A 72,089-nucleotide genomic window follows, 5' to 3' on the forward strand; every position below is an offset into this window, starting at 1 on the left:
AAGAGAGAGAGAGAGAGAAAGTAGAGGGGGTGAGTAAAAGGGAATATTGACAAACAGAAGAGAGTCACATAAAGAGGGAGACAGGAGTAATAAAGGTGTACAGTAGGGTACCTTGACCCACACCTTAAAAACCCCCAACCTTTGGGGGTTCTCGGTTAGTGGTTCCCTTGAGGTCAGTAGTTCTTTGCCAGCCTGAGCAGACACGGTACTTCATCTCTACCAAATAGGGATGTAAAACAAAAATACTATAAATCAAACCAAAACAAACAAATAGAAAACCTTATGGGATAAAACTGGGGGAAAAACAAAATAACATGGGCAGAAACAGAAGCAAAAATGAAGTTCTTATTATTAAAGAAGGAAACAATGGAAAATTATATTTTCACTAGAAAAATGAATAAAGAAAAGAAAAAGAACAATCCATGGGGAAAAAGGTGAAATTAGAGAAAAGAAAAAAATCCAAAAACAAAGCAGTATATACATCATGCTGAATATTGTCTGGGCAACAGATGATCTACTCGGATATGAGATGCTTATCACGATGCTGATACAGTTGTATAAGATGGAGACTGGAGGCCTCTGCTAACCTCTTTACCCTCAAACCCCACAGGGTTGAGAGCCAGAACCTTTCCTCAGCCTGCTTAAAAGACACATTAAATAGATAACCTTTCCTAAGCAGAGGCTTTCCCAGGAAAGCAGGTGTTGTGGGGATCTCTCCTGAAGGGGCTGACCACTTATCAGGTGTACCAAAACTGGCCTCAGTGTTTGCCCCTGAGGGCTGAGGTTGCAAGACAGCTCTCCTACTGCCAAACACTGAAAGTTCCACTCTTCCCTTCAGTCTCAGTCCCGGCCTTTGGGACTATTCACAGTCACTAGATCACTCCCCCAAGGTCTTTTCACCAAGGCCTCACTCTGTGACCCTGAGGGCAGAGCTTACAGGGTATCTCTCCCACAATGGCTGTTCACAGCCCACAGCCAAACAATGACAGCTTCATTCTGGCCCAACATCTCATTTCCGGACCCTGGACAACACTTAAAGTCATCTGAAATCTCACACAAGTTCTCCCAAGGTAATTCAACTGAGTGCTCAAGTCCAAAAAGCCAAAGCAACCTGCAGGGAAGGCCTTCCTTGTCTGCTATCTCACTGCTGTTGTACGTACAGCTGCTGCAGCTGCCACAGCCTCAGACTGAATGAATGCGACCACTTCCTACTTTCACTGCTTTTGTCCTCCTCCTGGGGCACAGAAGTCTCTCACTGTCTCATTGAATCCCCAAAGGAATGTTTTTGGCCAGAGGTGCATGAAGCGTTCTTTCCCCCATCTCACCATGTCCAATTGCAAGGAAGCTGTTACATCCTCCATCCTGTTATGAATGGATAAATTAATATTATCAACATAGTATTAATCAAATTCATCTATAAATCCAATGGAATCCCTACCAAAATTTGAGCTTTCATAATTTTTATCAGAAATGAGAATCTGGTGGTGCCCATAGGTCAGTGGGTAGGGTGCCAGCCACATACACCAAGGCTGGCGGGTTTGAGCCTGGCCTTGGCCTGCTAGAACAACAATGACAACTACCACCAAAAAATAGCCAAGTGTTGTGGCAGGTACCTGTAGTCCCAGCTACTCAGGAGGCTGAGGCAAGAGAATGGCTTAAGCCCAAGTTGCTGTCAGCTGTGATGACACAGCACTGTACCGAGGGCAACATAATGATACTCTATCTCAAAAATAATAATAAATAAATGAATAAATGAAAAAATAAATAAATAGAAATAGAAATGAAAATCTGATGCTACAATTTACATGGAATCGCAAGGGACCTTGAATAACCAAAATATTTGTGAAAGGAAGAACAAAGTATTTCCTGTTCCTGATTTCAAAATTTACTACAAAATTAAAGTAATCAAAGCAGGGGGGTATTGACATAAAAATATACATGTAGGTCAATGGAGTAGAAATGAGAGCCTAGAAATAAATGTGCATATGTGGTATACTTTTTGACAAAGACGCCAAGAACATTCTATGGAGACTGCATAGTCATTTCAACAAATGATATGGGAAAATTGAAAAACAAAATATAAAATAATGAATTTATTGTATTTTTTATTAAGTCATATACACATAGGTCATGTATACATTAATGCATTTATGGGGTACAATATACTGATTTTACATACAATTTGGAATGCTTAGATCAAATTAGTTCATATAGGGTTTCTCCTCATTTACTTAATAATTGTGTTAAGACATTTATATTCTATACTTAGTAGATTTGACATGTAGCCTTGCAATATGCTCTATTTAGATCCCTAAATTGTACCCTGTATAAAAAAGTAATCTAACAGGGACTCAATTATAAGACGGACTTTACCTAACAAATTCAATCAGTGTAACCTGGTTATTTGTACCCGCAATGTATGCTCAATACCAAAAAAACAATGATTAGGGAAACAAATGAAGAACTTACCCATAAAACCCATAGAAGAAAAAGAGGCACAAATCTTCATTATCTTTTTTCTCTAATTATTTTTTATTAAATCATAACTTTGTATATTCATGCATTTATGGGGTTCAGGGTACTGCTTCAATATACAATGTGAAATGCTTATATTGAACTAAGCAACACATCCATCACAATTATACTCATTTCTTAATAGTTTTTAAATGTACCATTGCATCATGCACATTAGATGAGGTCCCCTCAAATACCCTTCCTCCTCCCATATCTCCTCTCCCCTCCACTCTCTCTCCTCTTCCCTTCTACTTTATGGACTATAGTTATGTTTTGCCATTCATATGAGTGTGTAGGTGGTTATATATTGATTTCATAGTAGTATTGAGTACATTGGACTTTTTTTTTCAATTCTTGAGATACTTTACTAAGAAGAATATGTTCCACCTCCACCAAGGTAAACATAAAAGATGTGAAGCAAACCAAAATACATTATCTTTGATTAGGCAATGTTTTCTTAAATACAACAAAAAAAGCAGAGAAAAAAATATTTTAGATTTTATCAAAATTAAAAGTGTTTTTCCAACAAAGTACACCATCAAGAAAAGGCAACTTTAGCTCGGCACTCTTATCTCAGTGGTTAGGGCACTGGCCACATACACTGGGACTGGTGGGTTCAAATCCAGCCTTGGCCTGCTAAACAACAATGACAACTACAACAACAACAGAAAAATGGCCAGGCATTGTGGCGGGTGCCTGTAGTCCAAGTTACTTAGGAGGCTGAAGCAAAATAATTGCTTAAGTCCAGGAGTTTGAGGTGGTTGTGAGTTGTGATGCCATGGCACTCTACTGAATGACATAGTGTGACTCTGTCCAAACAAAACAAAACAAAGACAACTTCAAAATCGAGGAAATATTTATTAATCATATATCTGTTAAATGATATTTTCCAGAATATATAAAGTATGCTTACAATTCAACAACTAAGAAACAATCTAAGCTAAAAAAAAAAAAAAGTAAGCAAATCACTTAAAATGGATATTCTTTCAAAGAGATATAAAAATAGTCAAGAAGGGCTCAAAAGAATACTGAGGTATTGCTTCATGCCCTTCGGGATTGATAAAATTAAAAATACAATGATAACATTTGTTGATAAGTAGGTGAATAAATTCAAATCCTAAGAGAGTATTACTGGGAATACAAAATGTTGCGGATGGTGTGGAAAGCCATTTAACAGCTGGTTAAAAAGTTAAAAATAGCTACAATCACAAGCTATATGCCTTAAAAGGTAATCATAATCATATGATTGAACAATTCTAATCCATCCTATGTATCAAAGAAAATTGAAAATACATATATGTTCCCATAAAATTTGTACTTAAATTTTATAGCAGCATTATTCATACTATCCTAAAAAGTGGAAACAACCCAAGTATTTAAAAGCTTGTGAATAGATAATTAAAATATGGCATAGTCAAATAGTGAAATATTAGCATTAAAGAACACAGTACTGATACATGTCACAACATGAATAAACCTTGAAAACAATATGCTAAGTGAAAAAAGCCAGTCAAAAAAGTATACATATTTTACGATTCCATTTATATGAAATGTGAGTGAATCATAGGTCATGGGACACAAATTATTAATGCTATTACTGGGACTGAATAGATTTTTTAATGTCAATATTTATTACTTTGTAGCATGTCCTATGTTCCATTTCCATAAAATTTAAATATCTCTTGTATACAATTTTCAAAAGTTATTATTTTTTTTCCTGTGATCCATGTCTGCAGAGCTCCTCATGCCACCATCCCATAAGTGGGTCACTTTACTTTTATTAGTCTATCATTGACTCATTTAATCTCTACTGTTTTCATATGCTTTAACTTGCTTTGATTCATAGGGATGCCTGTATAACCAGATAAATAGTAACATTTACTTGCATGTAATAATATAAAGTATGTGCTTTACTATAGAACACTGATGTCTGTATATTTATTAAGGAGATAGAATAGCCAGTTAAAATCTCGAAATACAGCTAGCGATTACATTATATGGCATTATAATAGCTGAATCAGTAAATAACCTATGAAGTATTATGTGTGTTTGTTAGTGACTAAAATTCACCATAGGTAATGTAAGCTTAGATTTTTATTCTTTTTTTTTTTTTTTTTTTTTTGTGATTTTTTTGGCCGGGGCTGGGTTTGAACCCGCCACCTCTGGCATATGGGACCGGTGCCCTATTCCTTGAGCCACAGGCGCCACCCTAAATTTTTATTCTTAAAATTTACCTTGACAAAAGACAGTATAAAATGTCTTCTTATATGTATAGGCTTTATTTTTTATATTTTTATTAAATTACCAGAAGAAAACTCAAAATCTATTATGTAACACATTCCTATATAATATAAGAAGAGTAGTTATTGAAAGTTTTGTTTTACTAATCCTTGAGGGTGGTCCAGAGAATACATAGGAGAAGCAGCAATAAAATATTATTTTGATCCCCATTCTTGCCTTTCCTGCATAACGTATACTGCCCCCCGAATATACACAACAATAAAATGTGAATATTACTAAGATATTCCATAGAAGTACTTCTACTTTTTCCTGATTTTTATTTTGCCATCTTATACTAAATAAATTATGAAGAATATGTTTGATATCAGTAAGATAATAGAGTTTATACTACTTTTCATAATATGAACTTTTCTAAGGTCTACGTCACCTCACTATAGGATTTCACTTTCCCTGCCTGTTGAAATGATAAAACCATTAGAATTACTGTAACTAAAAATATGAGCAAATATGACATGTGTTACTTCTAGGCTGATACTCAACTATCTTGCCCAGCTATTTCTTTACTGCAAAAATTTTGAAGCATGTGTTGAGGGACTACCTCTATCAGAAGAGGTCCCTGAGTGATGCAATGAGCTAAGGCCTTTGAAAATTCACATCACATGTGTATTATGAATGAATAAATAATATTTTGTGAGTTTAATTCACTGGAATTTGAGATCATTTGTTACTATGGCAAATGTTAACTTGCCTTGACCAGTCAAGTTGATATTTTATATATAACTAAAATCTATTTGTGTGTGTGTATGTAAAGAAAAGGGGAGGGTCAGACACACATATATGGACTTTGTGTGTGTATGTGTGTGTGTGTGAAAACACTATATAACTATGAAACTATAATTATGACGTATAAATACATGTATATGTATATGTGTATGTGTGTGTGTGTGTATGTGTGTATAATTTCATGTTTGTCATCCCATTTGAGTTGAATCTTACTATTTTGCAAAGTCCAGGTCAGATATCACTTTGTCTAGTAGATAATTATGACCATCTCCCATCTAGGCTAGGTGTTCTTTTTTTTTTTTGTAGAGACAGAGTCTCACTTTATGGCCCTCGGTAGAGTGCCGTGGCCTCACATAGCTCACAGCAACCTCCAACTCCTGGGCTTAAGCGATTCTCTTGCCTCAGCCTCCCGAGTAGCTGGGACTACTATGCTGTTGTAGCATCTATAATATTGTATACTGTAATAGTTTACTTATATTTGACATACCACATTTTTGGACTGTGAGCTAAAAGAGAATCATAACTTTGCCTGCATTTTCAAAGGAGCACAATGTCTAGTACATGTAAAGCAATCAATACATATTTTTAGTCTAAAATTAGTGTTTGTGATAAATAAGTCAGATAATTGATATATTCATAAATGGTAGGCATTAATCGGATTAATTATTTACAAAATCTAACATAAACCTAGAGTTAGAAAATCTAAGTCTTTGAAAACACTTATTATAATCTGATTTTCTCCACAAATTCTACTCTTTCTGTCATATATAATTCAATTTTAGTTTGTATACAAAAGAAGCTTTGGAGGAAATCCAAGTGTCATTATATAGATACCTCCTAAAATAATATAAACCAAATATTTATTAACTTTTTTTTTTTTGTAGAGACAGAGTCTCACATTATTTCCCTTGGTAGAGTGCCGTGGCATCACACAGCTCTCAGCAACCTCCAACTCCTGGGCTTAGGCGATTCTCTTGCCTCAGCCTCCCGTTTGAAGAACAATTCTAAGGCCATTTTTAACATATTTTGGACTCTAATCCAAGGTTCATTACATTGTGAAGAAGGACATCAGATGATATTCCACTGTTATGACAAGTTGTTCAAAAACATAAACGTGTAGAGTGAACTCAACTGGAGCTATATGGTACTTCCAGGCAGCAGACGTTAGTTGCAGAAAATGTCTCTCTGTGTTAATATTAATTTTTGAGTCAATTTCTCTAAAAAATAGTTGGTAATTTCCCATTGAAAGATGACTTTCAAAATTTACCCCTGGAGAATTCTCCCAAGAAGAGGAAGAGTATGGTATTAATGAAGATCACATTTTCAGCCATGTACTAATTAAACAGGCTGCCTGAAAAACAAGAATTTCTGTAGGTGATTAAGTAGTGATGCATTTTGAAATTTTGCAAAGGGGGGAAACACAAGGAGAGGATTAAATTTTCTGCTCAAGTGAGTAGGTGACACCAAAATATCTAGATAAGAGTGAAAAATTCAGAAAGTCATCCACAGTGGCCTTCAGCCAACAGAAATAACTTTCCATTTGCATTTTTATATCTCACTAAGACTGTACATTTAAACTGAAAAATCTGCAACTCTATTCTGAATGATTTCATGTATTATTTTCTTAGATTATTATATAGAATCATTGGCTATTATACAGGAAGAAATATTAAAGAATTTCCTTTTCATTTTCTTCAATCCTTTATTCATTCTTTTATATTTACACATGTAGTAGCCTTTTTGCATTATTTTTTTCTGCTATGCATTCCCATATTATCTTGTGTTTTTTTTCTTTATTGAGACAGCTATAAGGGCATATTAATTTTAGCCATTTCTTTGTTGATTCAAAGATATATATTGGTGACTTATTAAGTGCCAAGTTTTATTAGCTTTACCTGTATATTAACCTGAATTTTGCCTTTACTTTAATATGATGCTCAAACTCCCATTAAAATTCCTAAAACTCATAATGTGAATACAATGGTTTTCAGAATGTGGTTCACAGACAAACATTAGCATAACTTGAGAAATTTCTAGAAATGAAAATTATTGACCTATCCCAGATCAATGGGATCAGAAACTCTATGGACAGAACCAGTAATATGTCTGTTAACAATCATTCAGGGGATTTGGATGTCCATGTGTGCTGAAGTTTGAGAATCTCAATTTTAATGGAAAGGAATTTATTATGATGCTATTGCCTTTTTATCTATCATTTCAAATCTTAACCACATATTAAGGACTAACTTATATAGTGCATTCTCCAACTAAGCTGCTGCAAATATTTCAAGACACACTATGCATTTGTCACTTTGAAATATGTGTAAATTATAAGCTTTTAATTATCAGTAAAAACAGTCCCAAGAGAAAATGAATCTTGGAGTAAATCCCTGTAAACTTATGATTCTGATTTATCATTTTAAAATTTACTCCTATTTTATTATTATTATTTTTTGTTGTTGTTGCAGTTTGGCTGGGTCCAGGGTTTGAACCCTCCACCCTCGGTATGTGGGGCTGGTGCCCTACTCTGAGCCACAGGCTCCGCCCCTTTAAACTTACTTCTATCCTTAGTATAACATGCTACTTCTTTTTCAGATCTTCATGATTTGCCATAACTGACCTTTTCTAACTTCTTTTCAGGTCGAAGACTGAATATATGTGAGATCTGCTTATAACTGGAAAGGATGCTGACTCCCCTCTCTGCCCAGTCTCATTCAGAACAGATAAAAGCTATTCTTTTGGTCACATCTCTCTCTTTTACAAGGCTTTTAAAAATCTGTTCTAATACATATAATTCTAGGTTTAAAAATCATTAATAAATTTATTCTTTCTCTCTCCCCTTCTCTTAATAAACTATCAATAATGATGAAATGGTAGGAAACAAAGAGAAAAAAATCTTTTCTTAAAGCAGGATGAATTTCAAGCTCTATAAAGGTTTAATTTACTATAAAATATACAAGTTATTTGCAAGTATATTAGTAAGGTTCCAACTTGAAATTTTATTGAAGGGAGGAAATAATTCACCATCTACATGCTTTTATATTTCTTATAAAAATTGTTTTGTAAGGCAGGATAAGGAAGATGTGTAAGAAAATGTAACATGTAAACACTCCACACCTATTTACAAAATCCAAGCACATGATGTCTCACTCACAGGCAACAGCAACTGCATTAAATAGATAAGGCAAAATCAAACGAAGCAAAATATTTTTAGTTGAAAACTGAATTGAAACACATGATCCTCATTTGTACTATTATATAGCTATTCCATAGTATAAGTATAGCTATATTATATTTGTTACCTGATTTATTGTTTCCTTAGCTGTTAATACTTTTATAATGAATAAGTGACACATCATCCGCTTCTCTGCTAAAATGTAAGCTATACAAGAACAAGGAATAGTTGTCCTTCACTGCTATATCTTCAACTAGAAAAATGCCTGTATCATAGCTGACACTCAATAAATACATGTTACATGGGGGAAGAGAGAATATAGTGGACTAGAAGTAGTACTCACGTGCTGCTCTCAAGTAGAGGCTCAAGAGATACAGGTGAATGCTTTCCTATGGATAAAGAGTTCTCCAGAAAGCATTGTTACACATCATTGAAGTGATGGAATAATCAAAGGGAAGAAGAAGGTGACGGTAATGTGGTGATATACTTGAAAATACTGTAAGATACCTGAGGTAGTGTTACACATGGAAAGAAGGACAGGAGGAGAAGACTCCGTACTTCCCCATAGACACTGGAACATAAAATGTGAGGGGGCCCCACCATTGCTACAGAACTTCAGGTCATAAAGGATAAGCTTGGTGTTTATGCAGTGACATTGCACCAGAGAATAAAACACAGTGGGTACCTGGTGATTTCAGTTCCAAGGCCACTACCACTGACACCATTCTCAGCAATCTGATTCAGAGTGTCTGGTCAACACGGAACTTAACTTTGCTGCAGCTGCATCTGCATCACCCCAGCCAGTTTGAAGAGGGAGCAGGGAGAGCAAATGCTCTTGTGTAGTCATGACTGGGAGCTGAGCACTCTTCTCCCTCACAAGGGAATCAAGCAAAATGGGCACCACAGACACCACCTGAGAAGCCACACAATAACTGCCTTAGTGGTTTCTGGGTAGGGAAAGAGTGCCAGGCCCTTGGTAGTAAAGTTCCACACTCCTGCTCCTGAGGCTCCTATGCCACTGTGCCATGCAGAACTCTCCATCACCACCCCACAACTCTACCTCATCACCAAATGGCAGGTACTTGCCCTGTGGTTGAATGCCCTGTCAGGTACTTACTAGCCACAAGCAACCATCATATCTGGACTTGGGTGGTGCAAACATCAACAACCCTGTCACTCATAGCCACTAGATTACCTTGTCCCACTTCCACTGCCAATGTCATGGGAATATCGAGGCAGATTAATTTTCTGCAAATCTAAGATCTGTGAAGAAGGACTTCCGCAGTACCCTGTCCAAGCTTCCAATATTGGCCTGAGGAACAACTAACCACTACATACAGAGATCATTCATCACTGATGCGGACTTTGAAACTGACAAGGGAACAGAACAATACAAAACAGCTGCATCATAGGCTTTCAGTTCACCCATCCAGTTCCTGAAAAGTCAATCTTTGAGAATAGGATGCATTAGCACAATCTAAGGACATCTCTCTCCTTCTTCTCACTAAGTAAGAGAGTTCCCAGCAAAGCAGAACAGATCCAAATCAAAACTATCTTATCTGAGTTAAGAGAAGTTTAAGATGAAAAGTAAGCAGAGAAAGAACTTTAGCAACATGGAAAAAAAAGGACTAATTTAATACCCCAAAAGGATCAAAATAGATCTACAGCAACAGACTCTAACCAAAAGGAAATTGTCAAAAGCTTAAAAATGGAATTCTAAATATAGATGAAAAATAAGATTAATGACATTGAAGAGAAAGTTGAAAACAAAAAAAGAAAGAAAATAAAAGGTCAGGGCAAGGATGAAGAATATGACAACTCAATAAAGAGCTAGACAACATAAGTAATAATATGACAGAATTCAAAGAAATGAAGAAGTCCTTTAGTGACTTTCAGAACACAGAAGAAAGCTTCAGCAACAGGATAGACAAAGTAGAAGAAAGAAATTCAAAACTTGAAGACAATCCTTTCAAACCAACTCACTCGGTCAAAAATGCAAAACCAAAATAAAGAATAATGAACAGTCACTCAGAGAAATGTAGGACTATGTAAAATAAGACAATATAAGGATTACAGATATCCTCAAGGAAGATAAAGGAAAAAGAAAAAGTTTGAAAAACCCATCTTAGGGAATCCTTGAGGAAAACTTTTCTAGTTGCCAGAGATTTTGATATCAAGATAGAAGATAGTGATCAAAAATCCCAAGATTCCTAACAAATAAAATATCTCCATGACATATAGTCATCAATCTTGCCAAAGTCAAAATGAAGAACATTCCACAAGTTTCAAAATGTAAGCAACAACTAAAAAACAAACATAAAGCTAAATAACTCATAAAGCTAAAGGCAAATTTATCAGAGGAGATCTTACAAGCCAGAGGGGCCATCCTTTTCATTTTCTCATACAGAAAATTACCAGCCCCACCCCCCACAAAAGAACCCCAACACCACCAACAAGAAAAACTTATATTCTAAATATCTTAAAAAGTTATTTTATAAGTGATGGAGAAATAAAGACTTCTCCATAAAAACAAACCCTAATGGAATTTGTCAATACTAGGCCTGTCTTACAGGTAATACTCCAAAGTACATTAAACATGGAAACCACACTAAATACACACCAATGTAAAAACACCTGCTATGCTCACACTTATCAATATTAACACTGAATACAAATAGATTTAATGCCTCACGTAAAAGACACAGAATAGCTGAAATGACTAAAACCATAAGCCCAATATATTTGTCCCCAAGAAACACATCTAACTCACAAACACTTACACAGACTGAATGGCAAAGGGTTTCCATATTCCACACAAATGAAAACCAAAGATAGCTGGTGAAGATATTCTCACACCTCAGTAAATAGACTTTAAATCAATAATTTTATAAGAAGTCAAAGATCATTATGTAATAATAAAGGGATTAATTCAACAAGAACCCATACAGACCCTAATATGTAGCTAAAACAATAGGTTCTAGATCCACAAATCAAATTCAACTAAGTAAGTTAAAGTAAGTATTCTAAGTAAGCAAATAAATAACATCATCATAATTCTGGGGACTTCAAAACCTCAATGACAGTACTGTACAGATAACTGAAGTAGAAAATCAATATATAAACACTGAACTTAAATTATACTCTAGAACAAATGGACGTAACATTTAAAGAACTGAAAAAAAACTATTGAATATATATTCTTCTCATAAGCACATGAGACATTATTCACGTTTATGATATCTTAGACCGCAAAACAAGTCCTAGCAAATAAAAAAAAAAAAAATCACACTATGTATCTTCTCAGGACCATGGTGGAATAAACTAGAAATGAAATACAAGAAAAATACTTAATTTTTCAAAAAATGATGAAAATTAACAAAGTGTAGCTAAACAATCTTTTTGTCAATGATGAAATTAAGATGAAAATCCAAAGATCCATCAAAGTGAATGGCAAAGAGGAAGCAAAGCAAAAGTTTGTTGATTTTCCACAAAGTGATCTAGGATTGCTCCAAATATTAAATTCATCTTTATTGTACCAAATTGAAGCTAGGAGAATAGAAATTGCTTAATTTCATCTAACTATCTTGACCCCTTGATCCAAGGACTAAAATTGGAATGTTTTATATAGTGTTGCCATGTAAATTTGTTTATTAAGTTGGCTATTTTTCCTTAGATGAAATAAAGGATCTATTAAAAAAAGCAGTTACAAGAGAAATACATAGCCTTAAAGGACTACATGAAAAAGATAGAAGGTTCACAAATTAACAAATAAGGTCACATCTCAAGTAATTAGAAATAGAAGAAACAACCCAATGCAAAACTAGCACCAGGAAAGGGGGAAAAAAAAAAGAAGAAGAAAAGAAAAGAAAGAAAGATCAGAGCAGAGCTAAAATAAATGGAAACCAAAAACAAAAATGATCAACCAAAGGAAAAAGTGGATTCATTTCAAAAGATAAAAAAGTCAACAAACCACTAACTATATAATTCCCCCAAGCAATTTACAGATTTAATATAATCCTTCTCAAATACAAAAATCATATTTCACAGATACAGAAAAAATAATGTTAAGCTTCAAATGGAACCAAACAAGGGCCCAAACAGCCAGTGTAATCTTAAGCAAAAACTATCAATCTGAAGTTATCACATTACATGGCTTCAAATTATATTATAAAACTGCAGTAATTGTAACAGTGTAGGACAAGTACAAGAGATACAGACTGGTGAAACAGAACAGGGAACCCTGAAACAAAATAATCTGCTTTCAGCCAAGTGATTTTTGACAAAGCAGATAACAACATGCACTTGGTAAAGGAAGTCATATTCAGTAAATGCTGTTGGTTAAACTGGATAGCCACATGCAGCAGAATGAAACAGGACCCCTAATTCTCACCACATACAAAAATTCATTCAAGATTGATAAAAGACTAAAAAGCCATGTTTGAAACCATAAAAATACTAGAAGAGAAAGTAGAAATTCTCTTCTACACATCAACCTAGAAGAACAGTTTATTACTACAAACCCAACAGTTTATTACTACAAACCCAAAGTATTAAAATACTTTTAATACAGTATATTAAAAATAAATAAATAAATATGATAGTTTAATGAAAAAGCTTCTCCACAATAAAGAAAATAACAGAACAAATACTCAACCTACAGAATGGCAGTAAAGTGCTAACTTTCAGGATATACAAAGAAGTGAAATAAATCAGCAATAATAATAATAATAACCCAATGAGAAAAATGGGTTAAAGACATGAAGTTTTTCAAAAGGAGATAGACAAATGGCCAAAAAAAAATTATGAAAATTATTAAACTTCATTAATCATCAAGGCAATACAAATTAAAACCACAATAATATACCATTTCACCTTTGTCAGAATAGTTTTTAATAAAATTAAAAAAAAAACATACGTGGCATTGTGGCTATAGAGAGAAAGTAACATTCATAAATTGTTAGTGAAACTGAATATTAGTACAAAATTTATAAAACTATATGGAAATTCCTCAAAGAAGTAAATGTCAATTTACCATTAGATCTAGTAATCCCACTATTAGGTGTATACCGAATAGAAAAAAGTAATTATGTCAAAAAAATATCTTCACTCTGTTTTTCAAAGCAAAATTCACAATTGAAAAGATGGGGAATCATTCTAAGGGCCCATGATTTCATGAGTGGATAAAGAAAATACTACATATATATACATATATATGTATATTCATGTAATTTATTTCATATATATATACACATATCAAATACATAGACCATAATGTACTATTTATTCATAATGATGAATGAAATAGTGTATTTTGGATCAAATTGGATTGACTCATTATCCTAAGAGAAGTAATTTGTTTGCAGTCCCACCAGCAATATAAAAGTGTTCCCTTCTCTCCACATCCACGCCAGACTTTGTGATGTGGGCCATTCTCACAGGGGCTAGATGATACCTCAGGGTGGTTTTGATTTGCATTTCTCTAATAAGTAGGTACAATGAGCAATTTTTAAATATGTTTGTTAGCCATGCATCTGTCTTCTTTAGAGAAGGTTCTATTAACTTCTCTTTCCCAGTGATATAAGGGATTGTTGGCTCTTTTTATATTGATTAATTTGAGTTCTCTGGATATCCTAGTTATCAAGCTTTGGTCTGATTCAAAATATAAAAATATCCTTTCCCAACGTGGATGTTGTCTATTTGCTTTGGTGGTTGTCTCCTTAGCTGTACAGAAGCTTTTCAGTTTCATTAAGTCCCATTTGTTTATTTTTGTTGTTCTGATTGGCCCGGAAGTCTTCTTCATAAAGTCCTTCCCCAGGCCGATAGCTTCCAGTGATTTCCCTATACTTTCTTGATGATTTTGTTTCATGCTTTAAATTTAGGTCTTTTGTCCATATTGAATCAATTTTTGTGAGTGGAGATAGGTGCAGGTCCAGTTTCAGTCTTTTACATGTGGATATCCAGTTCTCCCAGCACCATTTATTGAATAGGGATTCTTTCCCCCACTGTATGTTCTTGTATGGTTTATCAAAGATTAGGTGGCTATAAGATATAAGTTACATCTCCTGGTTTTCTATTAAGTTCCAAATGTCTATGTCTCTATTTTTGTGCCAATATTATGCTGTTTTGATCACTATGACCTTGTAGTGCAACCTATGGTCTGGTATGCTGATGCCCCCAGCTTTGTTTTTATTACTAAGAATTCCCTTTGCTATATGGGCTTTTTTTGTGGTTCCATACAAAACTAAGAATTATTTTTTCCATGTCATGAAAGTATGATGCTGATATTTTAATAGGATAGCACTGAATCTGTAGATTGCTTTGGGAAGTATAGGCATTTTCACAATGCTGAATCTTTTCAGCCATGAGCACAGTATGTTCGTACATTTGTTAATATGTTTTGCTATTTCTTTTCTTAGGGGTTAATAGTTTTCTTTATAAAGGTCCTTCACCTCTTTTGTGAGGTGTATTCCTAGGTATGTCATTTTCTTTGAAGCTACTGAGAAGGGTATTTGATCAATTATCAGCATCTTTATACATTTGGAAATGAAATGAAACTTGCTAGTTTAACACACACAAGTCCATTTGGAAATGAAAATGGCATACCCACAGGACTAGTTAAAACAAATAAGATTGACATTGAAATATGTTGTATAGTATCTGGAGTAATGGAAGTGTAATTTCATTAATTGGAAAAATGAGTTTGCAAAGTTTACTCAATAAGTGGAAGAAAATCTAAAATAGGTTTATATCTATTATAATAAAAATGTTATTAAAACCTATAGGTTTATATCTATTATAATAAAAATGTTATTAAAACCTTACTGCCAGGATAACTTGGTAGTAAATGTGATAGAATTTGATGAAAATTACTGTAACCACTTTATACAATGCAAAATGGAAATCTAAAATAACAACAGCACCTTGGGAAATATATTTGACATTTTTTTTTATGAAACTTTAGTAAGTTACTTAGGAAAGGCCAATATGGCAGACTGATATTAGCCTACACACACCACTGTCATAGAGACCATTAAAAATTTCAAGTAGATAATTTACCTTCAGACTGATAGTTCAAGAGAGAGCATTGAGAGTAGAGAGGTGTCGGGAGGTAACCAAATTGAAGGAAAGGGAAATGGAGCAGCGTACATTCCAGGATCTGAATTAACAAGGGTAGACCACTCACAAGGGAAAGGGACAGAGAATACAACCACATGGCTTAACATAAACATTGCAATCCACACTGCAGAAGGGCCCCTTTACCAAAGAAGGTCTCCAGAGGGACACAGAAAGCAGCCAGAATTATAAATAGAATTAAGTCAAAGACATTTACTAAAATAGTACTTATAGGATTTCTTATAACACTGATGGGGGGAAAAATACTTTTTAGATTCTACGTGTATGTGAGATCTCCTAAAACTTTAGGAGGCTGAAGCAGGTGAATTGCTTGAGCTCAGGGTTTGAGACCAGCCTGAATAAGAGGCAGACCTCATCTCTACTAAAAATAGACAAAGAAAAGAAAACCAAAAACAAACAAAACAAAACAAAAAATAAAAACACCCTAGCCAGGAGTTGTGGGAGCCTATAGTCCCAGATACTTGGGATGCTTAAAGAGGAGGATCACTTGAGCCCAAGTTTTAGAAATTGCTGTGAGCTATGACACCATGGCACTCTACTCAGAGCTACAGAGTGAGACTCTATCTCAAATAAATAAATAAGATCATGTGATCAGTCTGGCTTATCTTACTTAGTATAATGTCTTCCAGGTTCATCCATGTTATCAAAAAATACAAGATTTTGTCCTTTCTTAAGTATGAATAGTATTCTATCATACAATATAGATATATATAACCCATTATATACATTCTATTCTATATATACATAATTCTTTCTTGAAATTGTATTTTTTTATTTCAAGTACTCCCTGACTACTACAAGAAACTCTATGCCCAGAAAATTGACAATGTGAAGGAAATTGATAAATATTTGGAATCACACCCTCTCCCTAGACTTAGTCAGGAAGAAATAGATCTCCTGAACAGACCAATTTCAAGCACTGAGATCAAAGAACCAATAAAAACTATCTCCCCAAAAACATGCCCTGGTCTGGATGGCTTCACACCAGAATTCTATCAAATCTTCAAAGAAGAGCGTAGTCCCATACTGGAGGAATTATCCCCCAAAAAAGAGAAGGAAGAAATCTTCCCCATGTTCTATGAAGCAAACATCACCCTGAAACCAAAACCAGGAAAAGACCCAAACTAAAAAGGAGAACTTCAGACCAATTGCACTAATGAATATAGAGGCAAAAATACTCAACAAAATCCTAGCCAATAGATTACAGTTTTTCATCAAAAAAATGCATACATCATGCTCAAACAGGTTTCATCCCAGGGATGCAAGGCTAGTTTAAAATACACAAGTTCATAAACATAATACACAATATCAACAGAAGCAAATATAAAGACCATATAATCCTCCCAATAGATGCAGAAGAAGCATTTGATAAAATCCAGCATCCTTTTCTAATTAGAACTCTGAAGAGTATTGCCATAGGTGGCACATTTCTTAAACTGATCAAAGCCAACTGTGACAAACCCACAGTAAATATTTTACCGAATGAAGTAAAACTGAAAGCTTTTCCTCTTAGAACTGGAACCAGACGAGGTTGTCCTCTATCATCACTACTATTCAACACAATGCTGGAAGTTCTAGCCAATAAAATCAGGCAAGGGAAGGAAATAAAGGGGATCTAAATGGGAGCATTGGAGGTCAAACTCTCCCTCCTTGCTGATGATATGATATTCTACTTAGAGAACCCCAAATACTCTACCTCACAAGACTCCTGGAAGTCAGCAAAAAATACAATAATGTCTTAGGATATGACATCAATATTCACAAATCAGTAGCCTTTGTATACACCAACAACAGAAAAGATTAGAAACTAATTAAGGACACAATCCACTTCACTTTTACAGTAGCTTCAAAGAAAATGAAATAACTAGGAATATAACTAACAAAAGAGGTGAAGGACCTCTATAAAGAAAATTATGATCCTGCAATTCCTCTACTAGGTGTATATCCAGAAGACCAAAAATCACCTTATAACAAAGACATTTGCACCAGATTGTTCATTGCAGCTCAATTCATAATAGCCAAGTCATGGAAGAAGCCCAAGTACCCATTGACCCATGAATGGATTAATAAATTGTGGTATATGTATACCATAGAATATTATGCAGCCTTAAAAAAGATGGAGACTTTACCTCTTTTATGTTTACATGGATGGAGCTGGAACATATCCTACTTAGTAAAGTATCTCAAGAATGGAAGAAAAAATATCCAATGTACTCAGTACTATTATGAAACCAATTTACAATCACTCACACTTTCATATGAAGAATAGATCACAACTATGACCCAACATGAAGGAGGGAGGTGGGAGTGGGAGGTGAAGGGGGAGGTCAGATCAAGGGAGGTTGAATGGTGGGATCAAACCTATGGTGCATAATGCAAGGGCACATTTTGGATCTATCAGTATATAGTATAAATGTCTTAACACAATAATTAAGTAAACGAGGTGAGGTATATATTAACCAGTAGGATGTAAGCATTCCTCATTCTATATGAAATCAGCACATTGCACCCCATAAATGCATTAATGTATACATGTTCTATGTATTTATGATTTAATAAAAAACAAAAATTAAAAATTAAAAAAGAAAATTATGAAACTGAAGAACATACCATGCTCAGGGCTGGAAAGACTCAACGTTGTAAAATGTCTATACTTCCCAGAGCAATCTATAGATTCAATGCCATCCTTATTAATATACCAACATTGTACTTTCAAGACATGGAAAAAATAATTCTTAGTTTTGTATGGAACCAGAAAAAAACCTGTATAGCTAAGGCAGTTACTAGTAATAAAAACAAAGCTGGGGACATAAGAATACCAGACATCAGGCTATCCTATAGGGCCATAGTGTAAAACAGCATGGTACCGGCAGAAAAATAGAAACATAGACATTTGGAATCAAATAGAAAACCAGAAAATGAAACTAACACCTTACAGCCACCTAATCTTTGATATACCAAACAATAACATACAGTGGGGGAAATAATCCTTATTCAATAAATGCTGCAGGAAGAACTGGTTATCCACATGTGAAAGACTGAAACTGGACCTGCACATTTATCCACTCACAAAAATTGATTCAAGATAGATAAAAGACCTAAATTTAAGGCATGAAATAATAAAAATCCTCAAAGAAAGTACAGGAAAAACGCTTGAAACTATCGGCCTGGGGAAGGATTTCATGAAGAAGACTTTCATGGCACCTAAAACAATAACAAAAATATACAAATGAGACTTACTTAGACTGAAAAGTTTCTGTACAGCTAAGGGGACAACAACCAAAGCAAGTAGACAACCTACACAATGGGAAAGGATATTTGCATATTTTAAATAAGACAAAAACTTGATAAGTACAATCTCCAGAGAACTTAAGTTAATCAACATGAAAAAAGCCAACAATGACATACATCACTGGGCAAGAGAGATGAATAGACAACAGTTGAATGGCTAACAAACATATGAAAAAATGCCCTTTGTCCCTAATTATTGGACAAATGCAAATCAAAACCACTGCAAGGTATCATCTAACCCTTTTAGAGTGGCCCATGTCACAAAGTGCTGCTGTGGATGTGGAGAGAAGGGAACATTTAAACTGCTGGTGGGACTGTGAACTAATACAACCTTTTTGGAAGGAAGTATGGAGAGCCCTCAATGAACTCAAACTAGATCTCCCGTTTATCCTCCAATTCTATTAATGGGCATATACCTAGAAGGAAAAAATAATACCATTTTACTATAAGGACACTTGCATTAAACTATTTATTTTAGTTCAATTTACAATCACCAAAATGTGGAAACAGCCTAAATGCCCACCAATCCAGGAATGGGTTAACAAGTTGTGGTATATGTATACCATGGAATACTATTCACCCATCGAAAAAGACAGAGACTTTACATTTTTTGTTTTAACCTGTATGGAAGTGGAACCATATTATTCTTAGTAATGCATCATAAGAATGGAGAAACAAGAATGCTATGTACTGAATTCTGATATGAGGACAATTATTGACCTAATACACAGTGGCAGTGAGACACATTTTGGGGGTGGGACACAATTATAAGAGGGAACCTGTGACTTTTGTTTCAAGCCATCTGAAACTGGCAAAGATGATGGGATGAAAAAAGAATAAAAAGAATGGCTCTAGCCAGGCGTTTGTGGCAGGTGCCTGTAGTCCCAGCTACTCAGGAGGCTGAGGCAAGAGAATCGCGTGGGCCCAGGAGTTGGAGGTTGCTGTGAGCTGGGTGAGGCCACAGCACTCTACCTAGGGCCGTAAAATGAGACTCTGTCTCTACAAAAAAAAAAAAAAAGAATGGCTCAAAGAACTGGGGAAGGCAGTTTATTTGCTATTACCAGTTGATTATAACAAATACAACTCAGCCAAGATATATTTCAATATGATGTCATCATATAGAGAATTTAAATAAATGAAGGTGATAAAAGTAGTAATTAATTGACATTTGTTATATAAATAAAAATAATGATATTTAATATAAAGTCAATAAGACCAATACTGTTTCAGTGAAAATAATTTTTTTTAATTGAGAGCTATGAAAAACAAGAACAAAAACAGTGATGAACAATAATGAAAGTACTTTGAATTATTCACCCACCGTCCTCCAGCATCCATGTTTTCTGATGAGAAATCAGTTATTTATTTTGTTGAAGATTTATTGCACATGAAGATTCTCTTCTCTGTTACTTTTTTCAATATTCTTTCTTTTTGACAGATTATATTGCTCCTAAGTATAAACCTTTTTTGAGTTTATCTTAGTAGGAGTTTGTTTATTTTTTTTAAGTATGATGGTTTTTACCAAATTTGTGTATTTTCAGCTGTTATGTTTTAATTTTTTTTCACCGTTTATTTGTAGATTTTATTCTAAATTCTCATTTTGTATGTATTGATGATGCATGTATCTCAATGTCCAACAGAATCTCTTAGGCTCCATTCATTTATATTCATTCTTTTTTCTCGGTTTTTTAGAGTGAATAATCTTAATTTACTGTCTTAAAATGATACAGGGTTTCCCATTCAAGGTTAGGCAGGCGACCCCAGTTTTCCTAGGTTTGGGCAAGTTCATGAAAGGAACACCCTAACCTTTTGCCCTGAACTGGAGGGACTGCATTCATTCCTTTGTCAATAGCACTCATTAATATTGAAAAAGTTTTTCTATTTGCCAAGTCTTAGCCAAGTGTAATTCTCAAGACCTAATACCCCTAGATAAAAGAGACCACATAGATACTCCCCAGTTAGTTTAGTTATTTTCCCCTTCCAAAAGCTCTGATGTTTTTTACTTCTTCTGTATTCCTTTCTAACTTCTAATAAAAATCCTATTTTACCACTGATATGTGGTCTGTGGGTTCATTCTTTGAATCCCTGAGACCAAGGACCTACTGAAGAGAGAAATTCCAGTATTAAAAATACAGTTTCTTTTTTTCTGTTGAAATATGCTATTTAATATAGTGAAATTTTCACTTCAGTTGTATTTTTTAATTCCATATAAGTATCTGTTTTTTATAATTTATATTATTTTAACTATCTTCTCAATTTTGTGATACATTGTTCTTTTGCTTTTCCTTAGTTCTTTATGTATGGTCTACATTAGTTCTTTGAACACATTTATAATAGATTATTTCAGTTTTTTCTCTAGAATGCCTGACATGTGAGCTTCTTCTGGCATAATTTTGTTGAGTGCTTCTTTATACCTTTGTATAACCTATATCTTGTTTAATGGCAGTCCTTATAAGTTTTTGTTGACTAGTGGGCATTTTGAATATTATAATGTCACTACTCTAGAAATCAGTTACTGTTTTCTTCCAGGTTTTTTTTTTTAAGCTTCCACTTGTTGAAGAGATAATTGTTTGCTTAAAATCTTTTCTGAACTTTTTTGGTAAAGTCTGTATTCTTGTCTGTGCATTGAAGTATTTTGATTCACTAGTATTTTAAGTCATCACATAATTGGGCAACAAACTTATTTAACTATTAGAAAGAAAAAGTCTCTCAAACTTTATGGAGAGGTCTTTTGTGCAAGTTGGGTCACTCTTTCATCACTCAGGTGGATGGTTTACAACTCTGACGTAGAGGCTACTTCTGCTTGTACAGAATTTAAAGGTGAGCCAGAGGAGAGCTTAGAGACATCTTAGGGCTTGCTTGAGCATGTGCCCAATTCTGGACATTAAATATTTCTTCTAGAGTCTCAGGAATATGTTTGGGTTTCTAAAAACTCTTATATACATTTCATTCCTCAGTATTTTGTTCCAAGACTTTGCTAGTTAATTGCCTTTTCTGACTTTTATACATTGCCTCAGGCATCAGTGTCCAAAATATTTGCCCGTCATTGTTTCAGTAAACACCACTGCATAATCGCTTAGTGTTGCATGAGTTCTGAGTGAAACAAAATAAAACAAGCCCTTTCAGATGTTGTTTCTCCCTACCAAGGAACTGCCAGACAGATCAAATAATGACTATTCTTTTAAAATGAGCCTATTTTAATTTTATATTTCATATAGAATGTAAAAAGATCTAGAATGGCAAAAGAAATATTAAACAAAAAGCACAAAACTGGAGGTTTGATATTACCTGGTTTCAAATGAAAGACTTGGGGCAGAACCCCCCACTCTGCCCGGAGCTCTGACCACCCCAATCAACCACAAGAGACGTCGCTTGATGCAAAAACACAAGAGGATTTTTATTCCAGCATGCTGGGACTTGACTCACAACTCTTTTAGAAGCCGAGGAGTCAAGCCCTGCACAGCAGTTTTTTACAAGCTTATAAAGGCAAAAACTACAAAGTAGGTGGGAATAGCAGACATGCCAGGGGCTCTAATAAAGTAAGAGGGAATAGACACAGCTGGGGCTCTAACCAGATAAGAAGAACTCTGGTTCATTATTCAACTGTCTTAAGACAAGACTAACAGTCAAATATTTGCTTAATAGTAAACATTTGCTGCAGCTCCTGGGGCTATCTCCTGGAACAGTTACAAAAGATCACATTCCTATGGTAGGGAGTGAGAGGTGGTCACATTCCTATGGTAGGGAGTGAGAAGTGGTCACATTCTCATGGTAATATTTTCTTTCACAAATTATACTGCAAAGCCACGGTAACCAAAATAGCATAGTACTGAAATAAAAGTACAACTAATGGAACAGAATAAAGAATCCAGAAATAAAGCCATATATCTAAAATTAACTGATCTTTGACAATAAACAAAAACATACACTGAGAAAAGGACACTATTTAATAAATGATGCTGGGAAAATTGGATAGTCATATGCAGAAGAGTGAAAATTGATCCTTATCTTTTGCCCTACATAAAAATTAAGTCAAGAAGAATTAAACACTTAAATGTAAGATCTGAAACAAAAATTCTAGAAGACAACTGAGAAAAACTATCCCAGTTGTTGTCTTAAAAAAATGATTTATAACATAGACTCCAAAATCAAATACAGTAAAAAGTATACAAATTAGATTTAATTAAAGTAAAAAGATTATGCATGATGAAAGAAATAATCAAAAGAGTAGATAGGCAACCAACAGAATAGAAGGAAATATTTGCATGTTATCTATTCAGCAAAAGAATAATAACTGGAATCTACAAATAATTCAAAACATCAAGCAAGAAACAAACAAACAGATAAACAACTCCATTAAATATGACAATGACATGAACAGGCATTTTTAAAAGAAGACATACAAATACTCAACAAACATTAAAAAATGCTCAACATCACTAATTATCAAAGAAATGCATGTTAAATCCACAATGCGATACCATCTTACTCTAATTAGAATGGTCATTACTAAAAAGTCCAAAAATAGTAGATTTGGCACAGATGAGGTAAAAAATGGAATTCTTCCTTAGTGTTGTTGGAAAAGAAATTAGTGCAACCTCTACAGGGACCAATATGGAGATTTTTCAAAGATCTCAAAGTAGATCTACCATTATGTTCTGCAATCACCCTACTGGTTATGTACACATAGGAAAAAGATCGTTATGTCAAAAAGATACCTGCACTTATATATTTATACATTTATTACACCACAATTCACAATCACAAAGATATGGAATCAACTGGAGTGTCCATCAACTGATGATTAGATAAAGAAAATGTATATGTGAGTACTACTCAGCAATCAAAATGAAATAACATCTCTTGCAGCAAGTTGGATGGAATTGGTTGCCATATCCTAAGGGAAGTAACTTAGGACCAGAAAAATAAATGCTGGATATTCTCACTTAAAAGCGAGAGCTAAACAGTATCTACACAAGACTACACATAATGGTATAATGGACATTGGATACTCATAAGAGGAGAGGTTGGGGAAGTGGGAAGGATGAAAAATTCCCTGTGAGATACAATGTTCACTACTCCGATGATGGGTACACCAAAAGCCCACACTCTACCACTATACAATATATCCATGTAATTAAATTAAACTCGTTTCCCTTAAATCTATTAAAATAAAAAAAGAGAGGGTGGTGCCTGTGGCTCAAAGGAGTAGGGCGCTGGCTGCCCCATATGCCAGAGTTGGCAGGCTCAAACCCAGCCCTGGCCAAAAACTGAGAAAAAAAAAAAAAGAAAGAAAAAGAGGTCTGTTCGGTTCTCCAGTACTAAGAATGTATGCTGTGTTATTTTCAATGTTGTTATTGGGCTGAGGCATGTAAGGAGAACTAGAGTAAGTTAAAATGTTCCAAAGGTCACTCTTTTTACTGAAAGTAAGCCTTTTTTCATAAAAAATTTTATTTACAATCTTTTGAGTGGCTAGAAGCTTTTGACTAACTTCTGAATATTTTGTTTCTAATATTGTTTTGTTTTTTTATTACATATGCACAATTTAAGAGCTCCTTATTCTGCCATTTTCTCTGACATCTTCATGTAACATTTTTGAAAATATAATAATAATGAGAACTAATTATTAGTCTCTAGATATTAAGATATGGTGGGAGGAGAGACTATGCTGTGTTTGTAAAAGGGCAACACAAGGATCCTTGTAGTCATGGAACTGTTCTTTGTTGATTATGATAGTATACATAAGAAGAAAATTGCATAAATCCAAACATACATGCACACAAATGAGTACAAATAGTGAAAGCTATATTATTTCATTTGATGTAAGTATTCCAAATTGTGTAAAAAAATCCACACATTGTACCCCACAAATGCATAAATGTATGCATGCTGTATGTGTATATGACTTAATAAAAGGAGGAAAAATCTGGAGAAGATATGAACAAGAGAGGTAAATTGAATCTATGATAATATACTGGTTATGATATTGTATTATAGTTTGCAAGATGTTATATCGAAGTCATCTAGATAAAATGTTCATGGTGTCTCTATGTTTATTTCATACAACTACATGTGAAAATATAATTATTTATGAATATCAAAATGTTAAAGTAAAATATAAACTAGAAAAAAAGAAAATTAATTGATAGTTAAGGTAGAACAAAGAAGATAATTTTCTGAAGAAATTACATTCCCTCTCTTTCGGAAATAGTTAAATAAGAATGATGCTTAGATCTATGCTGCTCAATAGCTGGTTCACAATTTGGACTTTTCATAACAAATTCAAACAATATAACCTAATGGTTCATATCCTTATATCAGTCTGAAATAAAAAAAATCAATAATGCAATATCAATACAATACATCCAATTGAATACCTTTTTAAATGTCATGAATGGAAAACTGAAAGGATATCTGCAGCTTATTCTCCTTGTATATTTATTCATTCACTTTTCCAAAATTTTTACGTAAAAATGTGTAGGAAGAAAATTAAGATGAAAAACAAAGCAAAAATAAAATAGCTATTACCAAACTTATGATCCAAATATAGCATCTTAAATTGGTCAACATAATGTATAAGCACTGAAATCATTTAATGGTTTGCTTTAGTATTTTAAATTACTTAAAATATTATTTCTTTGTTATTGGCAATTTCCAACCCAGCTTTGGTCTTTCAAATTAGGATTTGTTTTTATATCTGAAGTGAAGATTTTCACATTCTCTGTTTCATAACAATGTTCTGAGTCCAATAGTTTTAGCTTATAGCTTTATTATTATTTTCCAGGATAACCCCACTATCATTCTTGAAAATTTCTTTGGAAACTCTTCTTTTATTAGTTAAAATATCTCCTATCTTGTGCTGTATGAAAGCTACTCTTGCTGTGATTAAACGAGGAGTAAAATGTCACTCATTGCTGGCATACCCTATTCTTTCATGAAGAGTAAATGTGAATAGTGAGCTTTCTACTTAATATTATTTCTGAGACTTCTTCTTAAGAAGACTATGCAAACTGTATATATATGGCCTCTTTTACCTTTTCAGACAATGAAGAACAAGTATTAACGTTTTCCTTTGGCTGACAAAGTTGAATAGGTTCAGATTATTAACATTAGCCACTTTTTAAAAATTAAATCATAACCTTGCACTGTCCCAGTTTCCTCTGTGTGTATTAAAGTGCAGGTAAGTCTTTTCTTACATTTTTCCTTTTGCACTTTATGCTAAACCAAAGAATCTAGAATATTAATAGGAAGACTACTTGCAAGAGGAGGGATAAATCAGAAATAATGGAATAATGGGTAGTGATTTACAGGAATGATATAATCTCATAGGGTAGAAATCTATGTATTCTCTCCCCACTCACTGTATTACAATATGTGGTTAGATTTTTATGAGTTGTTTTTTAAAAATATGAGGAAAATATTAAAAAAGAAAAAGTTAAAAAACTGATCCACTGTTGGAGAAAAACTTATATTTTCAGAATTTAGAACATCCTATCTTATATATAAAAAATAGCATTTAATACCAGAGTTATTTTCACCCATGCATAATTATTAAACTTTCTAAAAGAAAGAAGCAGAAGAAAAGAAAAAGAAGTAGAAGATTTATTTCATAAGGATCTTACATAATCTTTTAGCACAAGAGGTTTTTATGCACTTCCACAGTTTCAACCCTAGTTCGCCTCTCTGCACCAAAAGTCAGTTCCTCTTTCATTTCTAGCCAAATAGAAGAAATAGAATATGTCTTGTAGTTTCCATTTCCTTCTAAGTATTATATGAAATTCTACATGGCTCTAAGGTAAATTCACACTTACAGATGTTGGATCATTTGTTCTGAGACTGTTAACCTATGTCAATGAATTTCAGTACATTGCTACAACATACATGACTTCAAATTTCTGTAAAATTACGACTTGAACCTGCTGTTTTCCATCTTCTAGCATTTAATTTTTTTTCTAATTAGTAAGTTAAATACATCTTCACTGCAAATTTCAAAAATTTTGTTTATGTTGAAAGTTCCAATTTGCTGTATTTGTCTTCCTTAACACTAAAAAGAAATCTAGAACTGTTAATTCATGCAATTTTTTAGACCAATCTTGTTTTATTGCTATAAGTTACCATGAATAGTATGAGTTTTTCCACTTTTGATCCGTCCATACAAAATGTATACGGCCATTCCCTTTTCAAATATAGTTTTATTAATCATTAACATTTTTTATTGAGTGGTTATTTTCTCAAACAAACACATACCCTATACGTGTCACTAGGATCTGCTATTGCTAATAGTCTAGAATTCAAACTTTCTCCAAAGCCTCTAATTATATACATAATTTTATAATCTGAGTTTGTAGCATCAGTATTCTAGGCCTTGTTTTATCTGAGTTCTTATTGTTACAATATTTTTCTTCTTTCTTATTTTTATTTTTATACTTCTTTATTTTTTCTTTTTTTATTATTAAGTCATAGCTGTGTACAGTAATGCAATCATGGGGCAGCATACACTCGTTTTATGCACAGTTTGATGCATTTTCTTTTTCTTTTTTTTTTTATTGTTGGGGATTCATTGAGGGTACAATAAGCCAGGATACACTGATTGCAATTGTTAGGCAAAGTCCCTCTTGCAATCATGTCTTGCCCCCATAAAGTGTGAGACACAAGAAGGCCCCACCCCCTTCCCTCCGTCCCTCTTTCTGCTTTTCCTCCCCCCCATAATCTTAATTGTCATTAATTGTCCTCATATCAAAATTCAGTACATAGGATTCATGCTTCTCCATTCTTGTGATGCTTTCACACTGGTTGACAAAGCGTTCCTGGCATTTTCTTAGTTATTGTGTTAAGACAATTATATTCTACATTTACTGAGTTTCACATGTATCCTTGTAAGATGCACTGCAGGTGTAATACCACCAATCACCCTCCCTCCGCCCATCCTCTCACCTCCCTCCACTACCTCTCCCCCTTCCCCATATTCCTAGGTTATAACTGGGTTATAGCTTTCATACGAAAGCCATAAATCAGTTTCATAGCAGGGCTGAGTACATTGGATACTTTTTCTTCCATTCTTGAGATACTTTACTAAGAAGAATATGTTCCAGCTCCATCCACATGAACATGAAAGAGGTAAAGTCTCCATCTTTCTTTAGGCTGCATAATATTCCATGGTGTACGTATACGACAGTTTATTAATCCATTCGTGGATTGATGGGCACTTGGGCTTTTTCCATGACTTAGCAATTATGTATAGGGCTGCAATAAACATTCTGGTACAAATATCTTTGTTATAATGTGATTTTTGGTCTTCTAGGTATATACTAGAAGAGGAATTATAGAATTGAATGGCAGGTATATTTTTAGAACTCTAAGTGTTCTCCACACATCTTTTCAAAAGGAATGTATTAATTTGCATTCCCACCAGCAGTGTAGAAGTGTTCCCTTTTCTCAACATCCACACCAACATCTCTGGTCTTGGGATTTTGTGTTATAGGCTAATCTTCCTGGAGTTAATGGTATCTCAAGGTAGTTTTGATTTGCATTTCTCTGATGATTAAAGATGATTAATCATCAGAGAAATGATTAATTCTCTGATGTAGGCCATGTGCCTGTCTTGTTCAGAGAAGTTTCTCTTCAAGTCCCCTGCCCAACCTGCAATTGGATCACTTGTTCTTTTCTTGCTAGTACGTTTGAATTCTCTGTGGATTCTGGTTATTAAACCTTTGTCAGAGACATAACCTGAAAATATCTTCTCCCATTCTGAGGGCTGTTTGCTTGCTTTACTTACTGTGTTCTTGGCTGTGCAGAAGCTTTTTAGTTTGATCAAGTCCCAATAGTGTATTTTTGAAGCTGCTTCAATTACCCGGGGGGTCCTCCTCATAAAATGCTTACCCAGACCAATTTCTTCAAGGATTTTCCCTGCACTTTTTTCAAGTATTTTTATAGTTTCATGTCTTAAGTTTAAATCTTTAATACAGTGAGAATCTATCTTCGTTAATTGTTAAAGGTGTGGGTCCAGTTTCAGTCTTCTACAGGTCACCAGCCAGTTCACCCAGCACCATTTATTAAATAGGGAATCTTTTTCCCCACTGAATGTCTTTAATTGGCTTGTCAATGATCAGATAAGGGTAAGTAGCTGGATTCATCTCTTGGTTCTCTATTCTGTTCCAGACATCTACTTCTCTCTCTCTCTCTTTTTTTTTTTTTTTTTTTTTTTTTTTGCCAGTACCATGCTGTTTAGATCACTATCTATTCATAGTATAGTCTGAGGTCTGGTAGTGTGATTCCTCCTGCTTTGTTTTTATTTCTGAGTAATGCCTTGACTATTTGAGGTTTTTTTCTGAGTCCATTAAAATGAATCAGATATTTGCAGGATTTTTTCAAGATCCTTAAAGTATGACAGTGGAGCTTTAATAGGGATTGCATTAAAATTGTGTATTGCTTTTGGTAGTATGGACATTTTAACAATGTTTATTCTTCCCAGCCATGAGCATGGTATGTTTTTTCAGTTGTTAACATTTTCAGCTATTTCTTTTCTTAGAGTTTCATAGTTCTCTTTATAGAGATCTTTCACATCTTTTGTTGGATAAACTCCCAAATATTTCATCTTCTTTGGCACTACTGTGAATGGAATAGAGTCCTTAACTGTTTTTTCAGCTTGACTATGGTTGGTATATATAAAGGCTACCGATTTATGAATGTTGATTTTGTAACCTGAGACAATGCTGTATTTCTTGATCACTTCTAAGAGTTTTATAGTAGAATCCCTGGTGTTTTCAAGATATACAATCATATCATCTGCGAAGAGCGAAAGTTTGATCTTTTCTGACCCTATATGGATACCCTTGATTGCTTTTTCTTCCCTAATTGAGATGGCTAAAACTTCCATTATATTGTTAAAGAGCAGTGGAGACAATGGGCAGCCTTGTCTGGTTCCCGATCTGAGTGGAAATGATTTCAGTTTAACTCCATTCAACATGATATTGGTGCTGGGTGAACTGGCTGGCAACCTGTAGAAGACTGAAACTGGACCCACACCTATCACCATTAACCAAGATAGACTCTCACTGGATTAAAGATTTAAACCTAAGACATGAAACTATAAAAATACTAGAAGAGAGTGCAGGGAAAACCCTTGAAGAAATTGGGTTGGGAGAGTTTTTTATGAGAAGGACCCCCTGGGCAATTGAAGCTGCTTCAAAAATACACTACTGGGACTTGATCAAACGAAAAAGCTTCTGCACAGCCAAGAACACAGTAAGTAAAGCAAGCAAACAGCCCTAAGAATGGGAAAAGATATTTGCAGGTTATGTCTCCGACAAAGGTTTAATAACCAGAATCCACAGAGAACTCAAATGTATTAGCAAAAAAAGAACAAGGGATCCCATTGCAGGCTGGGCAAGGGAATTGAAGAGAAACTTCTCTGAAGAAGACAGGCGCACGGCCTTCAGACATATGAAGAAATGCTCATCATCTTTAATCATCAGAGAAATGCAAATCAAAACTACTTTGAGATATCATCTAACTCCAGTGAGACTAGCCTACATCACAAAATCCCAAGACCAGAGATGTTGGCGCGGATGTGGAGAAAAGGGAACACTTTTGCACTGCTGGTGGGAATGCAAATTAATACATTCCTTTTGGAAAGATATCTGGAGAACACTTAGAGATCTAAAAATAGATCTGCCATTCAATCCTGTAATTCCTCTACTGGGCATACACCCACAAGACCAAAAATCACATCACAACAAAGATATTTGTATCAGAATATTTATTGCAGCCCTATTCATAATTGCTAAGTCATGGAAGCAGCCCAAGTGCCCATCGATCCATGAATGGATTAATAAATTGTGGTATATGTACACCATGGAATATTATGCAGCCTTAAAGAAAGATGGAGACTTTACCTCTTTCATGTTTACATGGATGGAGCTGGAACATATTCTTATTAGGAAAGTGTCTCAAGAATGGAAGAAAAAGTACCCAATGTACTCACCCTTATTATGAAACTAATGTAGGACCTTCACATGAAAGCTATAACCCAGTTATAACCTAAGAATAGGGATAAGGGGGAAAGGGAGGGGAGGGAGGGGGGAGGTAGGTCGATGGAGGGGGATTAATGGGATTACACCTGCAGTGCATTTTACAAGGGTATATGTGAATCTTAGTAAATGTGGAATGTAAAGGTCTTAGCAAGAAAACTAAGAAAATGCCAGGAAAGCTATGTTAACTAGTGTGAGGAAAATGTGTCAAACGGTCTATGAACCAAGTGCATGGTGTCCCATGATCATACTAATGTACACATCTATGATTTAATAAAAAAATAATAAATAAATAAAGACCAAAAAAAAAAAAAACACGATATTGGCTGTGGGTTTGCTGTAGGTAGCCTCTATCAGTTTAAGAAATGTCCCTTCTATACCAATTATCTTAAGTGTTTTGATCATGAAGGGAATCTGAATATTATCAAAAGCTTTTTCTGCATCAATTGAGAGAATCATATGGTCTTTGTTTTTTAATTTGTTTATTGCTGGATTATATTTATATATTTACATATATTAATCCAGCCTTGAGACCCAGGGATAAAACCGACTTGGTCATGATGTATAATTTGTTTGATATGTTGCTGGATTCTGTTTGTTAGGATCTTGTTGAATATTTTTGCATCTATATTCATTATTGATATTGGTCTATAATTTTCTTTTCGTGTTGCGTCTTTTCCTGGTTTAAGGATCAGAGTGATGTTTGCTTCATAGAACGTGTTGGGTAGTCTTCCTTCTTTTTCTACATTTTGGAACAAGTTGAGTAATATAGGTACTAGTTCCTCTTTAAAGGTTTGATAGAATTCTGACGTGAAGCCATCTGGTCCAGGGCTTTTCTTTTTAGGGAGATCTCATATGGTTGATGCTATTTCAGAACTTGATACTGGCATGTTCAACATTTCCACTTGATTCTGGTTAAGTCTTGGAAGGTGACGTGCTTCCAAGTACTGGTCAATTTCCTTCAGATTTTCATATTTCTATCTCTTTATTTTTTAATTAAATCATAGCTGTGTACATTAAGCGATCATGAGGCACCATTCCCTGGTTTTATAGACCGTTTGACACATTTTCATCATACTGGTTAACATAGCCCAGATTTTCATATTTCTGAGAATAAAGTTTCTTGTAATATTCATTAAGGATTTTTTGAATTTCTGAGGAGTCGTTATTTCATCTTTGTCGTTTCTGATTGATGAGATTAGAGATTTTACTCTTTTTTTTTCTGGTTAGGTTAGTCAAAGGTTTATCTATTTTATTGACCTTTTTAAAAAAAACAACTTTTTGATTTATTGATCTGTTGCATAATTCTTTTGTTTTCAATTTCGTTTCATTCTGCTCTAATTTTGGTTATTTCTTTTCTTCTACTGGGTTTGGGGTTGAAATGTTCTTCCTTTTCCAGTTGCTTGAGATGTCCCATTACGTTGTTAACTTCCTCTCTTTCCATTCTCTTGAGGAAGGCTTTCAGTGCTAAAAATTTCTCTCTTAGGACTTCCTTTGTGGTATCCAAGAGGTTCTGATAATTTGTGTCTTCATTGTCATTTTGTTTTAAAAATTTGGCAATTTCCTTCTTAATTTTATCTCTGACCCAGCTATCATTCAGCATAAGGTTATTTAACTTCCATGTTTTTGTATGAGTATGAAGATTACTATTGTTACTTAGTTCAACTTTTATTCCATGGTGGTCTAAGAGGATGCAAGGAATAATTTCTATTCCTTTAAATTTACTGAGGTTAGTCTTGTGACCTAAGATGTGATCAATTTTGGAGTATGTTCCGTGGGCTGATGAGAAGTATGTGTATTCAGTTTTGTTGGGATAAAATGTTCTGTAGATGTCTGCTAAATCCAAATGTTGGATGGTTAGGTTTAAATCTAAAATTTCTTTGCTCAGCTTCTTATTGGAGGATCGATCCAACACTGCCAAAGGAGTGTTGAAATCTCCAACTATGATGGAGCTGGAGAACATCAAGTTGCTCATGTCTGTTAGAGTTTCTCTTATAAATTGAGGCACATTCTGGTTGGGTGCATAAATATTCATAATTAAAATCTCATCATATTGAGTATCACCCTTAACAAATATGAAGTTACCATTCTTATCCTTATTAACTTTTGTTGGTTTAAAGCCTATTGTATCTACAAATAGAATTGCAATACCTGCTTTTTTCTGATTACCATTTGCCTGAAATATGGACACCATCCTTTCACCCTGAGTCTATATGTATCTTTTAACGTGAGGTGTGACTCTTGTATGCAGCAAATATGTGGCCTGAGTTTTTGTATCCAGTCAGCTAACCCTTCTATTTTTTTTTTTTTCTTTTTTTTTTATTGTTGGGGATTCATTGAGGGTACAATAAGCCAGTTACACTGATTGCAATTGTTAGGTAAAGTCCCTCTTGCAATCATGTCTTGCCCCCATAAAGTGTGACACACACTAAGGCCCCACCCCACTCCCTCCCTCTCTCTTTCTGCTTCCCCCCCCATAACCTTAATTGTCATTAATTGTCCTCATATCAAGATTGAGTACATAGGATTCATGCTTCTCCATTCTAGTGATGCTTTACTAAGAATAATGTCTTCCACTTCCATCCAGGTTAATACGAAGGATGTAAAGTCTCCATTTTTTTTAATGGCTGAATAGTATTCCATGGTATACATATACCACAGCTTGTTAATCCATTCCTGGGTTGGTGGGCATTTAGGCTGGTTCCACATTTTGGCGATTGTAAATTGAGCTGCAATAAACAGTCTAGTACAAGTGTCCTTATGATAAAAGGATTTTTTTCCTTCTGGGTAGATGCCCAGTAATGGGATTGCAGGATCGAATGGGAGGTCTAGGTTGAATGCTTTGAGGTTTCTCCATACTTCCTTCCAGAAAGGTTGTACTAGTTTGCAGTCCCACCAGCAGTGTAAAAGTGTTCCCTTCTCTCCACATCCACGCCAGCATCTGCAGTTTTGAGATTTTGTGATGTGGGCCATTCTCTCTGGGGTTAGATGATATCTCAGGGATGTTTTGATTTGCATTTCTCTAATATATAGAGATGATGAACATTTTTTCATGTGTTTGTTAGCCATTCGTCTGTCGTCTTTAGAGAAAGTTCTATTCATGTCTCTTGCCCATTGATATAAGGGATTGTTGGCTTTTTTCATGTGGATTAATTTGAGTTCTCTATAGATCCTGGTAATCAAGCTTTTGTCTGATTGAAAATATGCAAATATCCTTTCCCATTGTGTGGGTTGTCTCTTTGCTTTGGTTATCGTCACCTTAGCTGTACAGAAGCTTTTCAGTTTAATGAAGTCCCATTTGTTTATTTTTGTTGTTGTTGCAATTGCCATGGCAGTCTTCTTCATGAAGTCTTCCCCCAGGCCAATATCTTCCAGTGTTTTTCCTATGCTTTCTTTGAGGATTTTTATTGTTTCGTGCCTTAAATTTAAGTCCTTTATCCATCTTGAATCAATTTTTGTGAGTGGGGAAAGGTGTGGGTCCAGTTTCAGTCTTTTACACGCAGACATCCAATTCTCCCAACACCATTTATTGAATAGGGAGTCTTTCCCCCAAGGTAAGTTCTTGTTTGGTTTATCGAAGATTAGGTGGTTGTAAGATGTTAGTTTCATTTCTTCGTGTTCAATTCGATTCCAAGTGTCTATGTCTCTGTTTTTGTGCCAGTACCATGCTGTCTTGAGCACTATGGCTTTGTAGTATAGACTAAAATCTGGTATGCTGATGCCCCCAGCTTTATTTTTGTTACTAAGAACTGCCTTAGCTATACGGGGTTTTTTCCGGTTCCATACAAAACGCAGAATCGTTTTTTCCAAATCTTGAAAGTACGATGTAGGTACTTTGATAGGAATGGCATTGAATAGGTAGATTGCTTTGGGAAGTATAGACATTTTAACAATGTTGATTCTTCCCATCCATGAGCATGGTATGTTCTTCCATTTGTTAATATCCTCTGCTATTTCCTTTCTGAGGAGTTCATAGTTTTCTTTATAGAGGTCCTTTACCTCCTTCGTTAGGTATATTCCTAGGTATTTCATTTTCTTTGAAACTATGGTGAAGGGAGTTGTGTCCTTAATTAGCTTCTCATCTTGACTGTTATTGGTGTATACAAAGGCTACTGACTTGTGGACATTGATTTTATATCCTGAAACATTACTGTATTTTTTGATGACTTCTAGTAGTCTTGTGGTTGAGTCTTTGGGGTTCTCTAAGTATAAGATCATGTCGTCAGCAAAGAGGGAGAGTTTGACCTCCTCTGCTCCCATTTGGATTCCCTTTATTTCCTTGTCTTGCCTAATTGTATTGGCTAGAACTTCCAGCACTATGTTGAATAGTAAAGGTGACAGAGGACAACCTTGTCTGGTTCCAGTTCTAAGAGGAAAAGCTTTCAGTTTTACTCCATTCAGTAAAATATTGGCTGTGGGTTTGTCATAGATAGCTTCAATCAGTTTTAGAAATGTGCCACCTATGCCTATACTCTTCAGTGTTCTAATTAGAAAAGGATGCTGGATTTTGTCAAATGCTTTTTCTGCATCTATTGAGAGGATCATGTGATCTTTATTTTTGCCTCTGTTAATATGGTGGATAACGTTTATGGACTTGCGTATGTTGAACCAGCCTTGCATCCCTGGGATGAAGCCTGCTTGATCATGATGAATGACTTTTTTGATGATAAGCTGTAATCTATTGGCTAGGATTTTGTTGAGAATTTTTCCATCTATATTCATGAGTGAGATTGGTCCGAAATTCTCCTTTTTGTTTGGGTCTTTTCCTGGTTTTGGTATCAGGGTGATGTTTGCTTCATAGAATGTGTTGGGGAAGATTCCTTCTTCCTCAATTTTTTGGAATAATTTCTGCAGTACAGGAATAAGCTCTTCCTTGAAGGTTTGATAGAATTCTGGAGTGAAGCCATCTGGACCAGGGCATTTTTTGGTTGGAAGCTTTTTTATTGTTTCTTTGATCTCAGTGCTTGAAATTGGTCTGTTCAGGAGGTCTATTTCTTCCTGGCCAAGTCTAGGGAGAGGGTGTGATTCCAAATATTGATCCATTTCCTTCACATTGTCAAATTTCTGGGCATACAGTTTCTGGTAGTATTCAGAGATGATCTCTTGTATCTCTGTGGGATCAGTTGTTATTTCCCCTTTATCATTTCTGATTGAGGTTACTAGAGATTTTACTTTTCTATTCCTCGTTAGTCTGGCCAATGGTTTATCTATTTTATTTATTTTTTCAAAAAACCAACTCCTTGTTTCATTGATTTTCTGAATGATTCTTTTGTTTTCAATTTCATTGATCTCTGATTTGATTTTGGAGATTTCTTTTCTTCTACTGAGTTTAGGCTTAGATTGTTCTTCTTTTTCCAATTCCATAAGGTCTCTTGTGAGATTGTTGATGTGCTCTCTGTCTGTTTTTCAAATGTAGGCATCTAAAGCGATGAATTTTCCTCTCAAAACTGCTTTTGCAGTATCCCACAGGTTTTGGTAGCTTGTGTCTTCATTGTTGTTATGCTTAAGGAAGTTAGTGATTTCCTGTTTGATTTCTTCCTGCACCCATCTGTTATTCAACAGAAGATTGTTTAATTTCCATGCCTTTGGATGGGGTCGAGCATTTTTTTTAGAGTTGAGTTCCACCTTTAGTGCCTTATGGTCTGAAAAGATACAAGGTAAAATTTCAATTCTTTTGATTCTGTTGATATTTGTTTTGTGTCCCAGGATATGATCAATTTTGGAGAATGTTCCATGGGGTGATGAGAAGAATGTATATTCTTTATCTTTGGGGTGGAGTGTTCTATATGCGTCTATCAAGCATAATTGTTCTAGGGTCTTATTTAAATCTCTTATATCCTTGTTTAATTTCTGTTTAGAGGATCTGTCCAGCTCTGTAAGAGGAGTGTTAAGGTCCCCTGTTATTATGGTATTATCAGATATCATATTGCTCAGACTGAGTAAGGTCTGTTTCAAGAATCTGGGAGCATTTAAATTTGGTGCATAGATATTTAGAATTGAAATGTCTTCTTGTTGTAGTTTTCCCTTGACCAATATAAAGTGACCATCTTTGTCTTTTTTGACTTTAGTTGCTTTAAATCCACATGTATCTGAAAATAAGATTGCAACTCCTCTTTTCTTCTGAATTCCATTTGCCTGAAAAATTGTCTTCCAACCCTTGGCTCGGAGCTTTAATTTGTCTTTTGAAGCCAGGTGTGTTTCTTGCAGACAGCAAATGGATGGCTTGTGTTTTTTAATCCAGTCAGCCAATCTATGTCTCTTCAGTGGGGAATTCAAGCCATTAACATTTATGGAGATAATTGATAAGTGTGGTAGTATTCTATTCGTCTTATTTGGTGAGAGTCCATTGCTTAGTTTTATCTTTTGCATCAGTGTGGAGGTTAGGTTCTGTCCTTTGATTTCTGAGTTCTTACTTTGCTGCTGATCCATTGTGGTGGTCAGTGTGCAGAACAGGTTGAAGTATTCCCTGTAGAGCTGGTCTTGTTGTGGTGAATTTCCTCAATGTTTGTATATCCGTAAATGATTTGATTTCTCCATCAATTTTGAAGCTTAGCTTAGCAGGGTACAGAATTCTGGGCTGAAAATTGTTCTGTTTAAGTAGATTAAAGGTAGATGACCATTGTCTTCTTGCTTGGAAAGTTTCATTAGAGAAGTCTGAGGTCACTCTGATGGATTTGCCCCTGTAGGTCAACTGGCGCTTACTCCTGGCAGCTTGCAGAATCTTTTCTTTTGTCTTGACTTTGGACAGGTTCATCACAATGTGTCTTGGAGAAGCTCGGTTAGAGTTGAGGCGACCTGGGGTCCGATAGCCCTCTGAAAGCAGTGTGTCAGAATCTTTGGTGATGTTTGGGAAATTTTCTTTTATAATATTCTCTAATATGGCTTCCATTCCTCTGGGGCATTCTTCTTCCCCTTCTGGAATTCCTATAACTCGTATGTTGGAACGTTTCATAAAGTCCCATAATTCTGACAGTGAACGTTCTGCTTTCTCTCTCTTCTTTTCTGCCTCTTTTACTATCTGAGTTATCTCAAAAACTTTGTCTTCTACCTCTGAAATTCTTTCTTCTGCATGGTCTAACCTGTTGCTGATACTTTCCATTGCATCTTTAAGTTCCCTGATTGACTGTTTCATTTCCTTCAGCTCTGCTATATCCTTTTTATATTCTTCATATCGTTCATCTCTGATTTGATTCTGTTTTTGGATTTCCTTTTGGTTATTTTCCACTTTATTAGCAGTTTCCTTCATTGTTTCCATCATTTCTTTCATTGTTTTCAACATGTGTATTCTAAATTCCCTTTCTGTCATTCCTAACATTTCTGTATAGGTGGAATCCTCTGCAGTAGCTACCTCATGGTCCCTTGGCGGGGTTGTTCTGGACTGGTTCTTCATGTTGCCTGGAGTTTTCTGCTGATTCTTCCTCATGAGTGATTTCTTTTATCTGTTTCCTTGCCCTAATTTTCCTTTCACTTCCTCTTGCTCTTTAAGTTCTTGTGCCTGTGGAAGTTGTGGGCGGGTTTAGACGGGTTGAACACAGGCGACCACTTGCCGGTTTTCCACTGTTTTAGTCCTCCTCTTGGGGTCCAGAAGTCTCTCGCTGACTCCCTGTATCCTCATAGGAGTGATGATAGGCAGTTCCCACCAGCCAGAGATGCCTGGAGTCCTATCTCCCCAGACTCACGGTGCCCAGATGCAAGGAAGCTGTTACTCGGCTGCCATCTTGCTCCGCCCCTCTGTGAACTGTTTGGGTGTTCTAGGACTTGGCACTCAGTTGAACTGCCTTGGGGAGAGCTTGAGCAGGAGTGTGGAGAACTTTGGGCATTGTCTGGGGCCCCAGACTGAGCCACTCAACCCTTCTATTTTTTAATGCAAATACATTTTCTATGTGAAGGCTGCTGTGTAGACGAAGACTGTTCACAAAGTCGATTAGACATACATAAGGAAAATCAATCAATGTTTTATATCTTGGAAGAGAGTCATTCTTAACAGAAGCCATAGTCCAGCGATTCTTTAAAATTTTATTTTACTGAGGATTAGAAATATAGGTATCTCTGGACTGCGTTCAATTTCTTCATCAGGTACAAATAAGAGTTATATGAAAAGATAATTTCCAGGTTTATGTCTTTGTATTTTGTATCTTCACTTACTGCCCATTGAGCAGTTGCACTTTTATTATCATGTGAACTAAAATAAACTCATAAGGCTCACTGCCTCAGTGACTGACTGAGTAGACCTCACTCTTGGCCATGGAGACCCCTAAAACAGTTGACTGACAGGATAAAGGACATGACACGTGCCTCATCATGCCCCTCTCCTCTTCTTAAAGATGTCTTCTGTGACTCATTAATAGCCCTAAGCCTATGTAAGACTTACCTGCTGGTCCTTAATATACACAACAAACTACTTGAGTCTATCCTGTACTTTGTATCTAATTAACAGATCCTCTACTTAAGTATTCCTTTTCACTGCCTCCTGGTCTTTATTTTCTTTTTGCCTAAATTTTATTAAATCATACTGTATACATTTATGGGGTACAATGTGATGATTTGGTACACAATGTAGAATTAACAATTTTCATTTAAAAATGTTACCATTGATTGATACATTTGGCCATCACTCCACTTGAACTTCACATAAATCTTAATCTGAATACCACTGAATCTGGTCACTCAGAGTATATTTTAAAGAATAAACATAAATTCATGTGTATCTTCCTCATATAAATTGTATATACCACATTAATACAGAGCTAGACAGGGAGCCCCCTGTTTTCTAGGCCTAAGTAGGCTCAGAAATCAGTCTCATCACAAAACCCCATCTCTAGGCATAAACAAGCTTGTAAAAACCATCCTGACCAGTATGTCACCTGTGCTGCCACTCCTGGAGCAGGGAACACACCATAAACAAGTTACTCCAAGAGCATAGAACATATCCAAGTGAGACCCTATTTCTGCACAAGGGCAGTTTTTAAATTAACTTCTGCCCTCAGCCTTTATTACCAAACAGTCATGACATTTCATCTCCCCTAAACTTCCCTGTCTGCACGACAGGAAAAGTAGTATATAACCCCCTAGACAGAAGGCCCAAATGGGCTACCTGATCAGGAACACACTTTTGGGTTACCAAAGGCTGAGTTTCTCCCCTCTACTTTCTATCAATAAAATATGTCCTTTCACTTACTTATTTAGTCCAGGGGTTTATTCTTTGAATCTCTGAGAACAAGAATCCTGCCCAAAAGGAGGTATTCTTTGTACAATGTTACAACATATTCTGTCAAAATAAATCCAATTGACAGTTGAGTATATACACACATACATAAATATATATGCACATATATTTGTATAAGAAAAATGTAACAGGATGTATCAATGAATATATTGCTTTAGATATATTAATATTCATCTTTACACAAATCATAGCCTTTCCAAGGCTATCATATCAATTGAGTGTTTTAAGGTGGTTTCTAAATACACAAAATTGATTTTTCTAAGTAAAAGATGAGAAAGAAAAACCAAGAAAATTCATTTGAAAATAGACATATGAACTATTCTTCAGAAGGTTACAAGTCAAAAACAAACAGATTTAAGAATAGGTACATTCATTAATAATATTTCTGATGGCTAGAAAACAAAAGTATCTGGTATTTATTTTAAGTCATTTATGCCAATGTATACTAAAAACCTTTCTGTTATAAGGTATTTATTATCCATGTTGGGATAAAAATTGGAGGTAAGTAGGTTTATATTCTTGAATATTCTATGGTAGTTTTAATTGTTTACTGAATACCATGTTTTCCATTTCTTTCCTTGTCATGTTTCTCTGCCACATTGGCTTTGTTGCAGTTCATGCAGTATTTGCTGCATGTTAATAGAAGCTTTAAATGTAATTATGTTGGCTTTGGATCCATTACCCTGGCCCTCCATCATTAAAATAGTATATTAAAGATAATGGATAGATTTATTCTCAGGTCTGGTAATCACATTTGGGAACTTGTGAGCATGCACTTAGGTTGGAGGCAGGCATTGTAAAAACAACTCAGTATGGTTCCATAACCTTAGTCTATCAGTTTCTCACAGCTGTGTTAGTGTCAACATGTGGAAGTGTCTTGCTGAGTGATGTTCACCATTTTTGTTGTGTGGTTTTGTGTGCCTTATGACAACAGCTCTGCTGGCCATTCTAAAGTCCATTCCAAAGAACATGTTGCTTTAGAGATTATTAAATGAATGTACCTATGCTTAAATCTATTAGTTTTTGACTTGTAGCCTTTTGAGGAATGGTTCATATGTCTACTTTCAAATAAATTTTCTTGGTTTTTCTTTCTCATCTTTTACTTAGAAAAATCAATTTTGTGTATTTAGAAACCACCTTAAAACACTCAATTGATATGATAGTCTTTGAAAGCTAGTTAAAGATTGATCTGTGGAGGCTTGGCGCCTGTAACTCAGTGAGTAGGATGCTGGCCACATAAACCGAGGCTGACAGGTTTGAGCCTGACTGGGCATGCTAAGAAAAACAATGACAACTGCAACCAAAAAATATTTGAGCATTGTGACAGGCACCTGTGGTCCCAGTTACTTGGGAGGCTGAGGCAAGAGAATTGTTTATGCCCAGGAGTTTGAGGTTGCTGTGAGATGATGCCATGATACTCTACCGAGGGCAATAAAGTGATACTCTGTCTCAATAATAATAATAATAAAAGTTCCAAAATTGCTTTGAGTAGTGGACTATGTACTGGCATTGGTGCAAAACATCCCAAGAAAAGTACTTCAAAGGTAACTATAATGATATTCAGCAATGAGGTATATAGCACTTTTTCTAGGAAGAGATCAAGAGCTTAATTTTCAGACTTCATAGATTCCAAAATGTAAAACGGTAAGTAGAGCTATGTTTAGCCAAACCAAGCTGACCCAAGAATATATGGGCCATGTAGACTCCAGTAAGTCCAAAATATAACAGTAAAATCAAAGAGAGCACAATAGAGTTATAGTATACTTTGATCCTAAAGTAACATAAGTAAGAAATAAATATTTATTGTTTGAAGCCTGTGAGACTATGTGGCTGTTTGTTAACAACATACTCTAGTGTTCTTTGACTTGTCCTTGAAGCATTTTGTATTTAAGTACCATAACTGGGGCTTATAGGGTGAAATTAGTCAGATTTATCAGGAGTTATAATCAATTACTCCACAATTCATTATCAAAATGAAAGAAAATACATAATTTATAAGCTTATAAACATTTTTGTTATTCCACACTTATAAAAACATTAGGCAATTAATGAGTAATACAACAGTAATATAACTACATAGAGTAATAATACCAGCTGGAAATTTACTTGTAATTAATAATTTTTTTTACCACTAAAATTTGCTAAAGGTAATAAGAAAAATAAAATCCATTGTCAAACCTTTTTGCTTTTTTCATAACCGTGAGTTGTAGATTGGGATGCATGTCATCAATGCAAAAGATGTACTCCTTTTAGGATTTGGAAACAAGTGAACTTTATTTATAAACTTTATTTATAAAAAACAATTTGATACTTGTAGTTTGAGAGAAATGATTACTATCCATAGAATATTAGGTAGTTTATCAATATTGAGTTATTAAATAATCACAGTTTACAAAATTTCTTACGTTTATCATGAAGCATTCAGTTTTTCTGAAAGGGGTATTTTTATTTTTGAAAATATGACTGTTATTATAATTTCTACTGCTTATGTCTTAAAGACATGCTATGTAAAATGTCCAGAATCCTTTGTAAATAAATAGCATAGAGTCGCAAGGATAGGATAAACAAACAATCAGACAAGCAAACTAAAATGATAATAAAAAGGTCACAGTATTTGGAAAGGTTACTAATCCATGGTTCTATAGAAACCTGATAGCTAACTGTGCCTAGAATCACAATGCTAATCTCTATCAGTGTATAACATTCAGGGCTTCTAAAGGTGGAGATGAATGCTTTCTCAGCAAGCAGTGAAAGGCCTATTGGGTTACCTGAACCCACCAGAGCCATGTAACAATGACCTTTATTTTGGTATTCATTTTTAAATTCTGTCTCATACTGCTTCCCATTGTTGGTTTTGCATTTCTTTATTTTTAAGAAACTATATCCAACAGAGATTGAATCCAATACTGACTGTTACAGATAATTGTGCTTAAATGGACAGCCATAGATGGAGATATTTCCAACTCTTATTATTGATTCTGGCCCACATACTGATAAATTGCTATTTCAAAAGAATATTTAGAGTGTCATTTATACTGATAGAACCGCCCATATATCAATATCTAAGACAAATAAATGGAAAAATTTAAACCACAAAAAAATATATAAAACAACAAATCACAAATTTATCCTATATTTAAGTCATCTTTAGTCACTCATTCATCTATTTATTCACTTAATGAATAATTATGGAAAGCCTACTGGGAGTTAGTCACTGTTTCAGATAAAAGGAATACCAAAGTCAGGAAGATACAAGTTCATGCTTTCATGGGATATACTTAATTTTCTCAGTTGGAGAGATAGAAAAAAAAAAAAGGTAAAGTAAAATAGTTCAAAATTTTATAGTTACAATATATATCAAACAAATAGCACAAAGTAACTTGGGAAGTGAGAACGATACATGAAGATTAACAAAAAGCACAAGTATTTTGACATTTAGTTTCTGGTTTTACATATAAGGAGCTTGGAAGCTGTCATTACATCTTACCTACAAGTTAAAAGCTAAACAAACTGAAAACAAAAGACTTTTTCACATCTATCAAAGATCTGAGGTCACAAAACAAATCACTGTTTACTAAATTGGAGAGATAGAGAAGAATATACACAGACTCATAACTGATCAGAGCGGAGACCTACAACCAGAAAGTAAGCAATAATCAGTAACAGAATAACAAAACATAAACTACAACTGGCAAATATCTGGAGGTTTTGTGTGGTTACATATGAGAATTAAAAATTCCAGGGTACCCAGTGCTAAGGGGAATGCCAATGATTTTGTGAGTTTTTCTTTAACTGGTTCTCACAATAAAAATCTGAGAAAAATTCCTTGTGATTGTGGAAGGGGAAAGGGAAAATAACCTTTGAAGTATTTCAGAGTATTCTATTCTTCTTAACAACGTATACCCTTAAAAGAAACTATTTTAACCACAAGTTACCATCATATTACCAAACGCTTATTTATTGCAGTTCCTTTTATTCAGTAGCTTCAACTAAAAATCATAAAGCATATTAACAGTAAACAGTTTTGGAAGACAGAGGAAGCATCAGAAACATTTTCAGATATGAGAAGAACCTTGGAATAATCATATAAACAATTTAAAATAACTATGTATAATGCACTAAGAGTGCTAAATGGAAAAGTATCAACAGGAAAGAATAAATAGGTAATTTAAGCAGATTGAAAGGAATTTTAAGAAAGTATAAAAAATAAGTGCTAATCCTATAACAAAAATAAGGAATATCTTTTTTCAGCTCACAAGTGTACTGTGCATAGCTGAAAACAAAAAATCTCCGAATTTCAGAATAGGTCACTAGAATCTTCCAGAAATGAAAAAGCAAAGAGAAAAAAGATTGAGAAAATGGAAAAGAATATCCAAAAAACTGTGGATCAACCTCAAACTATGTAACATATAGTAAAAGTAAATCACAAAAGAAGAGAAAAAGAGGTAGAGAAATATTTTTTAAATGCTATGATTTTTCCCAAATTAATTTCAAACATGAAATCACAGGTTCAGAAAGGATAGAGAACACAAAGCAGAATAAATATGAAACAAATTATAAAAAGACAAAGCCCTAAAAATAAAAACTTAAATCCGGAATATTATATAAAAATTTTGGAATATTAAATATAAGGACATATACCTTGAAAGCAGCCAGAGAGAAAAATAATAACTTACCTGTAAGGAAGTAAATATAAGAATTACATCTGACTTCTCAGAAATCATGCAAAGAAGAAGAGTGGCGTAAATGCCTAAAGTGTTAAGAGAAAGGGGAAAAAATTCACTTAGAGTTGTATATTTTCCAAACTTATCCTTCAAAAGAGGAGTAATTAAAACATCTTTGGACCATCAAATATTTTTGAGATTTATTACCAGTAGACTTAGCTTGCAGGAAATATGCAAATAAGTTATTTAGAGAGAATAAAAATAACAGAGGTCAGAATTTCACATCTATATAAAGAAAATAACACTAGAAAAAGAATGAGTGAAGAAACAATCTCTCATTTTTCATTATTAATGAAAAATCTAATAGATTACAATTTATTCAATACAGTAATGACCAAGTAGTTGATAATTATACATAAATATAGTGAATGGATGGAAGTAGAAATGATACAAATGATGAGGAGGAGGAATTAGGAATACAGATACTCTTTGACTTATAATGAGAGTAGGTCCTAATAACACAAAAGAAATTGAAGTTATTATAAGTAGAAAGTTTGTTTACTACATTGTACCTTACTGAATATCATAGCTTATCCTAGCCTAATTTAAATGTATTCAGAACAGGGAGTCACCTGTGGCTCAAAGGTATAGGGCGCCCACCCCATATGCCAGAGGTGGTGGGTTCGAACCCAGCCCCAGCCAAAAAAACTGCAAAAAAAAAAAAATGTATTCAGAACAATTACATTGACCTACAATTGGGCAAAATCATCTAACACAATGCCCATTTTATAATAAATTATTGAATATCTCAAGTGATTTATTAAATATGGAACTGATGTTAAAATCAGACTGTATGGGTACATTGAAGTAAAGTTTCTATTAAATGTGTACAACATTCACACCACTGTAAACTAAAAAAAAAAATTAAATCAAAACATCATAAGTTGAAGGCTATCTGTGCTAGGTTATTATAAGTTACTTGGAATACTTGTGAAATGGTATAATACTGTTTAAAATTAGATTTTGGATGTGGCTGAGAGGAAAAGAAAAAATGGCAGACTGAAAGCAGCTTGCCAGTCTGTCCCTCGCAAGGGAAGAAATTAAAATTGCAGGCAGCTGCTTATGTACGATTGGTCTTCTCTGAAGGAACATTGTGACATCACAGAGAAGAAATTTAGGACACTCAATGGGGAAATATATTTAACAGTATCAAAGTAGACATAGGAAGAAAAGGAGAATAGAGTGCTGGTGTGCCATGCTCACTCTACTGGTGCTGGGAGAGTTGTGAAATGGCTCCTTCCTCTGCCACAAATCTCTATTTGGTCAGACTCAGACCTGCTTGGAGTCTGTGTAAAGTCATCGTGCCACACAACAGGCCCAGTGGGGATAGAACAGCAGCTAAAACCATACTGAGCTTTCAGGGGCATGGCACCAGGTCAGCACTTAGCCAAGAAGGAAGTAGACTAAGTGGAGGCTTCCCTAAGTCATAACTTGTGACTGAAAGCCAAGTGCCACTCCCCTAGAGCACAACAGGATCTGAGCAAGGAATTGACTGGAACACAGGTGGCTCTAACCTCAGAGCCATAAGGCAGCCTCTGCAGTGTGTCCTGGAAAGGACACAGTGAATTCTGTGCATCCTAGATCTGGATCACAAGGCCCAGTCCTTGGGCCACTGGAACTGACCTCTGCCCACATGACTTTGCAGGTGTATGGTGCCTAACCCTGCAGAACAGCCTGGCACTTGCTCAGCCTTGACCCTACCCTCCATGCAATAAAAACCTCCTGCCTGCTTGGCCCTGACACCATCACCCAGGTTGGATCAGCCCTGCTGTCCACACAGCCATACTTCTGGTTCAGAGACCCTATTCAGAATCCATGCTTCAGGATTCTCCCCAGTCCTGGCTTGGAAGTTTTCATGGTGGGAGCTTAGGCCCTGCCTTGGTGACACCAGAACAACCACCAGGCGTAGGTCACCATTCCCAAGATGACTCCATACCAACCACCAGACCCAGGACACTGTTCCCAAGGCTTCTGCACTTCAGCTAGACCACAAGACCCCACCCCACCATGACAGGGCAGAAGAAACAGTTTTAAAGTCAAACACCCTTCTAGGGACCTCCATCTTTGAGTCCCTCATATACCACAACCTGATTTGAGCAAACACCAGGGAAACACAGGATTACTGCCTAGATAACCTCACCCAGCTGCTACCATCACCTCTGTGGGGAGATCACAGATAGAGCAATCTCTGTAACACCAGCCTCAATAAAGAAGGTCATGTCTAGCTCCCTACTTAAGCAAGGTACAAATACCTGCTGAACAACTCAACACACACCAAAAACAGCATTCAACATAGGCTTGAACAGAAGCAATCACAAGTGAATATAATAAAAAAAGTACAGCTTCATTACAAATTTGTAGTACATATGGCCCTTCTCTACCATATCAATATTCCAAGGTAGTGAAAAAATAAGCATCATCTAGGAAAAAATTCTTCTAATCTACATGGGAGAGTTCCCAGCAAAGAACAAGGGCCCTGCAAACCTATTAACCCTAATTATAGAAATGAGGATTCAGATGAGAAGAAATGAGCAAAAGAGCCCTGGAACATGAAAAATTTAAATAGATCAGCATCCACAAAGGATAGCAATGAAGCTACAGTAGTGAACTCTAACTACAAGGAAATTGTTGAAATAACAGAAATGAATAACAGGAATTCAGAATATAGATGGCAAATAGGGTGAATGGAATTAAAGACAAAATTGAAAACCAGAAACAAAGAAGGCAAAAGAAAATTGAATTTGGTTGATTACTATTATTAGTAGCATTTATTTAAAATTCCTTCATATTTTTATAAAGTAAACAATCACTTTTTCTCTTTCATTGATGATTTTAGTAATATAAGAAACCAAATTAGGTCAACTAGATAGATTTGAAAATTTTCTAGAAGAATGCTAATTGTGAAAACTGACTCATAAATAACTAGAAAATCCAAATAGAAGTAGAATAAATAGGGCCGGGCATGGTGGCCCATACCTGTAATCCCAACTCTTTGGGAGTTGAACCATGAGAATACCCTGAGAACAGAAGTTTCAGACTAACCTGGTCAACATAGTATAACCCTGTCTCTATAAAAAATGTAATTTAAAAATTAGCTTGGCAATGTCATGTGCACCTGTACTCCTACCTATTAAAGAGGCTGAAGGAAGAGAGGGTAATATGGCCAACTAGAAACAGCTTTTGCTAGAAGCTCCTGGCAAGAGAGAGAGAGAAGTTGGATTGATGAGCACTTGGAGAAGCTTAATATGGGGAGTTGAGCACAAGGAGAAGAAAGCAAGGTGCATATCATCTCCACTGATACAAGTTCAAGGCCAAGGAAGAAGAAAAAAAGATAACGAAGATCAGGTATGGAACAACTAGTTGGAAGGCACCTGTAGCCAAGGACATGGGAAACCTCTGCTAAACAGGAGGCCTGTGTGGGTGCTTTCCATGAGCAAGCAAGGAACAATGGGCTTCTCACTTCACCTCACGGGAGAAAGCACAAGATCCCAGTCCTCCTACACCTGGGAATTCCATTCTGAGTCCAGCCTGGCACAAATTCCACCTCATCATGCCTGGCACAAATGAACAAATATTATATCTGCAATCCTGAGCCCATAATCCACCCTTCCCCTTATCTGGTTGCCTGGTGGACTGCCCCAGAAGAGGTTAGAATGTTTGATGAGTTCTCTGTGAGGCTGTTGCATTGTGTGGGTTGCTGAGCTACGGCACTAAAACAGTGGCACTGCATTTCTGACTTTGGCAAAGAGAGGTGTGATCTCTCCTGACTCCCTTTCTAACCAGAAAAGATCCACTCCAGCCTCCTGGAAACTATCAGTCTGAACTTCATGCAACTTCTTGTTCTATGGCTGCCTGGCAACTCTCTGAACTTGTTTAAGTGGGTGTTACTCACTCTGCCTGAGTGAATTTGACTGGAACTCTCAACCAGAGCCATACATGGATTGTTGTTCTTAGGCCACTGCTACATGGGACTGCAGGTTAACCACTTGTTTAACTTTGTTTGAGTGGCACTGGGGGGATTGGAGAAGTGAGAGGAAGATTCTACACATCTGTCTGTGGAATTCCCTCCTCCAGCTATTGCTGACAGAGGGCAGGGCTGCAGGTGTTTGCCTCTTTGTTCAGGATAGATTCCAGCGAAATACTTTCAACTCTGTAGGATTGGGTAGAGGGCAGGCTGACACCAATACAAAGCCAGGATGCACTCATTATCTCACCAAACTGGACTTCATATACTCTTGCTGCAGCCTTGAAAGGAAGATCGGCAAGACTATAGGGAAAAGGCCACAAGCCCAAGCTCCAGCTAATCGGGGAAGGATGTTTAGCTCCAGATGCCAGGGCCTGTGATCCACTCTTATTCCACCAGTTTTAATTGCCAAGTAGGTGGATAAGTGTTTCCTAAGGATTCCCAATTAGATCAGCCCTCAATAACTATTCAGGGACAATCTATCATTTCAAATAAAAAACTATCATTTATATATATATATATTTTTTTTTTTTCTTTTTTTTTGGCCGGGGCTGGGTTTGAACCCACCACCTCTGGCATATGGGACCGGCACCCTACTCCTTGAACCACAGGCGCCGCCCAATTAATATATTTTTAAACAAAGCTGAAAATACTCATGGAAAGTAGCCAACAAAATAATTCAGGCAACATGAAAAAAAAAAAACACAGAAGATTCATTCCCTCAAAATATTACAAAGGAGGTACAGCAGAAAATATCATCCATAGAGAAATTGCTAAAATGTCAGAAACAGGATTCAGAATATGGATGCCAAATTATATGATTGGAATTGAGGAGAAAATGGAAATAGAAATCCACAAAATAGTTCAAAAGTTGTCTCAAGAAATTAATGATATTAAAGACAAAGTAAACAAGGGTATGGAAATAATGAAGAAAGATAGACCAGAGCTTAAGGAATTGAAAAATGCATTTGAGGAGATTTGAAACACAGTAATGACCCTCAGAAATAGAGTAGAACATGGAGAAGAAAAAATTTCAGAAATTGAAGACAAGACTTTTGAACCATCTCAATCATCCAAAAAGGCAGGAAAAAAGGAGAACAAAAACAGAATATTCACCAAGAGAGTTGTGAGATTATTCCAAAAGATCAAACATACAAATTATAGAGATCTCCAAAAAAGAGGAGGATGATCCTAAAGGCACTGATGGTCTATTTCAAGACATTATGGGGGAAATTTTCCCAAGCATTGTGACAGACACAGAAATTCAGATAGTAGGTAGTTTCAAAACTCTAGTACTAGTCAATGCAAGAAATACATCTCCTAGACACATTGTAATTGAATTTTCCAAAGTTAATATGAAGGAAAAAATCCTGTAAGCAGTCAGGTGTAAGAAAAGTCTTATCTAATAAGGGGGAAGTGTCAGAATGACCAGAAATCTGTGAACAGAAAATTTTCAAGCCAGAATAAGATGGTCATCGAACTTTAACCTTTTTTTTTTTTTTCTTTCAGTTTTGGCCATGGCCAGGCTTGAACCCAACACCCCTGGTATATGGGGCTGATGCCCTACTCCTTGAGCCACAAGCACCACCCTTGGATGTTAACCTTAAACAAAACAATTTTCAGCCCAGGATCCTATTAAACTAAGTTTCATTTGTGATGGAGAAATGTAATATTTTACTGAAATGCAAATGTTAGTGAAATTTGCCATAATAGATAAGCTCTACAGGAAAGACTCAGACCTGTTCTCCATAATGACCAGCACAATGTTCCACTACCAAAATAAACACGAGAAATTATAGAACAAAGCCTAGCTTTCACAATTGTGCAAGGGATAAAAGTAAGGTCTGGACCTCTAAAAAATGAGATGACAAAAATTCCACTATACCTATCTATTCTCTCAATAAATGTTAATGGATTAAATTCCCCAGTAAAGAGGCACAAGCTAGCTGACTGGATACAAAAGATCAAACTCAATATATATTGTATCCAAGAAACACACCTAAACTCTAAGGATAAAATAAGATTCGGGGTGAAGGGATGGCAAACAATAATCTAGATGAGGCATCCTCAAACTTTTAAACTGGGGGCCAATTCACTGTCCCTCAGACCTTTGGAGTGCTGGACTATAGTTAAAAAAAATACTGTAAACAAATTCCTATGCACACTGCACATATCTTATTTTGAAGTAAAAAAACAAAACAGGAACAAATACAATCATACCGCCTCATGTGGCTTGCGGGCCGCAGTTTGAGGACCCCTGATCTAGACAAATGCAAATCTGAATAAAAAGCATAGGTTGCAATCTTATTTGCAGAAACAATTGGATTTAAACCAACAAAAATAGGAAAAGACAAGGATGAACACTACCTAAATGTCAAGGAAAGCACACATTAAAGAATTTCAATAATTAACATATCACCTTACCTGAACATTTCTTGTTTTATAAAACAAACCCTAAGTGATCTGAACAATGTGATATTTTCCTGCACTATAGTAGTTGGAGATTTTAACACCCTTTACAGTACTATACAGATCTTTCAAGAAAAAAAATAAAAGAAATAATGGACTTAAACATGAACCTAGAATAAATGAACTTAAAAGACATAAGCAGAACATGTCATACTAATAAAACTGAATACACATTCTTTTCACCAGTTCATGGATTCTCCTTAAAAATTGATCATCTTTTAGGTCACAAGTATAACCTCAAAAAATTCAAAAGGACAGAAATTATTATTTCTTGTATTTTCTCAGACCAACACAGAATAAAGTTCAACTCAAGAGCAACATAAATCTTCATATACAAATAAAATCATGGAAATTAAATAACCTTATGCTGAATGACAGCATGGTCTACCATGAGATTTATAAGGAAATCATTAGATTACTTGCAAAAATGATAATGAAGCCTGTTGGATACTGCTAAGGCAGTCCTAAGAGGGAAATATTTTAGCATTAGATGCTATCACTGAAAATAAAAGAAAGCTAGAAAGTCAAAACTGAATGGGACATCTCAAGCAACTATAAAAGGAAGAACAATCCAGCTCCAAACTTGGCAGAAAAAAAATAAAATAAAATAAAAGTGCAAAATTAAATGAAATTGAGAACATAAGAATAATTTGGAAAGTCAGTGAAACAAAAAGATGGTTCTTTGAAAAGACAAGACAGTTGCTATACTGCTGACAAGAATAACCAGAAAACATACCATGAGCATGGTATGTTCTTCCATTTGTCAATGTCTTCTGCAATTTATTTTCTCAGGGTTTCATAGTTCTCTTTATCAGGATCTTGCACATCCTTTGTTACATATATTCACAGGTATTTCATCTTCTTTGGAGCAACTGTGAAAGGTATGGAATCTTTGATTTTATTCTCAGCTTGACTTTTATTGGCGTATTTGAAGGCTACTGATTTGTGGGCATTTATTATGTATCCCAAGATGCTGCTATATTCCTTGATCACTTCTAAGAGCTTTGTGGTTGAGCCTCTGATGTTTTCTAGGTATAAGATCATGTCATTCTCCAAAACTGAGATTATGACCTCCTCTGTCCCCATTCGAATATAGTTGATCTCCCTCTCTGGCCTGACTGCAAGGCCTAGGACTTCTGGCACAATTATTGTATTATTTTGCAACTTGAATCGTTTTGTCAATGGTCAGCAAAATGAGATAAAATTTTGTGTACAGCTTTTTATGTCTTTACATAATACAGATACAAGAAAATAAGAGAATCTTTTGATGGTTCAGAAAACAAAGAGGGAGGAAATTCAGGCACTTGTGACAAAAAGTTATAGTTCAGGGTGAGAATGATCACTGAAATCTGGTAATCAAGATGCATGAGCCTTGTATGACCAGTATTCCTATCAGCTCCAGAAGGAAAGTTGAGAAGGTCAACCCTTCCTTACCCAGGGAGGGTAGTGTGGATGTGGCATTCCCATCTAAAACCCATCAGGGAACTTAATTCAGCTTGGGATCCAGACAGGAGGAGGTATGTTTCACTGATCTATTTTTGTTTTTAGTGCTTTCTTTTTACTATATGTGCTACTGAAGTTTAAGCTTGCTGGACTTTCTGATCTACATTCTGTGTGCTCTCATCATCTTCACTTTCCAGATAAGGTGACTCTTTTGACTCCCTCCTTCCCAATTCAGATCTTGACACTAGGGAGGAACAATCTACCCTGGCAGTGCACTTCATCTCCCAGTTGGTCCCTGATATTTGGCATAAAATCCACAAATTTGTATAGGAGCCTCAGACTCCACATTTGGAATTCCAAACCAGGCCTTCAATGGTCTCTAATAATCAGAAGAAGACAGAGGGAAAGGAGAGATGGAATGGGCCCTAGGAGCAGAAGTAAACTTTTAAAATGGTGGCTAACACTATGGTAGAAAATTTTCAGAGATAGTGGTATCCTGAAGTTCAGGGAAAAAAGACATCAGGAATGTGCCCTGCTCTGGGTGCTGCACCTTGCTTCCTCTGCATTCAACTGGATCTCTGGAGAGAAATGCACGAGGGAGTGGAGTTCACATCTGGAACTGGTGGAGACCCCATGAGAAGCCATCCTCCACATTCACAGACTCTCTAGGACTGCTTCATTTGGACAGGCTTTAGTGTGGGAACAAGCTCAACTTCATCATGCCAGAATGACAGAGAATCTGGTAACATTCTCTCTGTTATCAGTAAACAAAATGATTTAATGACACCAGAGTAACTTCCTCTGCTCTCCCTGAATTTTAGGACCTCTGTTTTCCTCTCCTATCTCCATCTCTGGAGAAGAAGGTAAAATACAAATACAATACCCTGTGTATTCCACAGCTTCTCTGCCACTGGGAAATCAAGTCTAATTGCCCAACTCCAGTGTTCAAGTGAGATTTTAAGGTTATTTCATTTCATTTAATGCTAATGTATTTAATGCTGCAGGATTTTGAAGAAGCTTAACATAGACTTTGTATATGATCTTTTTCTTTATTTTTCTGAGTTTGTTGTTAAAGTAAAAAGAACCAGAAAGTAGGAAATAGAGAGATGTGTAGAAAGACATGGATATGAAGATGTACTTTTAGTAAGGAAGGAAAAAAGTAAAATGAATAATTTTGTATAGGACAGAACCTTATGTGAAAACTTTTCATCCTAAAGTAACAGGTGGTTTAAGAAAGAAAATTTAAGACAAACATTAGTGATTTTAAAATGTTGAAAGTTTATTCATGAAAGTTATGAAGGTTTGTGAAGGGGAATTTTGAAATAATTTGCATGTGATTAAGTTGGTTATAAAGAAAAGGAAATCTCTAGTTAAAACTGAAAGATTCTGGACCCAAAGACAAAAGTCATTCCAAGGCATGATATGAAAGTAAGGCAAAGTCCCAATTTGTGCAATCAAAGTGGCTTTTATTCCACCTCGGGTGCAGGCATTACACCTGAGTGCAGGGGAAGGTGATATTACTGACTGGGAAAAAATCCACACATGGGCTATAGTGGATAGGAATTTAAAGGTTTAGGGAAACTTGGATTGATCTGTCCACTATTTCCTATGAGGGAAATACACTCCATTCTTCCTGGTCGGGTTGGTTTTACCTGCGCAGGTAGGTGGGAAAAGGTTAGGGAGGCTGGGATTGGTTCATTCACTATCTCCTGGGAGGGACCTGCTTCCTAGGAAAGGAATCTTTCCTGGGCAGGTCAGTAATCTAATTATGTCATTCCAGTCTTTCTAATCTATTATAAGGAGTCAGGGTGATGGGTGTGGTGACTCTTTGGCTGCTTCTTGTGAATGGAGGGGCTGTGTGAACTGTCTGTAAAAAAAAAATAATAATAAATGAATGGGAGGGAGAAGGGAAGTGACATTTACAGGAATACTTCTGGATTTTCAGTCTGAGCTGGTTGGTATTCAGTAAGGTGAGGATATGAGCTGTTTTAAAATGACTGTCCAGTCAATAAATCGAGAGATGAGGCAGACAATTACTTGTCTGTAACTGAGAATGAGAAGGATTATAATTAGTTACTTTATCATCAGTTGAGGTCAATGGGTACGGGAGAAAGACCAGAATTGACAGATGGGGTAGCCAGAGGCACAAAAAGAAGGAAAAGAAAACAAATCAGGTTTCTTCAGGGATAAAGTCTTGGAAGGTGCCTTGTAGCTACAGATCTTCAGAGGCTTCAAAGAGGTCATTCCAATTTTGAATGTGTGAGGTCATCCCTGAGAAAAGTTATGGAGAAAATGAAAAAATCGAGGAGGAATGTTACACGTCTATTAGGAAGTGAACTCTTCTGGGATCCTGGTGAGTTTTAAGGTGGTGGGGGACAGACTTTGCGACATCCAGTGAGAGATCATTCTTCAGTGTTGGAAAATTTTCTGTAGGATACCATTTTATTTGGGATCAGTCGATCCAAACTGTGGGGTTCACGAGGTGAACAACCATGGGGGTGCTGTAAGAAACAGTGTGAGGGCCTATCCAATGAAGATATAAAGTCTTGTGGGGCAAGGGAGATTTGAGGAGAGCTTGTTGCCCCGCCAATTGGTCTGTGATTTTCTATGCTGAGGGTTGGGGTAAAAGCTGACTTTTTGTTTTTCTAAGTTTGTCTCTAGTTTCCTGGAGGATGGGAAAATGGTTTCCTATGATGGAGTCTAGGTGGGGACTCCAGGACCCAGAATAATAGTTCTGCCATACATTATTTCAAAGAGGCTATGGAGGGGTTTGTGAGGGGCAGAGTAAATACAGAGTCAGGCAGTGGGGAAAAGCTTAATCCAATCCTGTTTGTGTTGGAGTACAAATTTGGTGAGTTGTTGCTTAAGGATGCTAATCATATGTTCTACTTTCCCTGGTGATTTGGGACTGTAAGTCACAAGTAAGCATCACTGAATTCCTAGCGCTAGTGAGATTTGGGAGGTAATCTGGCTAATGAAAGCTGGGATATTGTTGCTCTGAATAGAGCTGGGGAGACCGAATCTAGGAAAAATGTGGTGAAGAAGAGTGAAGACAAGTTCTTGTTTTTTTCTCTTGTTGTGGGAAAGGCTTCAACCCATCCTGAGAAAGTATCAACCCAAACTAGAAGAAGTTTATATTTCCGTACAGGAGGCATATGGGTGAAGTCAATCTGCCAGTCTTGTCTGGGGGTTTGGCCTCAAGCCTGATGGGTGGGAAAAGGGGTTGTTTTTATGGCTCCCTGGAGTGAGTGTCCAGTATCTACTGGGCATGACTGGGATATTTGTTTTAAAAGGGAAAATAGTTGTGGGTGAGAAAGAAGTGGGAACAGAAGAATGTAAAGAGGCTTGAAGCCAATGTGAAGGCTATTGTGGAGTGAAGAGAGGATATTATGTGCTTGAGAGGAAGGAAGAACAAATTTTCCCTGTTGAATGAACCATACTTCCCATGTGGGAAGATGCCATAATTGTTTTGTTCTTTGGATGAATATACTGAAGAAAATCTATCTAAAGACAAGCACTGTCCTTCCTGTGGGGGCAGCATAAGGGCACTGTGCTGCTTACTTCGCTTCCGTATCAGCCATTTGATTACCTTTGCAAATTGGATGTGTTTTACTTTGGTGACATTTACAGTGAATAATGGCAACTTCCTTTGGAAGTGTAGCCGCATATAGGAAGTCTTTAATGAGTGTGGCGTTGATGATAGAGGAACCTTGAGTGGAAATGTATCCCCTTTCTTGTCATATGGCTGCATGGTGATGGATTATGTGGAAAGTGTACTTGGAGTCTGTGTATACAATGATGGATCAGTCTTATGTGAGGTGTAAAGCTTTAGTGAGGGCTAAGAGTTCTGCTTGTTATTAGGAGGTATCTGGGGCAGAGGAGATAATGTGGGAAAAGGACATGATGGCAAAATCTGCTTTGGCAGTGGAGTGAGCAGTGGGCTTAAAAGAACTGCCATAGATAAAGCAGGTATCTTTGGGATTAGGTAAGGAAAAAAGAGAAATGCTGGGAAAAGGGTGTAGTGTTACTGTGATTAAAGGCCAGCAATCATGAAATGAGTTCTGTGAAGTGTGAAGGTCACGTGAGTGGAGAGCAGCTAATGGATTTGAGGGATTATATGCTTGATCAGAGAGAAACTGAAGGTTTGGGTCTCTATCAAAAGGATTAAAAACTGAAGTAAATAAGGTGTGGAGATTAAAGATAACAAGTGTTGGGAGCGGCGCCTGTGGCTCAAAGAAATAGGGCACCGGCCCCATATACCGGAGGTGGCGGGTTCAAACCCGGCCCCAGCCAAAAACTGCAAAAAACAAACAAACAAACAAGTGTTGGTATTTTAAAATGGATGTAATATTATGGGGGTAAGTAAATATGTGGTAGTGTGGTGAATGAGTTCCTGGGCTTCTAGAAGGGGAGCAGTGACTGCTACCTGGGAGGCAAGAGGGTCAGCCTAGGGCTGTGAATTCTGTTTTTCTTTTTTTTTTTAAAAACAGTTTATTTATTTATTTATATTTTTTGTAGAGACAGAGTCTCACTTTATGGCCCTCGGTAGAGTGCCATGGCATCACGCAGCTCACAGCAACCTCCAGCTCCTGGGCTTAAGCAATTCTCTTGCCTCAGCCTCCCGAGTAGCTGGGACTACAGGTGCCCGCCACAACGCCCAGCTATTTTTTGGTCGCAGTTCAGCCGAGGCCAGGTTTGAACCCACCAACCTCGGTATATGGGGCCGGCACCCTACCGACTGAGCCACAGGCACCGCCCGTGAATTCTGCTTTTCAAAAGGAAGGCTATTGAAAGGTAATCATTGTGAAGTCTTTGTGTTAGAACCCCTACTGCACATTCTTTGTGGTTTGACACTGAGGGGTAAAATGGATATTGCGGATAAAGGAGATGAAGGGAGAGTGCTTGGGACAAAAAAGATTGGGGAGTGGAAAGAGTTTGAACAAAGTTGGTGTGTGTCTAAGAGGTTGGTCGTGGAACCCTTAGCAATAGCGTATAGGCTTGGAACCCTAGACAAGGCTGCAAAATTGGGAATCCAGGCTCTAAAATATCCTAAAACTCCCAGGAAGTAGAGGAGGTCATTTTTCGTTTGAGGAAGGGGTAAGAAGGAGATAGCCTGAACCCATTCGTGGGGAATGAGTTTTTCCTGTCACTTTAAGATAATGCTGAGGTATTAGAGGGAGAGGTTAATTGGGCTTTGGAAGGGGACACTCTATATCCTTTGGTAGCGAGGAAAGAGTAAGTAAATGCTGTCTCATCGGGAGACAGTGGAGAGGGGCTTCATAAAAGATGGTCATCTACAACTGGAGAATTGTGGAATTCCTCAGTAAAGTTAACTGCCACTGCCAGAGGTCACCCTGAAGTGCCTGTCCAAAGTAATGAGGATTATCTCTAAATCCTTGTGTGAAAACTGTCCAGGTTAGCTGTTGGCTGGTGATGGAGTCAGGGTCTGTCCAGGTGAAGGCAAAGAGAATTTGGGAGAATTTGTGAATGGAGATAGTAAAGAAGACATCTTTGAGATATAAAACTGTGCAGTGGAAGGTGTTGGAAGGAATGGTAGGTAGGAGGATATGGGGATTAGGGACTACTTGGTGAATAGGTTGGACAATTTTAGTAATAGCATGTAAATCTTGCACTAACCAATACGAACCATCAATTTTCTTTACAGAAAGAATGGGAATGTTATAGGGTGAGTTAATAGTTCTGAAACTACCAGCTACCAGGAGTTTTAGGATGAGTGCTTTAATTCCCCTTTGGGCTGCCTTGAGGATTGGGTAATGTTTAAGGGAAGAGTATGAATGTTAGGTTTGGAAACCAATGAGAATGGGTGTATGATGGGAGGCTATAGAAGGAAGAGAGGTGTCCCATATGATAGGATCCATGGGAAGGTCAGATTGAGAGAATAGCCCTTCTTGGTGAAAGGATGGAGAAGAGCAGGATGGGTAGTAAGAGGTGAGAGCTGGTGGGAATTGTCAAGGTTGCTTGCACTTTTGAGAGAATATCTCTACCTAGTAGGGAAACATCACATGAGGGAATAATAAGGAATGAATGTGAGAAAGAGTGTCTAGAAAGTGCGCACCATAAAGGTGGAGTAGCATGTGGGTAGATTACATTACCAGAAATACCCATCACTGAGATCTCTGTTCTCTCAAAGGACCTTTATAAGATGGCAGAGTGGAAAATGTTTCCCTGTGTCTGTTAAAAAAGAAATTGGTTTACCTTCCACTAGCAAAATTGCCCTGAGTTGAGATTTTGTAATTGTTCAGGGGGTGCTCTGATCCTCCTGGAACCATAAATCTTCAACAGCTAGGCCCAGAAGGTTGGGAAATTCAGGCATGTTTGGGGTGTATCCACAAACCAGGTCCTTATAAGATTCTGGACAGAATTCATCCCCATGCTGGGAGTGACTGCGAACCAAATTCTTAGAAGAACTTGCACGGTCAAACTTCCAATGAGGGCCTCTGCAGACTGGACACGGTTTGGGGGGAGGGTTTGGGTTTGGATTAGGGCATAGTCTTGTCCATTGACCTGGACTGCCACATTTTAAACATGGCCGTGGGGGAAATCGCATTCTTTCAGAGTACCCTGGGGAATTCTGAGAAGTTGCTGGGCTTTGTCTAATGGCAGAAGCCAATAACTGGAGTTCTGAGAGCCACTGCCATTTAAAAGCATCCTCAAGGTTATTAAAAACTTTAAAAACCAGGTCAATAAGATCTCACTGAATGGTTTTAGGGCCCTGGGGGTGGTGGTGGAGTTTTTTCTGGATATTGGGTGCAGTCTGAGAGATAAAATGCATGTTAATAATGAGAGCCCTTGTCGTTCTCTGGTGAGTGATGGGCTAGTATATAATGGAGAGCTTCATTAAGATGAGCTAAAAACTGGGCAGAATTTTCATCTCGCCTCTGGGTTATTTCTTTTAAGTTATCATAATTGATAGCCTTTGGGCTGCTTTTTTTAGTCCTTCTAAAAGACACTGGGCCATGTGGTTACACAGGCGGACCCCAGTAGCATCAGTTTAGTAACTCCAATTAGGGTCCTCCTAGGGAATGGCCCCAGTGCCCTCTGGCAGAGTTTGATCTATTCTACATAGGTCTACAGCATTAATCTGGACTTGAGTCCAGACTTGCTCTCTTTCCTCTGAAATTAGAGTGGAGGTGAGGATGACATATAAATCATGCCAGGTTAAATCATATGATTGAATCATGTATCTAAATTTTTGAGAATATTTTGTGGGATCTGTAGAGAATGAACCTAGTCTTTGAATTACCTGGGAGAGGTAATTACCTCTCAGAGACATTGGGACATGAACCCTGACAATACCCTCCATTCCTGTAACTTCTCTTAGGGCATATAGGGTTTGTGGTATTTTGGAAGTGGGAGGCCCAAAGATGTGGCCAGACGTTGTATGAGGCAGGGAAACTGGGTCTCCCACATTTTTTTTTCTGTCCCAGGTCTACCATTATTTTTTCTCTTATCGTGTGTTGGGAAGTGGAGAAAGGGAAGAGGGATGGAAGTTTCCAGGTAGGGAGGAAGTTGGGGTGGTTATCTGCTGGATGGAAAGAAGACAATGGAGATTCAGGTAAGTCAGAAAAAGTTGGTGTTACCTGCACAAGGAAAATCTGAGAGGGTTTACAGGATGAACACAAGGAAGGAATGTTTCAGAGTATGATAAATGCGTGGATGGAAGGGATTTCTGACCATTTGCCTAATTTGTGACAATAATTTTTGAGATCAGTGAGAATTGAGATATTGAAGGTGCCATGTTTAGGCCAATGTGAACCATGCCCAAGTTTGTACATAGGCCAAATAGTATTACAGAGGAAGATGAGACATTTAGGTTTAAGGTCAGTATAGAGACATGGAGGCTTGAGGTGAGTTAGAAGACAGATTAGACGTGAAGAAGGGGAAATATGTGACTGAGAGGTGACATATCGAAAACTGGAGGTAGAAAATGAATGAGATCAAAGCTAAGATATAAAGAAAACTTCTGAGGGGGAAAGAGGAGGAACAAAATGACCAAGATTGCAGCCAGAGAGTACTCAGACTCTGCATGTGGCTGTTAGCTGAAAATAAAGGGAACTATCAAAGAGGAAAAGGGGGAACAAAACAACCAAGATTGTAGCCAGAGTGGACTGGCCTCTGCATGCAGCTGTTGGCAAAATGTTGATCCAGACCTCTGGGGTGGTACTGGATTGGTGAGCCTGGCTCATAGAACCACTGAAAATGGTCCAGTCCACAGTAAGGTAATGGACCAATGAGCCTGACTTGTCAAGGCTGGGGTCAGACTCTCCACGTATGAGTTTGGTCCAAAGAGGGACTGTCCTCTGCCCATGACCTTAACCATGTGACCTTGCCATTTAAAAGCATTCTCAAGGTTATTAAAAACTTTAAAAGCCAGGTCAATAAGATCTGACTGAGGGGTTTGAGAGCCCTGGGGGGTGGGCTTGGAGTTTTTTCTGGATATCGGGTGCAGTCTGAAAGATAAAATGCATGTTAATAATGAATTTTCTCTCATCGCTCTCTGGTGAGTGATAGGGTAGTATATAGGTCTAGGTCCACAGTAGGGCACCAGATGGGTGAGACTGGGGTTGGAATACCTGGCCTCTGTGTGCTACTGCCAAGTGGGAGGATAAAAGGTGCTGAGAGACTGCATACAAATGCTTAAAAGCACAGAAAGACAGGGTGGGAAGAGGAAGAGTTAAAGTAGGAATGGGAAGAAGAAAAAAGTTTAGAAAAAGTTTTTAGATAAGGGCTCACTTCAGTAGGAAATGGATGAATTTTAGGCAAGGTCAGAGAGTATCCTGTTTCTCTTTGTCTCATGAGAGTAAGGGTCCATTTGGTTAGGTCCCATGGGGTATGTTTTGACCCCCTAAAAGGCTTCTCCCCAGTAAGTCATTGCACCATATGAAAGGTTCTGGACCCAAAGATAAAAATCATTCTGCGATGTGAGACCAAAGGAAGGTGGAGTCCCAATTTCTGCAAGCAAAGTGGATTTAATTCCACCTGGAGTGGAGGCATTACACCTGAGTGTAGGTGGGATGAGATTCCTGATTGGGAAGAAATCCACACATGGGCTATGGTGGAAAGGGATATAAAGGGTTAGGGAATTCAGGGTTGGTCTATCTACTACTTCCCAGGAAGGTCATACACTCCATTCTTCCTGGTCAGGTTAGTTTTACCTGGGCAGGTAGGTGTCCTACTATTTCCTGGGAGGGACATACTTCCTAGGAAAGTCATCCTTCCTGGGAGGGTCAGTAATCTGATTCTATAAAAAACAATAAAGTTTCCTGTTCTCAATTTATAAGACTTATGTTTAAAACCTGCTGGATTTTTGTTTTTTATATACACATGTTTAAAATAATGGGAAAATGTATCAAAAGTTCAGAACTCAAATGATCAATCTACCACTATAGAGTTAAAATGCAAAGTTTGTTAAACTGTTTATCTTCTTGCCTGCCAAAACTGTGGTTGCTATGTTATTAGTGTCCTCAAGTTAAGGTACCAGCACTTAGCAGAAGATCCAAGGTCAGTTATTCATTTGGAACTGGGGGGAGAAAAAAGTCCTCTTTACCTTTTAAAACAGCAGCCACTTTTCTTTCTTAAATTGGCACTGCTCTGTCTGGCTCTTAGAATTAACAAATGGCTTCTTTTGATTTATATTATATTCCAGAACTTGATTTCCTCCTTTCCATTTGTACACGAATGGTGATCACAGGGAAAGTCTCATATATTGAACAGTTCTAATTTTCAGACTCTGTATTTTCAACTAGATATCAAGATGTATTTTTTTCCACTTATAGGCTATCCAATTGCAGATTTTGGTTACCACCAGGTATCAACACTGACAACAACAACCAGGTATCCACCTATATGAAAATGATCATGCTTATGAACAACTGCACCCATTAGCTATGGTCCTCTGGATGGACATCTAATCCCACCCTGACAGAAAGCTGATTGCAGAACCCACTACTCACCTTGCCCCTTCTCAGCAAAGAAGCAGTAAGAGTGGGAAATGGCCCTTTGCACAAAGAATTGGCTCTGCCATTCAGATGAGAAATGTTAAATTAGGCAGTTAGTTAGACATAAGCAGGACAGGGGAAGATACAGCTAGGCTATATTGGTGATTTTGAACTGGCTTAAGTCATCAGGACTTGAGTTGTCATTCTAAATTGTCCCACTGAGTTAACAGGAAAATGGAGTAGAGTAAGACTTCACAAGTGTAATATTCCATGGTGTACATATACCACAATTTATTAGTCCATTCGTGGATCGATGGGCACTTGGGCTTTTTCCATGACTTAGCAATTATGAATTGTGCTGCAATAAAACTTCTGGTACAAATATCATTGTTATGATGTGATTTTTGGTCTTCTTGGTATATGCCTAGTAGAGGAATTATAGGATTGAATGGCAGATCTATTTTTAGATCTCTAAGTGTTCTCCAAACATCTTTCCATGTAGAATGTAAATGTCTTAACACAATAACTAAGAAAATGCCAGGAAGGCTATGTTAACCAGTGTGATGAAGATGTGTCAAACGGTCTATAAAACAAGTATATGGTGCCCCATGATCGTATTAATGTACACAGCTGTGATTTAATAAAAAAATAAAAAATAAAAAATAAAAGTTTGGTCTGTGAAGCTAGTGTATGATGCCCCGTGATCATATCAATGTACACAGCTATGATTTAATAAAAAAAAATAGAAAAAAAAAGTTTGAAGAAAAAGAGAAAAAAAAAGACTTCACAAGTGGATTTCCCAGGGTTAGAAATTAATCAATGTCCCAGGGACTTTCTATTATGGACAGACAGATGTGGTCATATGTTACACTAACTTGGGTTGTTTGGGGAACAGCCTGATTAAGACCCTACGAAGGGTATTCTCAAGGGAGAACAGAAGACATTTCAAAGGAGGTCCCCAAGTATTAACCAGATGTTTGGTTTATAATAGTTCTTTAAGATACACACACAGTTAAAGTAATGGTAACAATTTCTCAAAATGTAGACTTTCTCCTTTTCATCATAATGAAAATGCATGGACTCATTAAGTTCACACTTCACTGGGCATTTAACTCCCTTCTTGCCCCATATGCAGGACATGTAGTACTCACCGGACACATCTAGTAGGTATACTTGGGATTTACACCTCTCAGGCATCTGCCATAGTGATGTGCACCTGTTAAGTCTTTCTGTCTCCTTATCTATTTTTGTGGTGCCTGCTGTGACTATGAGTCTTAATATTTAAATTGTCCACTTGGCCTGGGCTATGGCAAAAGCCTTAAATGATGCCTCTGAAACTATAAATGCTATTATTGCAGAATTGGGACAGTTTAATTAAATAGTATTAGGAAATCAGGCTACAGTAAACTACTTATTACTGAAACATAACCATCGTTTCCAAGACTTCAAAAGTATGTGTTGTTTTGATTTGTCAGATAATAACTAATTAAAAGGAAAATACAAACTGTTAATAATACAATACAGGACATAGAGGGAAGGATTCTTTGACACTGACGTACAAACACTGTGGTCCTTATTACTTGACATTGGCTGGCTATTCACAACAAGAGCCATAGTGAGGGAGGTCCTCTTGTTAGGCCTTCTAACATGTTTCTGCATATACTGTTCTGTACAAAGCCTGTCTGATTTCTTGTCTTTGTGCTAACTTATGTGGATTTTCAACTAATGTCCCTATGACTCCAAGGTTAATACCTTAAATCATACCTATTATTTCCATACTAAAACAAAATAAGAATTCATAGATATAGACCTGTAAACACAAAGAGGGGTAAATATAACCAGGCACTGTTCACCTGAACAGCTATTTCATGAAGAGCACTGCTAGGTAGGCCCTAAGAAGGCTGGAGAAGCCTATGTGCTGATATCTAGAGATTGTTTATTCACTTCCAAGACTACTTTTATAGATAAGTTTGGGTACTGGACTCTATGGTACCAATTTAGGACCCAGGAGACTCTGTGCACCCAGTAAAGAGTTGGCTAACTATAAATTTAGACTAAAATAACAATGCTTTGAGGATATAACCACTTTAACATAAAAAGATACTGTGCAAGTTTGTAACCTATGAGGGAGGAATCTGTTTGACATGTAATATATTGCTGCTGTTTGTTTTTACTGTAATAATAAAAAGTAACAAAGGGAAAAAGTGGGCAAAGAAGTTATTTGGGGAGATAGCTCCATTCCATTCTAGAGTCACTGGCTTTTCTGTAAATAAAAGTCATACTGTTGATCTGCTTCTCTGTTGACTGGCTTGGATGACTGGCAGAAAGACTCCTTGATCTGGCAACATGGTTAGCCACATGTAGAAGACTGAAACTGGATCCACAGTTCTCATAATTGACAAAAATTGATTCTCACTGGATAAAATATTTAAATTTAAGACACAAAGCAACAAAAATTTTAGAAGACAGTGTGAAGAAAATGCTTGAAAATACTGTCCTGGGAAAATATTTTATGAAGAAACATCCCTGGCAATTACAGCAAAACTAAAAACAAATAAACGGTGTTTGATCAAGTTAAAAGCTTCTACACATTTAAGAATATCACAATCAAAGCAAACAGACAGAGAGAATGTTTTTTCATATTACAAATCTGACAAAGGCCTAATAACTGATAATCTACAGAGAATTCAAACTAACCAACAAGAAAAGAGAAAACAACTCCATTTATAAGTGGACGAGAGACAGACTTGAACATAAATACTGAAGATGATAGACGAATGGTAAAAAAACACATGAAAAAATACTCAGCATCTTCAATCATCAGAATAATGAAAATCAAAACCACTATGAGATATCATGTAACTCCAATAAGATCACTGGAGAGATGACATCATAAAATCCCAAATCTGTCAGTGCCTTTGGCTCAGTGAGTAGGGCACCAGCCCCATATAATGAGGGTGGCAAGTTTGAACCTGGCCCCAGCCAAACTGCAACAACAAAAAAAATAGCTGGGAGTTGTGGTGGGCACCTGTAGTCCCAGCTGCTTGGGAGTCTGAGGCAAGAGAATTGCCTAAGCCCAAGAGCTGGAGGTTGCTGTGAGCTGTGATGCTACAACCCTCTACTGAGGATGACAAAGTAAGACTGTCACAAAAAATATAAAGTCCCAAATCTTGTGGATGTGGAGAAAAGAGAACATGTCTACACTGAAAACTGGTACAATCTTTATGGAAAGAAATATGGATAATGTATAAAGAACTAAGTCAACATTTCATTTGCTTGTGGAATTCATTACTAGGTATCTGCTCAGAACAAAAATCATTTTACCAGAAAGACATTTATATAAGAATGCTTATTCCAGTCCAATTCATAATTGCCAAGTTGTGGAAACAACCCAAATGCTCATTAACCGAAGAGTGGATTAACAAGCCATGGCATATGTATACCATAGAATACCGTTCAGCCATAAGAAAATATGAAGAATTCACACCTTTTGTGTTTATCTGGATGGAGTTGAAACTCATTCTTCTTAGTAAAGTATCTCAAGAATGGAAAAAAATTCAGTGTACTCAATACTAATATGAAACCAATATATAAACAATTACACACCCACAGGAACGCAACCCCCCACCACGACTATAGTCTAGCAGGTATGGGGAGAAGAGGGAGTGAAAAGGGGGAGGGTGATTGGTAGCAGGACAGAAGGCAATTGATGGGATATCACTTAATGTGCACAATGTGAGGGTGCTCAGCACATCCCCTGGAAGAAGTGCTCTACTACAACTTCTACTTTACCTTGAAAGTGAGAACAAAGTGACCTAAATATTTGCACTCTGATATTAATTTGTAATAAAAAAGTACATTTGGGAAACAATTCAAATAAATAAGTAAATAAAAGAGGGTGAGGTGGAAAAATCTTTTGAGCCAAGAAGTTTGAGATTACAGTAAGCTATGATTAGTTGCTGCGCAACAACCTCAGCAACATAGCAAGATCTTAACTGTGAACATTGAAAGAAAAAGAATTAGAACAAGTAATGGGATTAAATTATTTGTAGCATATATATTTTTAAATATTTCACACAAAGAAAAGCTCAGTCCTAGAGAAGTTCACTGGAGAATTCTATCAAATATTTAAAGAATTAATAACTATCCTCTGAAAAATTCTGAAAAAAATAATGAAAGAGGTACTGCTATTAAAAGAATAAAATTAAAACATAACTATGTACTATATCATTGTATCTATATGGCTATAAATGATTATAAATAAGCGTTCATAAAACACACCAATAATTGCCAGGGGTAAATATCAGGCAAGGGACAATAAATAGGTAGCATGAGGAAAGAGATTTGAGGTAATATTACTCTTCCAAATTTTGATTATGGTTGTGTTTACAGGACTTAATGCATTGTTTTTCAAATTTCATTTTTATGTCAATAGATTTAGGCATTACAAGTATTGTCTATTACATAGATTAATTGTATACTGTGTAAATAAAGATTTTAATGTACTCATCACCAAATTGTGTACATTGCACCTGGGAGGTAATTTTTATCTCTCAACCCCTTCTTATCCTTCCCCTTTTAACTTTCCAATACCCATTACGCTATTTGAACCATTGTTTAGCTCCCATTTATAAATGAGGACATGGGGTATTTTTTTTTCCATTCCTGAGATACTTCACTTAGGATAAGGCCTTCTGGTTTCATCCAAGTTGCTACAAAAGATATTTTATTTCTTTTTATAGCTGAGTAGTGCTCCATTGCATGCATGCACATGAACATATGTATCACATTTTATTTATCCACTCATCAGCTGATGGGAACTTACGTTGATTCCATACCTTTGCAATTGTGAATTGTGCTGAAATAAACATTTCATTACAACTGTCTTTTTGATATAAGATTATTTTGCCTTTAGGTAGAACCCTAGTTGTGAGATTGCTGGGTCAAATGGTAGGTATACTTTTACTTCTTTGAGGAATCCTCAATCATCATACTTTTTTTCCATAGAGGATGCAATGATTTACATTTCCACAAATAAATTTTACCTTTTCACTGTATCAATGCAAATATAAATTATTTTTGTGAAATTGATTGCTATTTTCATTCCACTGTTGTCTGAGAAGGTATATGGTGTCATTTTGATCTTTTAAAACTTGATGAGACTTGTTTTTTGTCAATGATAAGATCCATTTTGGAAAATATTGCATATGTTAATGAGAAGAAAGTACATTCTTCAGTTTTCAGGTAGAATGATCTGTAGATGATTTTAAATACATTCATTCTAGAGTCCCAATTAATTCCAGCATTTTTTTGTTGATTTGCTGCCTCAGTGATTTTTCTATTTCTGTCAGTGAAGTGTAGAATTCTCAGAATTCTATTATATTGTTCTTTATTACTTTTCTTCATTCTAATAGAGTTTTTTTGTTGAATATTAGCTATCCTATGTTAGGTGCATCTAAATTTAGTGTTGTTATATATTTACATTGAAGTGCCCTCTTTATCACTGCATAAAGTCTGTGTTAGTTTTTTTTTTTTTTTACCGTTGTTAATTTTAAGCCTATTTAATCTAACATGAGAATAGCTACTCCTGCTAGCTTTTGATTTCCATTTGCATGGAATTGTTTTTTCTTTCTTTTTTTTTTCTTTTGGGATTATTATTATTTTTTAATTAAATCATGGCTGTGTACATTAATGCATTTATGCGGTATAATGTTCTGGTTTTACATACAATTTGAAATACTTTCATCAAACTGGTTAACATAGCATTTACCATACTTTCTTAATTATTGTGTTAAGACATTTGTACTCTACACTTAGTAGATTTGACATGTACCCTTGTAAAATGCACCATAGGTGTGGTCTGATCTATTACCCTCCCTCTACCCATCCTCCCTCCACTGCTCACCTCCTCCTCCTCTTTCCCCTTCATCTTGGGCTGTAGTTGGGTTATAGCTTTCAGATGGAAGTGTGGGTGCTTATATATTCGTTTCATAGTAGAGCTGAGTACATGGAATATTTTTTCTTCTATTCTTGAGATACTTTGCTAAGGAGACTATGTTCCAGCTCCATCTATGTAAACATAAAAACGGTAAAGTCTTCATTTTTTAAGGCTACATAATATTCCATGGTATACATATACCACAATTTATTAATCTATTCGTGGGTTGATGGGCATTTTGGCTTCTTCCATGACTTAGCAATTATGAATTGGACTGCAATAAACATTCTGGTGCAAATATCTTTTTTATAAACTGATTTTTGGTCTTCTGGATATATACCTAGTAGAGGAATTGCAGGATCAAATGGCAAGTCTATTTTTAGATCCCTAAGTGATCTCCAAACTTCTCTCCAAAAAGAATGCATTAGTTTGCATTCCCACCAGCTGTGCAGAAGTATTTCCTTTTCTCCACATCCACGCCAACATCTATAGTTTTGAGTTTTTGTGATGTGGGCTAATCTTACTGGAGTTAGGTGATATCTCAAAGTGGTTTTGATTTGCATTTCTCTGATAATTAAGGAAGATGAGCATTTTTCATGTGTCTGTTAGCCATGCATCTGTCTTTTTCAGAGAAGTTTCCATTCAAATGCTTTGCTCACAATGAGATGGGATCACTTGTTCTTTCCTTGCTAATACATTTGAGTACTTTGTGGATTTTGGTTATCAAACCTTTGTCAGAGACATAACTCACAAATGTCTTCTCCCATTCTGAGGGCTGTCTGCTTGCTTTACATACTGTATTCTTAGCTGTACAGAGCTTTTTAGTTTTATCAGGTCCCAGTAATGTATTTTTGGTGTTGTTTCAATTGCCTGGGGTGTCCTCCTCATAAAATATTCTCCCAGGTCAATTTCTTCAAGTGTTTTCCATACACTCTCTTCTAGTATTTTTATATTTTTATGTCTTAAGTTTAAATCTTTTATCCAGTGAGAACCTGTCTTTGTTAATGGTGAAAGGTGTGGGTCTAAGGTTAAGTCTTCTATAGGTCACCAGCTAGTTCACCCAGCACTATTTGTTAAACAGGGAGTGTTTTCCCCACTGAATGTTTTTGATAGAATTATGAAAGATGAAAAGACAATAAGTAGCTAGAGAGGAAGTCAATAACTTAATGGGGCATATCAAGCAACTGGAAAAGGAAGAACATTCCAACCCCAAACTCAGCAGAACAAAAGAAATAACCAGAATTAGAGAAGAATTAAATATAATTGAAAACAAAAGAATCATTCAAAAAAATCAATGAATCAAAAAGTTGGTTATTGAAAAGTTCAACAAAATTAATAAACCTTTGGCTAGCCTAACCAGAAATAGAAAATTAAAATTCCTTATTTCAACAATCATGAATGACCAAAGGTGAAATAACAACAGACACCTCTATGTTAACCAGTGTGATGAAAATGTGTCAAACGGTCTATGAAACCAGGGTACGGTGCCCCATGATCATGTTAATGTACACAGCTATGATTTAATAATAATAAAAAAGCCAGACACCTCAGAAATTCAAAAAATTGTTAGTGAATACTACAAAAAAGTCTATTCTCATAAATATGAAAATCTAAAAGGTGACCAATACTTAGAAGCACACCACCTTCCTAAATTTAGCCAGAAAAAATTAGAAATGTTGAACAGACCTATATCAAATACTGAAATAGCATCAACTATAAAAAAAAACTCCCCAGAAAGAAGAGTTCACGACCAGATGGCTTCACATCAGAATTTTACCAAACCTTTAAAGAGGAGCCAGTACCTATATTACATAACCTTTCCCAAAGCATAGAAAAAGAAGGAATACTTCCCAATACATTTTATGAAGCAAATATCACCCTGATCCCCAAACCAGGAAAAGACTCAAGAAAAAAAGAAAATTATAGACCAATATATTTAATGAATATAGATGCAAAAATATTCAATAAGATCCTAGCAAACAGAATTCAGCAACACATCAAACAAATTATGCACCATGATCAAGGTGGCTTTATCCCAGGGTCTCAAGGATGTTTCAATACACAGAAATCTATAAATATAATACATCACATAAACAAAATAAAAAAACAAAGACCATATGATTATTTCAAATGCAAAAACCATATGATTTTCTGCAATTAACACAGAAAAAGCTTTTGATAATATCCAGCATCCTTTTATGATGAGAACATTTAAGGAAATAGGTATCGGAGGAACATTTTTTAAAACAGAATTGTTTTTTCTACAACTTACCTTGAGCGTATAGGTGTCTTGGCTAGCTACTGCTTTTCTTGGAGACATCATTTATTTTGGCTTTATATTTTATCAGTTCCACCAATCTGGTATATCCTTTATGTGAGGTTTTTGGACAGTTTATATTTAATATTAATATGTAAGATACTGTTCTGTTCAACTTGTTGATTACTACCAGATTGCTTTGTTTTCTTTCTTTCATTACCGTTTTATATGAGTTTTTATTTATTTATTTATTTTTTAACCTGGTGGCTATCAATTGTTCTGTTAAATATACAAAACACTTTTAAGAATTTCTTGTACAGAATTTCTAGTGGTGACAAATTCTCTTAAGCGTTTACTTGCCTAGAAATTACTTTATTTCTCCTTCATTTATGAAACATTGTTTTGTAGGATAAATAATTTTTGGCTGACAGCTATTATGTTTGGGAAGAGTAAAGTTGGAAACCCATTCTTTTCAGACTTGTAAGGTTTGCTTTCAGACATATGCAGCAGTCTGGTATGTTTTCATTGTCATTTGTTCTATGCTTGTATCTCACAGCATGTAGTGTTTTCTATTTAACTTTTAATTGGGCAGTCTGAGGATTAGATATCTTGGAGATGTCCTGTTTTTAATTAATCTACATGAGTTTGACACCCTTTTAAAATCTGGATGTCTAAATCTCCAGCAAGACCAGTGAATATTTTTTCTGGTATACCTCAAGTAAATTTTCCATGATTTTTGGTTTTTCTTTTTCTCCTTCAGGGATACTTAGAATTCTTATGTTCAGTAGTCTTATATAGTCTAGTATTTCTCAAAGACTTTAATATTTTTGATTTTTCTTTATCTTTGACTGACTGGGTTAATTCAAAAGCCTCATCTTCAAGCTCTCACAATTTCTCCTGCCCTATATAGTATGTGTTTAAAACTTACCACTGTATTGTGGA

This window comes from Nycticebus coucang, chromosome X (assembly GCF_027406575.1).
Source record: "Nycticebus coucang isolate mNycCou1 chromosome X, mNycCou1.pri, whole genome shotgun sequence".
Lineage (NCBI taxonomy): Eukaryota > Metazoa > Chordata > Mammalia > Primates > Lorisidae > Nycticebus > Nycticebus coucang.